Source organism: Mercenaria mercenaria, chromosome 11, assembly GCF_021730395.1.
Source record: "Mercenaria mercenaria strain notata chromosome 11, MADL_Memer_1, whole genome shotgun sequence".
NCBI classification, from domain to species: domain Eukaryota; kingdom Metazoa; phylum Mollusca; class Bivalvia; order Venerida; family Veneridae; genus Mercenaria; species Mercenaria mercenaria.
In genome coordinates this window covers 39,199,662-39,271,750 of record NC_069371.1, presented here as the reverse complement: position 1 = coordinate 39,271,750, position 72,089 = coordinate 39,199,662, and the positions used below count along the sequence as shown (strand labels likewise).

Genomic DNA, 72,089 nt, shown 5'->3' with positions numbered 1-72,089 from the left:
ATATTTGAGCCCTAGGTCCTGTGGTTTAGGACAAGGAAATTTTGGAAGTGTTCCCTATATAAGTGTAAACCATATAGACAAACTTCAGGTACACAAGTGTTACATTACAAATACTTTTTTATACAAATATGTTCAAAATGATTCATTATAACTGTCCGAAACACTGTTAGTTTCAATACGTAATTTTACACATCATTTAAATCAAGTGATTCTACTAAAATAGTTACAAAACACGTAGTAAGAGGAACCTAGTCATGCATTATTCACAAAACAGTAAGTTGATTTCCTTTCGTTGATTTACTCTATTGTTGTAGTCACTACTTTAAGTCTACATAGATCGTTTGTCTACTTTCTGTAGTAATAGTAATCGTCAGTGGGTGCTGCCACGAATATCTCATCCAGTGTATTCCTTATCTCTTTGAAGCTAGGTCTCTTCTTCGGATCTTCCGACCAAGCCTGCTTCATAACACCGTACCATCTGGAATATAAACGTATTATTATATACGTACTTTCAATATCCTTGTACTTACAACAGAGCTTAATTACGTGCAAATTAAAGAGGTTTTTTTATTATAACGTTACTTGAATACGTGTTGAAGCGTGTCAGTTACGTAAGTGTGAATGGGCATTTCATAAAAATATTTTTAGTTTGCATTGGATATAGATGCGCTCTTTCGTTCCTAAAATCAAATCCGGTCCTTGCTGTCGTACATTATCCTCTCTGTATTAATGACTTTGTCGGTATATAAAAAAGAGTAAGCACTAATATTATTATTACATTAATCAGATACCTTCATTAAACAATTTTGTATGATAATAATACGAACATCCCAGGATATTAACGTTACTAGGTGATATTCACAGCCGGTAAGCTGAGGTAAATATCACCGAAGCCGATAAGTCAGGATGAATATTATTACCTTAGTCTGATCCATATACTTATATATTTAGCTTTGTTTTACCTCCCACCAGGTTGAGTAGTGTAACGTGGTTGCCCTCTATATTTCTGTAGAGGGTCAGTGGGTGACCCTACATGAGAATTGCAATTCAAAACGGCGGAAATTTGCACTTTCGATATAAAAATGACGATAAAGTAAAATGGGAGGCTAATCAAATCAATTATAGGGTTTGTTACTGACACTCTACGGAAATATGTAGGGTCAGTATGCTTTATAGAGGGCGAGGCGAAGCCCTCTTTAAAGCATACTGACCCTACATATTGCCGTAGAGGGTCAGTAACAAACCCATTAATTAATAATATTATATTACAGTAAGTACTATATTTCATGACTGCACTGGTATTAGAAATGAAAAAAGAAAGAAATCAAATGCCTAAATATTAATCATATCATACATGCCATAACAGTTATTTCAATTACGAATAAATCTATATTAAGTATATTACGTGTTTTAGATTGTTTAAAAGAAAAAAAAAGTCATGTTTACATATATTGTTCTTCTAAAAAGCCCGAATGGTACTAGAAATGGAAAAAATTCAAATGCCTAGATATTTGTTATATTCCTGTTCATGCCATAGAGTATAATTCCATGTCAAATAAATATACATTAAGTATAACACGTGGGTTTGTTGCAAGATATCACTTTTTGCGGTGAATATCACTTTCTGTGGACCTCCGTGTGACCAGTACCGACTAATGAGACAAGCAGAATCTACGAATCATAAAATGATATTTTATATTCACTAGGCACATGTAGTAAATAGCGAAAACGCAAACACAATATCGTAGTGAAGAGTGTTACTTGTAAACTTCTTCAAGTTGAAACAGAATGTATATATAAACAGTACACATGAAATATTGTGTAGAAGTATATCTGTATATCTACTGTTACAGAAGAACAGAAAAAGAATGATGACAACATGGAAAATTGTGTTTTTAGAAGCTGACTTGTAAACTATAAAACCGAGATAAAACTATTATTTTTTAATGTATACATGAAGACTGCCAAATATGTATTGTTATATTCTAGGTAATGTTGCACTCACTTGTCATCACATTGTTCAGGCTTTGGAAGTCTATAGCCACCTTTTAATTTTGCTGGGAGTTCACGACCTCTCATACTACCATATGGACTTTCACCTGAAAAACATTTTGTATATTGCGGTAAATTGTCTACATATACCAAGTAGAATACTCTTTTGCAAAGTGCATCTGAACTTTATTTAAAACTTATTTAAGGCTGTTCCATTTTCTTTTTGCTTAGATCAAATATCTTGTAATCAAGTATGAGTCATAGTATTAATAGATATAAACAAGCACGTGTTAGCTATACCGAAAGAGAATATTTCCCATAGCACAACACCAAATGACCATACGTCACTCTTTTCTGTGGCACCAGCTGTAGACTTCAGACACTCAGGTGCCATCCACTTCAAAGGAATCCTTTCCTGTTAAGATGTAAAAACTTCTATATGAGTAAACAACGCCGAAATATGATGAATATAATTCTGCATACATGAATATATGCGCAATGACAATAAGAGCCAACAAACGTTTTAAAATAAATGTTGACTGGTAAGCTTGTTTTCCGTTGACGGTAATTCTAAGATTATTGACCCTCAAACTTAATTTATGTTAATTAGTTTACAGTTAGCTGAAGGGTTACAGAAAATGAAATACTGTTGACCACATCGTTAAACAACTAATTTACCCGTTTCTTTGCGTTTCCATCGTCACCCTTCTTTTCGTCTGGTTGGGGACCGAATCCAGTGATCTTCGGTGTAAGATCAGAATCAAGCAGAACATTGCGGGCAGCTAGGCGGCGGTGAACAATCTGCAGCAATAAAAGTTAGTTCAAGAAGAAATGTCTACAGTGCTATATCATAAGTGGGCATTCCACATATACCAATGTCACAATTGTAGCTAAAATGCTACTGTGTGAAAACACGCGTTACTATTTGCAAATATTTCAAATCAAATAAAGGAATACTTAATGCAGGCTTGTGTCAATAAAGCTTATATAGACCATTACTATACATACTTCGAAAACAATAAGCAAATGAATGATCATGTAGCACACAGATCAAATTTCGTTTGTAACAAGGAATATGGTTTATAGCTCATACTGGTGTTGAAGTCCGCCTGTGTAGCTGAATAGGAAGAGCGCAGATCTACGGATCGCGGGTCGTGAGTTCGATCCCCGGACTGGACGTATTTCCTCGGTGAGGATTTGATAAAGGACCTCGCGTCTGTTTCATTCGTCCTCCACCTTTGATTCATGCAGGGACGTTGGCAGTTACTTGCGGAGAACAGGTTTGTAGTGGTACACTGGTCAGGTTAACTGTCCGTCGTTACATAATTAGAATACTGTTGAAAAACATTTTTTGTTTGTTTATTTTGGGTTTAACGCCGTTTTATGAACAGTGTTTCAGTCATGTAACGGCGAGGAGTAAACCTAACCAGTGTTCCTGGATTCTGTATTAGTACAAACCGGTTATCCGCAAGTAACTGCCAACTTCCCCACATGAATCAGAGATGGAGGACTAATGATTCCAGACACAATGTCGTTTATCAAATAGTTGTAAAACCCAACACAAACAAACAAACATTTTGGTTTTAGATTGACATCAACAACTAAACAAGACATATTAAGATTTATAAAAACTGATTTGAATATACCTTCCTTTGAGCAAGATAATCCATCCCACGTGCCACTCCGAGTCCAAATCTGAGTTGCTGCTCTAGTGTCTCAACAGTAAGACTATTCTTCATAGTCTCCAGGTAGTCACGCATTTGTCCATTCGCACAATATTCGTAGATTATAAATGGTCCAACTTGAGAAGAAAATTATTTTGTTAACCACATTGCTTCATTAATATTACACAAATTCTATGATGGAAATGGTGTACATTTGTAAGTTTATATTAGAGGAGTGACCCATATGAACATTGTTTTTGATTAAAAATAAGAGGTTTATTAGAAAAACATATCATAGACAATTCGTGTATGCTTCTGTTTCCAGCAAAAACTATAAAAAGATCTTTTGGAAGCATAAAGCGCCAACAAGAAGATATGAAATAAGGCACTGCCTCAATTGGGAATCAGCCCGACTTTAACTTATCCCATAAGATCTGAAAAGAACTGTCTAATGACAGCATCGTTTCCGTATTATTTTAAAGGAACAGTTTGTGTTTATTTTCGAATAAAAACAACACTCTCATATTTGTACCTTGGACAAGACGTTGCGGTTTGGACATGTTATGTCGATGCTTATTATGCACTAGGAAAAAGCAATTTTTTCCACAAAATCCGAAGTCAGACGCATTGTGTATGTCCCAGAAGGACACATTTTACACTTTGATAGTATATATCTCACTCGGTATATCGCATGTTACCGTAGAGGGATCAATGCCGAGTTTCGTCGAGAAGCTACGAGAATCGGTAGGATCAATTTTCTATTATGTATGCCCATAAGAATGGGAATAAGAAGCTGTGTGTTTACTTTACAATACATATCTTTCTTATACACAGATAGTAATGCAAAATTATTGTTTGCATGTTTCAGTGAAAAAATTCGAAGATACTTTTCATTTAATGGCTTTATTTTGTACGAAAGACATGTCGCCAATATTATATTGATGACGTCAACATATTACGTTAGAATATCAAAATTCGTGTCGTTCAAGATATTTCCTATGTATACAATACAGAATTACTTTCAGTTATTTCATTTCCTGTTTAAAACCAGTCAATCACAAGACATTAAGTTATGACGAATTTTGATGCGAAGCGAAGGTGTTTCTTTTTTTTAATCAGAAATGTAGATTAAATTACCATGGGGAAATTCTTCTGTTTCCCCCTTCAGGTAGACACGAATTAAGCGGATGAAATATAAACTACCGACATTTAAGACTTCACAGCTAAATTGAATGTATATATTTTCCGAAGAAATTATGTTCAATTCTGTCATTTACTCTGTACCGCAAGTCCAGTTCTATGAAATCTTATTACAAGTCTTAATATCAAATAACAAAAGACACTCAACGAGACATTTACTCAAGACTCATCTCTTCTTTTTGCCAGAAATTATTGGCACATTAATGCAATGAGGTCGATTTGTACTTCTCTGTCTTAAAATCGAGTTAAGAATTGCCCTGAATCATTCAAACTCTTATCGCCGTCAGCGATTATCTGTAAATTACTCTCAAACGTTTGCCGATTTTATCTACTGTCTCGCACGTACCCCATTCTGGAACTTTTAATAGAACATGTCCCGTTTCTAGTTATATCTATAACTGCGCCACTGGAAAAACGATGGATAATTATGCGCAGAAACATGAAATATATGTAGAGATGAGTAAAACATTACCATTAGGTGAAATACAGTAGTTCTTGTTTTAACAGCATATAGACTCTTTATTTAAAAACACTTGTACTACAATCCAACTTCAGTAGAGTTCTGTTGTATTACGAATGTGTATCCTTGGGACAGTAATAGAAACATTAATGAGAACTTACTGTCGGTTTCAGAGACGACTGCACCAATGAAGCGAAGCACATTTTCATTCTGTCCAACTTCAATGGAATTAAAGTTAATCTTCGCCTTCATCAGAAACTTATCTTGTTCAGCGTGATTCTCTTTAAAAATAAAACAAAATGTAGATAAATGATTAAGTGCTCAAAATACTGAAGCTTTATTTATTCGCATGATGTATGTCATATAAAATGGTAACATTGGATTGTATGTTTACCCGCTGTTCGCACATGTAGTTCAAAACTCCAACACAGCGGGCTTTTTCCATTTTTTTCTTCAGATGCAAAACATATTCGAGCGCATTATTTGAACGACTTTATAATCATATATATAATCAATATAAAATAATGATAGTAATGCTAAACGACTTTACTCACGTTTCAGAGTTTTTGCGACTACTGTCGTGTTTGTTGATCTTAATTTGGCATGATAGATATCGGCAAAATTGCCAGATTTCAGTAAACGCTCAAAAATGACGTCATCTCGTCCCATTTGCCAGTTTTGAATGTCTTTGAAATCCATCTCCCCATACATATACAATGATTCTGCATTACTCTGAAATAAAATAATTTGAAGACTTAATTGTTCTTTGGAAGCATAGAAAACAACAAACTGAATAACTGCAGACTCGATTAAAATAGTATGTTCATAGGAGGTAATGAAACGTTCATTACCATCGCCAATTCTAGCATCTTAAGCGGAACGTCTAGTATAAATTTGTACAAGGGTACAGCCTGTTGGTGCCAACACCCATGGCCGTTTCACTGATCTACTGGTGGCAAAGACGTATTAATATTATACATTTTTCAAATTTATAATTTTTTAAATGATCAAGAAAAATTGACCTTACCAAAAATATAAATAAAATGCCATTTCCTAATTTAAGAACAAAGTGAAATCTGGTTCTTTCTCTAAACACGTGTACACAATTTAAAGTTATAACTCCAATTGAATGCAAGAAGAATGGACCTTTAAACACAAACGCATACACAACAAAAAACAACATCATATATAATTTCTTTAGTAAAACAAACTCATGAAAAATGTGCAATAGTTCTGGATCTACAAACATTATTACTGATAAAATACAAATACAAAGTACTGAATCTTTACAGTTCTCGAGAAAAAAAGACCGGAATAATTTTTTTTAATCAACCAAGGCGTACATAAAGTTTCATAATTCTGCCTAAATGAAGTGAAAATTATAGTTCTGTGTCTACTTGCTCATGTAATGATAATAGATAAGTTTATCATGTGCTTTTCTGTATATTATCGAAATATAAGAGTCAAATACATTTTCACCGGTGAGAAACTATAAAATGGCTAATTTCAGTTAAAACATGAAATAAAAAGAAAATTTGTTTGTTTCACATTTAAGATCAACGTATTTTTCACTCATGAAACTACATTTCACATGTTCAATCGTGGTCATGCAACTGGTGAAAACATTGCATCTGCTGTTCACTCTGGAAAGATATTTCAGTGTAACACTGAAGCAAATAAATATCCTCTATGTCATAAGTTGAAAAGCTGTATTTAAGAATAAGGTGGACCTTAGCAAAATGCTGCCAACTCCGGCAATGAAGATAAAATGACGACAAAACCCCGTGCATTATTTAAACACTGGCGAGCTAAAACAGAACATTAAATCTACTTTATGACTAGACACATTAATAACATTGATTTCAGAAATTACAATAACAATAGAATAAAGATTGGCTTAAGGCCGACTTTATGAATAATAGAATTCAGGTAATTTTAGATGAATATAGAGTAAAAAGTAAGAATTCTAGGTTCACTCTCAGATCAAAAGCTAATGGCTTTACCATGTAATGTGATAAACATAGTAGAAATGATTCTTACGTTCCCTGTTACATAGTCATTATTTCTTGCCCTTGCCCTAACTCCAGCCACAGATTTGCGATATTTTACGGACACCGCTCTTAACCCTCTTTGAACGGGCTTCATATGACCTCTCCTTAATAGTACTACAAATATTGCGATGAGTAAACCGATTATCACCAAAACACCTGTGGTAGAATATGATTGAAATAGATTGTAGAATAAGCAGTAATTATAGACATTGTATCAACGTTTTAAATAAGTGACCAAACGTAATATATATTAATTGATCATTAAAGGCTAAACGAATTGAAATTCAATATATTCTAAATCATAATATTGTAAGTATTCAAGCTAACTTGTCTGCAATAAAAAGTATCTGAAAATATTGTACAAAAATGATTCACATGTTTTCATAACCGTTTTCATGATCATTTATGGAGTTAGAGAACTCACTGGCAATAATTCCAGCTATGACACCGCCTGAGAGATAGTTTTCCTTTGGAGCTGCAATTAAAGAAACACTTTGAAGTAATCAGAAACCTTACTATTATAAAACTATTTTAAAAAAATAAATCATTTACTACACATTTAATCATTGTATTGAAATAAAACAACTTTGTTATAATGACTACAGCCTGCCTAAACATGTAAATCTCCGTGAATATTATCTCTGAAATGCTAATGGTTCTGCACCAAGTGGGGTCATTTTTATACAGAAATGTATACCATAATCTTAATTCCTCATCATAATATCTTCAAAATGCGTATGATATAATCTGCATGTTAGGCATGTTTGGTAGTCTTCAAAAGTATTAACAAAGTGCAACTTTCTTTTTCAAAATACCGTTGACAAGTAGTTTTTTACTTATGTGTTACAGTCATAACTTCAAAACATTCTTGCCAATCGGTCTATTTTATTACGAAACTCTTTCCAAACACGTGTATTCTTTTATTAATGACATTGTAAAAATGCTGCTGTCAAAATTCTGTGTGGTTTTAAATGTTTGGTATAATTAAGCGAAAACCACATTTGTCATTAACGCTGATGTGTATTTTTTCTTATGCAGGACTTACATTTATATTACTTCTGAAAATCTGACGCAGTAGTCCTTTCGCACAATACAGAGACTATATATTGTATGTAAAGCGCATCTGAACGTGTATGTTACAGAAAGTGACCTTTATAAATTTGATATGATAATAATAAAAGTAATAATTATAATAATAATTATGATAATAATGATAATATTCGACTAAGTATAAATATTATACATTTACCGGTTTTAAATGTATAAGGTAGTGCAGCCAATTCTGTGCCCTTGTATCCAAGTTTCAGTGAAATACTGTACTCTTTATCCGGTTCAAGTCCAACCAGATCAATTGAGGTTCCTTCGTTATAAACCTTTACAACTCTAACGCTTCCATCCGAATTCATCAAGATCACATCAATATCAGCTCGTCCGTAGCAAGATGCGGTTTTAGGCAAATCCCAAACAAGCCGTACGCCTGAAGCAAGATTCTTTTCCACTCGAATATTTGTCGGACCAGAATCTGGAAACGAAATCGTATTAAGCACCATTATTTCGACAAATACAGCGTATAATTACGTTTGAAAATAAAATGAAAGTTGAATTAGAGAATACATGAAAGAATCATAGTGCTTAGCGAAATAAATAGGTATCGATTTTAGCGGAACTCCAATTGCCGTAAAGTACTTTTGTAGGTTTTACTATTAATATTCTGACAGGTTTGATACCTCAAGCCGTATAAAACTTGTTATAGCGTCTTATCCTGCACTAATATAATGAAATGAGAATGGTATATCTGAACTTACATTCCTCCAGACCATTTAAATCTGTTAATCTGTTTATCTGAAATAAAGTGAATGAATGGACTGTTAATGAAAATCGTAAAATCTTTAAATGAGTGTGTATACTTACTTGAATCAATAACACAAACATGCATTGATACAGGTGCAAGAAGAAATAAACAAATCCAATACTTTACCAGTGTCCACACTCACTGAAAAAAGTAAAAGACTAACAATTTGATTAAATCAGAATGGAAAAATGTGTATCACTAGCAGTGTAATTATTTGAAGTTGTAACACAATTAAGGGTAAAACCTTGAATACAGCCAAACATATTATCCAACCCCATCACTTTAATGCAGAAAAAGGTCCAGACATGCATGCTTATATGAAAACAAACATAAATAGTTTTAATATAAGACCTTACATTTACTGAGAATTCCTGATGAAGAAGGGCCTGGTTATAGACTTTTACGTCGATTCTTGCAGATTTATTCAAGTCTTCCTTTGGCACGAGAAACCAGCAATTATCAATATCCAGCGTCTGAGGTACCAGAAAACAGGTTTCCAATACACAGTGACAAGAGGGGTCAGAGCTGCAAACTACAGATGCCTGTAATAGTTAGATGATATTTTTTTACTACGTAAACAAATATATCAATCTCATGTCTAATGACATTAGGCATAGATAGTAGTATACACATTTTACTTACAGACATTAAGGGAACTAAGCCACATATTTTAGGCGAAAAAAAACATCATACTCTCAGAAGTCCATAAAAATGAGTACTCGGAAAGTGACTAGTGATATAAACTAATTGACATAATATTTTTGCAAGACATTCTTATGATTAATAAAAAATATTGACCGTAAAGAGTGTAATACACCGTTGCAACGCCACAAAATTTATATTTTCTTGAATTTTACCAATATCCAACTTATATTTTAACCCACTTATCTTTTTTTCAGAGTCATAACTATATACATTCTATGTCAAACTGCGGAAATGAACATATTGAAAAGTTTCACCCAAAGTGTGATCGAGTAGCTTTAAATATTTTGTAAACGTTCCTGTAAACTTTTAAGGAATAATAAACTCATCAGCGAATATTAGTATAAACACTGTATAAGCTCTAAAAACTGAATATTCCAAAATTGATTTTTGCCGTGTGGCGGCTGTAAAAAGTCTCCCCGTACTTAGATTCAGTGTTATTATAGTTTCTGGTCCTTTAGGATCGTGGAGTCCATTCACTATATGTGTACAGTAATAAAGTTCCGCTTCCAAAGGATGTTTTTGCAGACTTTATTATTACTAAGTCTTATTAAATTGAAACTGTATTAAGATATTTTTGGTTTATTTTTTCACTCAAGTTTTGAGTCGTTTTAATGGTATCCTATCAGTGACTCAAGATTTGAAACGTATCATGTTCAGGCAAGTCGACATAAGAAACTTTCACATTGCCATATGATTGAACTCACGACCATTTGATGCATAGTCTTGTTACCTTCAAGAGAAGCTTTCTGCCCATCCACTATATTTGTAATATTACAAGTCCAATGAATTTCTTTGAATTATAGTTATAAAAAGCAGTATGGAAAAAACAATTTGATTTGCCAAGTTATATTCATGGTTGCTAAAATACAGTATAAATCAATTTTGCATCATTTTAAGTCACAGTATAAGACAGATCAGCATAAACTACATTAGTACCTAGCTGTGTATAGTTCCTTATGCAAGCCTGACATTGCTTCTGTAGACTTTTCGTGTAAGAAACAGAGAATTTATTCTGACGAAATCTAAATAAATTCCCATACTTAAATCACACAATTTTGACAGTAGCATTTCTACAATGTCATTATTAAAATGAGCAATTTTGTTTCTTGTTTTAGAATCAGGAATGCTTTTGTATAGGCTTATGATACAACTCGGTTATCTTAAACAGTTTCTCCTACATTATTTCTATAATTAGCTGGAGTGGTTCCACTTCCTTGTTCAGCGGTACGATTTTCTACAAATAGCGCGTAGTCTATCCGATGTACACCACTATCGTCATCTGATGCCTTAAACGTTATTCTGTAGAAGAAAAACAAGTTAGAGATTACTATTAAAATATGATAGTTATTGATATATCCACGAGAAAAATTGCTACACCTATCCACAGACAATATAACTGTCAAAATGCTTTAAGGTTTTGCTTTAAATAAAAAAAAATGTTTTAAAGTCTATAACAATTTGGAAACTTACGTTATTAAGTGTTCCCATTAAGTTTTATACTAGTAGGCTGCATTTAAGTACGTAGAATCAGAAAATTACGATGCAGCTATAGAAAATGTATGTCCTTCTTTCTTCCATATATTCTCATAAAAGTCTACGCATAATTGTATATGGTGTTAAGAATTTGATCATAATTGTTTGGCCATACGTGCTCTTTTACCGTTACTGAAATCCGAAAGGTTAGAAATTGGTGTGTTGTATGGTCTACCTTGATGTGTGCGTGTATGTTCCGTTTACAATATTTTCTTCTAGGTTTTCGCCAGCTACCCTAGGTTGTGTGTTATCAATGTGCACTTCTGTGTAATCTGCTAAAGTATGATTCATGATGTCAGTAGCTCGTACCCAAAGTCGTATATGACTTCCATCGTCTAGTGTTTCTATCATTTCATAATTTTCCGTCAAATCATGAGGTATCCATCCTGTCTTTGGGACCTTTTTAAAAAACGAGTATTTAACGTGTTAATTTATTTGCCAAATATTAGGTGTTCATTTTGTACACTCACGTTCGTAAAAAGTAAAGATTCTTAAAGTTATCGACTGCTAATTACAATGTACTTGCTAAAGAAGTCCTACATGTAATTGAGAATTTCAAAGCCTACTGAAAAGAAAGCTTTTTTTTCTTCAAACAATAAATGGCTGCATAACTATGCAATTGTATGAATGAAATGCAGCACGCACTGATTATTGGCGAACAACTGCACATAACACAAATTTATATATCCAGAAGGAATAGCAAAGTCTTAAGTACATGCTTAAATTTACCTCAAAAATCTTACTTTAGACAAAAAATTGACCTTGTCAATTGTGGCATTCAAATCAAGGAGCCAGATTTTAGCTATCATATATGTAATCTTTATCGAACAAAAATTATACGATACCTCCCTATCGTCTCCGAGGACTCGATTGATTTCAAATTTGACAATACCACGTTTGTTTGGAATAGCATTGCGAGTTCTCGCTCCCTCATTATCCGTAAGGTTAACATACCTGTTTATGAATTTTAAACTAACATGTAAGCATGCTTAGATGTAATTCAAAAGCAGTATCTTCTATCCGTCAAGATAAAACCTACTGTTATTATTTAGACAGTAGCTCTTGATTCCATTTATAACAAAACAACATGTATTCATTTACAAGACTGACAAGAATCTAATAATTTGTTTAAAGACTGTATAAAGGTAACTATGCAAAAATTCAACCGATACAAATCTTCTATTTTCCTACTTCAATTTCTAGTCAGAATTCAAAGAATGTAGTTTAATTGATAAATGCGTCCCTAAACACATGAGCAGTACTTACTTTTTACTTCTAAGAATACCATCATCTTGCAGATCTGCAAATTGTGTGGGGTATTTAAGAACCCTGTTTAACAACTTTTCATCGTCATATATCTCGTTGATGAAGTGTTTTTCCCAGTTCAATACGATACGGGTTTTTGTTCCATTTTTAGAGGTCTGCCACATGTAACCAGTTTCCGGTATTGCACTGGTAATGTGCATACCACCATCACCTAATGACATCTCTGACACCTTCATAGGCTTATCCGAAATAAAGCCGGGTTTCGTCAGTGTTATCATTGAATCATTGTCATATAGAACCAGTCGCCGAGCAATTTTTGAATTGTTCGCCTTGTCGGATGCTTGCAGGAGAATTGAATACATTCCAGTTTGTGGAGGGTAATATGTTGGAAAATTTATAGATGATGTTTTATTCGTCTTAAATGAATATATAGGTTTTAATGGCTCAAGTTCTGTAAGGTAGCCATTAATATTTGGTTCCAGCTTAAAGATCTCAAGGTAGTAGTAAGCAATTCCGGACAACTTGTCCGACCAGCCATCCCAACGAAGTTGAATCGGATTCTAAAAGCAAGTACATGACTTCTTGTCGTAAGATGAAATGTTTTACAGTGATGCATTCATGACATTTAAAGCGATTTGTGTACATATTATTCACAAATTATCAGCCATGCTTATGTGCCCGGAGGAATATGGAGATTTTAAAAATGTGTTTAAATCATTATCTACCTATAAATACATTAAAAAGCCTTGAAAGATTAGAATAAATAACAAACAAGATTCAAATCAGAGTGTTCTCTGGAGGTATGGAAATCTTGCATTACACATCACGCTCTCTTTCATCGGCTGTAGTATGAAAGGATAGTCAAAGAATATCGGATAGACCTATTATTTGAAAGAAATCATTCAATCAAAGTACAGTTTATTCAAAATTTAACGTACCTTTGTTATGTCCTCTCCAACATCGATCGGTTTTTCTCCGTTATTACATTTAGTTTGGGAATAAGGCTCAGAACAATGAATCGGTGCTATGAAATCAAACTTGAACTGAATAGTTTTGCTAGTGGTTTGTCCGTTGTATATCTGCCTTGAGTAATCCCTACCTGTATCCCTGTCATATAACTGCCGGTATCCCCCGCTCTTAGTAGAATATGTCACGGTAAAGCTTTATATAATGAAAACGTTAGTTGTTCAATTAAAGCAGTGATCGTAAAGATTTATAAATATACTATAATAATTCATTCAATTTGTTTAGCTTTGAAAGATTACAGTATTATAATTATTTCTTTTTTTTGTCACCTCCCTAGAAGATGATCTTGAAAGGTTTCTTTCTCAATAACAGATTTTTCTAGTTGATAAAGTTTATTAGAGCACCAATCCTTTTACAACAAATGTACTGTACATATTCTTAAACATATTCGTTATTCATCAAATGTGGCAAGTTAGGTTTTATTGAAAACTGTTAAAAAAACATCATATGCACCTTGACAAAATGTCAGTGGACTACTGCGCAAAAAAATATCTGTTAAAATAATATCATTCAATTTGAAAGTTGTAAAGTAGGTAGCGATATAATGTTGAAAGTTAAAGTTAAATACTAATTTGAAGCCAATATGCATATATAAATGTATTACCAAACAAGACAGAATTATAGCATAGTTATATTTATGAATGTATAGTTGTGATAAGAACCAACATTGAATTGCCCTCGTGAATAACTTACAAGTCGTCATGTTCAATATTAATCTTGTAATTTTCTTCAGTTTTGTTACATGGGACAGTAGTTATCGCTGGAGATCTGTCGGATATTTCGTTGCAAGTGTAGGTCATATTGAAAGCAACATGCCGTCGGTTGTTATCGTCTGAAATATTCAGAAAAATCATTTTCTTCTAGTCCTTCATATCTCAAGTATTATAATAGTCCCTATAGTCAGAGTTGCAGTGCTTACTTTCTTTTCACATACTGACCAATTTCTAGGAGTTATAACGTATAAATAAATAAACAGATTTGACACGAAAACGAAATGTATTAAGTTTTTGCGTTAAAAGGAACTGATAATGCATGTACTATTTCCTGACAACACAACCTATTAGCATGAATAGGAAGTAGTATTGTTCTGTTAAGGCATCGCCACAGTCACAACTCATATTTTCAGGCCGAGTATTTTTCTCTTGAAAATTATACTAAAGCCTTAACAGTTGGTCAAATAATCATCAACATAGAAGCATATGATGATTAATTTTATAGTACATACGCCGCTTGAAAAATGTTTGAGTCGCGTTTAGACCGAAAGTTTACCCCAAAATACTGAAATCTTACGCGCAGTCAAACTCAATTTATAACACATATTACAAAGACAATTTTTTAAGTACAATATGTATACTACAAACTCTTATGGATTTTTCGCCGAAATTGTTCCTGGTTAGTGCATTAGACACAAAAAGACAACCACGTGTAAATTTAATGTAAAATGTTGTTTGTACATGCATTGATGACCACAGCTAGTAAACCAGTACATTCAACTCGACACTATGCTAACTATATTGATTTATATAGGGAGATAACATAGATTTCACTAAACAGTCGACCTATATTATTACCTGTTTATATATACGTGTAAATGTGTGGACAGATAAAACTAATTGGATTAATGGATGCTGTTTCAAATTGAACTTTTGTGTATAATTCAGTAACCATGTAAAATTTAAAAATGATTACCTAAGACTTTGTTCTTCACGGTCTGTTTTACAATTGGCTGTAATTATTTTTTGTGTATTGAATATATAGTGAGTTTCACTGCGGTAAAATTGTAACATTTTGTCGTTTTGGCTAGAGACAAATATCGAATAAAGGCATGATACAGGAAGTTAACTGCACATCCGTTTACTTGCATATGTTCTCATAGATATTTAGAACATAATTATGGAAATATTACGGACTTTATTGTTACCACTTAGTCATCTTTTATTTCTATGAAATTTTGCATGTAAAAGTTTGAGTAAAATGGCCGCCACTGTGGCGATGCCTTAATATTAAGAAAACTCTTAACTTTTGTCAAACGTTTATCTTTGACTTGTGTTAAATCGCTCGTTATTTAACTGATGCAAAAACCCTTGATGCTACTGATATAAGCTATTACAGTCAAGTTGTTTGTCTTACTTTTGTTTTATGTAAGAAACAGTCTCGGTTACAATGTTGTGGCATTATCTTTTGAAAAATCCATAGTGATATTTTTCTTGTCACAGACAGCACGTTTTTAGTTGAAACAAGTATATGTGCATAGATCTAATTATAATATTTTGTACTGTCTTGCTCATCACAGTGTTATATTTTGTTTATGTGGATCAATTATATTTATTTATGTAAAAAGACCTTACATTTAATACATAAGAACTGATTCAGATCTACCTACCAGGCCTGGGAAATTTTGTATGCTTTACATGTATTCCACTGTAAACTATCCCAAAGGCGTGTCGAGAAACATAAGACGGTGCTGGTGGCAAGTTAGGTATTGGTGGGTATTTAGATTTCATAGAAAAATTTGCATAGTTAAATAATTGCTGATTACACCAAACTGTATCGATTCCATTACCATCTGAACAAGGCATGCTGAAAAAAAATAGTATACTATTATGTTTATGATATGATCTTGGTTCCAGTCCTTTGAGAAAAGTGTCAGTTTAGAAATGATCGTGAAATAAATGAAACGAAACATGGACTATACGCTAAAAAATTAGCTGTTATAAAACTTTAAGACAAAATAAAAATTTTCAACTAGAAGCGTTTCATGCTTAATGCTTAATTCAGTGTATCTTGGAACATAATAGCGTTATGCTGTGCATTTATAATGCGTCATAAAAGAGTTTTCAGTTTCTTCAAATGAACACTATATGAGTTATATAACAGCGTTCAACCCTAACATATCAATAGGACTACACTTTCTAATTATACTAGAAACCACCTTAACCAGATCTACGACGGTAATGATATGATACTTTTATTTTCTTCCAAGAATGCTATTGCACCAAAACGTACCGAAAGTAACTTCACAAGATATAAAAGAAAATATGCTTGAGACCCTCTGCACACATTTTTCATTTTACATTTGACACTAACACCGTGACAAAATTTATATCAAAAGTCTTAAATTGTACTAGTTTTGATAGAAAACTAGAAATCAAATGTCAGTAATACCAAGATAACAAAAACGTACTATTGCATGAAAGTTGCTGTTCAATTACGTCATGGTTGCTTTGCATTGTATATATGATATGCTAAGTTATCCTTTAATTTAATATATATATTTTGTGTTTTACGATGTCGTGATTTTTCGTCACCAGTACGTGTAACTAAAAGATTTTCCTGGCAGGAGTTTCTTTAACTTATGCTGTTGTGTAACACTGGAATACTGTGGGAATGAAGTGAAGAGTACGTTTTGGTGCAACATTAACCTGTTTGTTTCTATTTATATATTTTTTCATTTTGTTCACGTGGTTTTTATTGTCTGTGTATTTCACTTTGTCTATAATTTTTGTGTATACATTTCAATGTACGTACCCGTAAGTACACTGCTAAAAGGTCTCGCACAAAGCGGGTTTTTTTTTCAATGAACGTGGCTTTTCCATCGGGATTGTCCTGGTTCGTAGTGAAGAATTTGTGAACCAAGATTTGATAGCGGCATAATTCGTAATATGAAGTACTTAAGTTACACTGACTAAAGACTTGGGTCATATCGACATTTACTAGGTTTATACACACAGCTATATCTATTTGTGGACCTTTGATACTATTTTGCAGACAGTTAGCCCTTTGGTGTAAACATTCTTCGTCCCATAAACACATCGGCAGACGGACACATCCGAATATAAGCAGTTACCATGAAATATCTTCCGTATGTGAATATAGCGTTCAATAGTTTAAGATGTAAGACATGGAAGGAAATTTAATAGTTGCAATATCTTAACGAAACTGATAAACATTTACATAACCGATGCACACTTTAAAATCATCAATCTTATCTGTATAAACAAGGTGCTTTCAGATCCCATACGTGAAATATCATTTAATATCTAATATATTTGTGCAAAACAAGGAAACATAGCGATTAAAGTCATTAAACATCCGGCTCCAAATATTTCCACTATTGGACTTCATTTCATCTTTTCTAAATGCCGTACAGGACATTTAAGTTACATCCTTTAAGGCGTTTTGTACGTTTGGATTTAATTTTCATTAGACCCTGATTTTTCAAAAACTTCACAATATAGTAAGAAAATTCGGCTAATGAAAACATAAGGTCGTTTGCCTGTTTTTCTTTCCTCTTTTTTTGCTAGACTCATAAAGTCTATGGGGAAATTATAGTTTTGAAAACATTTTGAAAACAGAATTTTTTATGATGTGATTTTCGTAAATTTTCTCACAGTTGAAATAAACATAAATTTAGTGAACTAAAATGTATGTATCCGTCTGCTTATTGTTGAAATATTTTCCCATGATTAAAGAGATCCGCATAAATTATTTGGATTTATTTAACGTGTCATATATCTTGATAACATTTCTTTTCTTAAACAAGATAGTAACTTGCCGTTTTCATAAATTTACTCATGGGTTACCGTGAACACATAAAATGATTTTCCGAATGCCGAGTCTGGACTACATTACATTATCTGGATAAATGATGTTATTACATTACTTCAAGTTTAGCGAAAGTTTATTCTTAAAATGAGCATCAAAGTGCACACTTAATTAGAATACAGCACCAAATAAAAACAGTTCATTTTATGCTAACTAATGAAAAACTGTATTCTATCAGTTAAATATTTTCATATCTCATCACTCACACTGTGAAAATATGAAATCTATATTTTCACGCTGTGAGAGATATAGCTCGGCCCTCTCATTATATTGTGTACGAATTTTAAATTATTTTCTTAAAACGGGATGCAAATTGTAGTCGCACTTTGTTCTTTATACTATATTTCTCGATTCAAATTATTTTACTTAAACAGAATTTCATACCGTTATGCAGCAAAAAAGTAAAACAAAATGGAACTTTATGTTGCATGCGTCTTTATAACGTCACAGCACGTCTGACGTCATGTCTGTTTACGCGCGTCTGTTTCCCGCGCTGAGATTAAAATAGTTGCAAAATGCACATCTCCTTGGTACAGACGCCAGCCGGCATGTTTCGCAGCAGTCCACAGAGCCTCTTTTACCTCAGAGACCAAGGAGAGATAAGAAATCACCAGTAAGATATGGAGAATGGATTTATCCCATAAATGCAAATGTTGATATTCTCCCACAACAGGGTGAAGTTTATTTTGTGTAACAGGGGAGAATGTCACGGGTTCAATTTTCAGTGCAAATTGTGTAATTGAAAATTTATTTTTCAGATGTCTTAGTTTGTAGTACTGATCTTTAAATAATTAAGTTTCAGACTAACTACATGTTTTGTTTCAGTGGAATTTGCATTTCTTCTGATTATTCATTTTCAGACATCTAAGAGGAATGTGTACATGTAACACAAGAGCAGGTGTAACCAAGTTAAAGATTGTGAATTGTTTATAGTGTTGCACATAATTCAATTTATGTAGCAATTATCATCTTGTTTTAACCTTGCAATGGTCAGAACCAACGCACGTGCCACCATTTCCACACGGGTTGTTGCATGTTGTTGATACATGGTTTTGTGGAAGATGCAACTTTGTTTTTTGTTGTTGTTTTTGTTGTTGTTGTTTTTATTGTTGTTGTTGTTTCTTTTTTTATAAACTTTACTGTATATATAAAGGACATTAACAGAAATGTAACCATGGTATTAAACTGGACTCTATTAGTTACATTGACTGACTACTGAAAAGCAACACTCGTGTGTTTCCCGTTTAACTAAGAGGTCAGATCTGGTTCTTCATAGGGAGAACAGCTTTACATGTATCGGCGTTAGAACCGGGCAGTTAAAAGGTCAAGACTATTTAAACGCAAATAGCTAAGTTAAGTTAGCTGGATGGCTTGTTTGTAATTAATTGTTCTCTCTCTTTGTTCTGGGGAAATTCTCTCGCTCTGTTCCTATGGTCAAATTACTCAGTGTCAGTACTAAAAACTAGAAGAGTTAAATTTTGGCATTTGACTGGCTGCATTTTTACGCAAAGAGCCAAAGAACATATTATTATTATTATTATTTTATCAGTTTTACATAGCACCCTTTTAATGATAAACCTATTCAAAGGCGCATTTTAATACATAGCGCAAACACAGCCACACAGAGCGCGACATTTATCCGCATCTTGTACAGACACAGAGCAATCTGTCCAGAGGTAGAGAGTGAGCTGAAGCTCCCAGAACAGATAGAGATAAATCTCCTTTTGATACTGGCCTATCCGGCGGATAGAAAGTCAAATTCCTAGCACCGATACACGCGAAGCTGTCTTATAGTTTCCTGGGAAGACCCAGTACAGGCCTATTAGATAGGTGGTAGACACTAAAGAGCGTCTCAGAAATTTCCAGTGCCTGGACCGGGATTCGAGTATCAGACATATAAATTGACAGTCAAACGTTTTATCACTAGACCACCGGCCAATCATGATGAACAAAAAAAGGAGCAATATAAATCTGGTATGATATACAAAATGTAATAATGGCGTTTACATTCTGGAGCAAGGCCTTTATCAAGAAGTAATTTCGGTTTTAAATACGTTTATCGTTATCATGCCAATATCTTGATGGACAAAATGAGTATTGCAATACAAGTAATGATTTTGCTTTCCTGATTAAAACCAGCATTTTCAGCTGTTGCCTTTTCAGAGTGCATAGGTATATATTTGCTTGGTTTCGTTCAATGCTTCCAATGAATCTTCTTATAAATTTTCTGTTATTCTGTACGGTAAAGCAAATAAAATCTGGAAAGTAGATCCCTCGGAAACACCGAGAACAAGGCAAACAGTGAAAATTGCAGACTCGGTTTTATTGAAAAAGAAGAAGAAAAAAACATTGATAGGTTACAATTCTGTTAATATAGGGCAGACAGAAGCCTTTCTTCAAATATAACATTTTCCAGCCTTTAGATGTCCAAAGTACCACATAACCATTAACACAAATTGTCTGATTAAAACGATTAGATGGTCAGAGTAGTTTGACTGTTAATTTAATCTTGTATTTATTATTATAGTTAAAAAAAAATCTAGTGCTTAAATACGTGTATGTCAGAGCCTAAAGGAGCGTGCAACAATGTCAAAATTGTTTAAAGACTTCATTTAATCTATATAATATCAAAAACAATAAATAGGTATATAATTGATTTATATCAGGTATAAGATAGTGCTAATCCCCTTTTGTTTTGTCTGTTTAGTGGTTAATATCGCTGTAGAAATCTGTTCTAAATATACAGACTGCTTTGGGCAATAATAAATATCGACTAGAAGTGATTAAAGCATTTGCGTTTTGGTCCTTTTCTATAATTAAGCAGAGTAAAGGAACTCACAATGTGTCTTTTGTCATTTATGAATTTAAAATCTCGAACCTTGTCTTAATAGCTCTACTATCTAAAACGTAAATATTTATTTTAATCAAGTGTGTCACTAGGATCGAATTCAGTAAATCGTTTATGATACGCAGTAAGATAAGAAAACACAAGGAAGTATGACGCAAAAAGATTTCAAGGTTGATCAAGGGTATCAATTGATAGGCCACACTAAATTGAAAATATAGTTAAATGTATCTCATTTTTCTTTCAGAGAACGATGCAACGGCTGCAAGAAATCAAAAAGGTCAAAAATATAGAATTCCCTCGTCCATTAACTTTGAAAAATGTCTCTCTGAAATAACTCAGTCTGTTGATGACTATTATTAAAAAATGGTGACGGAAGGAAAATGCAGATCAGAACGCTCTCACTGAATGGAAAAAGAATAAATTTAAAATTATTAAAACTCTAGTTAAAGTTTATGAATCAAATCCTTCCTTATTACGGCCTAACCACAAGTTTTCACTTCGAAGTTTAAAGAAAGCTTTATCCAAGGTGCATACGGATTTTGTTTTCACTCCTGCAGACAAAGCTTCTAATAATAATATTATTATTATATGACGCATTTATTACACAGCTCTTGTTGCTCTGGCTTCAGACAAGTTGTTGAGTACATTGGTGTAATTGTTTCTTAAATTTACCTTAATTTTATGTTTTGCTTTATTTATCTGTTACTTTTGCACTAATGTTAGAGCCTTTCTCAGCGGGGATTTTATTTACATTGTGTTGTTTAACTTGTTGAAAATAGGGTAAGTGTGTGTTTATCTTTGGTAAATGAGTGTCTGCGCTATTGTGGTTTACGTTGTAGTGCGACTGTTTTTAAAGAACATGGCATTCCCTTGTATATTAGTCCTTGTTCAACTTTCCCCTTCTGATCCCCACCACCTCCCCCTCCCCACTCCGGCCCCATTTTGCCCCTTACCATTTCCTTCCCCTCCATCAATATTTAGCATAAATTAATATGTACTTGTTGGATGTAAAAAGCAACCAGTCTGAAATATTTTCCATTACAGCTTCTTCGTTGCTCTGGGGCTGTGTTTTTTGGTGCTCTGTGCCAATCTACCCTTACCTATTATCTCATGTGTACACACTAAAAGCAGCGTATCAAAATTTCTGTTATTGGTACATTTGGATCTGTCACGTCCGATGATTTAGTTTTGAGCACGCGGTCTTGACACTGGTCAAAGAAGTTACACTACAAAAAGACTAAATAGTGCAATTGACAATATCGCCTTCGAAAGGAATTATATAATTGGTTTAGTACATTTAGAAAATCCAGGGAAATGGAAAGCAATTTTCTGCTTTACGACTAAACAGATAGACACGAAATGTATTTATTTTAAATCTTGATATACTAACCATAGATGAATTGATGCCTTAAAGTTTGATGTTTTCTAAAGGTGAATTTGCGAAAAGAACAATACTCGCCTAAAATAAAATTCTTTCACGAGCTGAAAAAAATGAAATAAATAAGGCTGTAGAAACTTTCAATTAAAAGCAACACAAAATCAAACCGAATAATTTTTGTTACGATAGTATAAAATCCCATTATTAAAAAAATAATTCAACTTGGGCCATAAATTAACAAAGAAATAAAATGTTGGTAGAATTTCTCAGTGATTCTATAAAACATTTTTTTGTATATATAGTGGAGGAAAATATCCTAGCATGCAAAAATGCAGAAGTACATATATTATTAGTTACATTTAGACACATGTTTTTCTAACACTTAGCAATGATAAACATAAACCAGTAATACAAAGGAAAACGCAACATACGCATATAGCATTATTACACAGGCTGTTTTTAACTTTTCAATGGTATTTGTCCGTATGATTTCGATACAAACTGATAATAAAGGTGATAAATTGCGAGACCTTTAGTTTAATTATTTGACAAGTAGAGTTATCATGTTTTGAATGTTTTGTAAGTTTAACAAACAATAATAAAACCTAACTTTCGGTCGTACTGTACGGTAGATAATAACACACAAGTGCTTGTTTGTTTCTATTAGCTATGATGGTATTAAAGTCTCACTAAACATCATTTATTTTTTATCTATACGGAAAATATCTAAAGAACATTAATTGAAATCACTGTATTTATAAATCCAGATATTTGAAAATAAAGGATGTTTGGTTTTCTCTAATCTCCAGACAGTCACTCGTAATTCCTCAAAACAGTTTTAGAATATAACCAAATAATGAATATTTAATATACACATGAACCATAGATTGATTTTATAACCGTAAAGTTTGAAAAGTATATTTTTTCCATTTTTTCAGCAAGAAAAAAAAGACTACTTCAAAGGGGTCATGTTAACATCATTTACTTGAAACTTGTGGAATATCATTCAATTCGCATTCTAAAGATGATAGCGCTGATCGGTGTGCCTACATAGCGAACTAGAAAAAAGAAATAGCACTTAACCGTTTCGCTATTTCATGGCATATGTTGTACAATCTAATGTAAAAGTATTGTACAGACGGTGATACTTTGAAGCATGTTTTCTTTATTAATTGACGGTGTTTGGCTAAAAAATAAGTCTACAACCAATTGACATCGTTAACAGAAAAATATGGATTCCGAAAAATCGTATATATCTGTACATTATTTGAATTTAGATTTAACCCTAAACAAACATTTTGTTTTGAACATTTGCACGTGTATGGTTGAAAACATTTATACTGTGCGTATTTAGTATCTTGAGAATTTGTGTCAATGGTCTTAGATTCAAATGGAGAATAGATATAGATTTATATATAAAGGCATTAAATACTAACGTTTTCTCTCCTGACTTTTAAACATTTCACCTGTGATTGAACAGTCAATGAGTATGAGTGGAAATCTATCAATGTTAACCTTGACCATATATTGATAACGCACACACCATTATCACTCGGGAAGCCTTGAAAGTTCAAGGTCAAGTATGTTTAAAGAAGGTTTCGTGATCAGATGAAACCGAAATTACGCTTTTTACAATGATTAATAAAAGCAACCCTCCAGAGGGCTTAATAGATACCCATTCTGCGTTGTAAAAAAAATTGGTCATGCGTTTTATATAATCACTCGGATAATAGGGAAGGATACATAAAACACTTCTTGCCCGACAGATAGATGTTTACAGAGTCCCATTTATATGGCTAGATTTCAATAAAAAATAATCAAGTGTTAAATGTAGTGTGCAAAAATTTATAACATGTATTAGCTAAAATTTAAAGAAAAAAAAACATTATATCTTCTTATCGTATTTGGAAAGTACATCAAAAATATCAGCAAATCTTTTAAATTGCCAAACAAACAAAGTCAAAGCATTACTGCATTTTACGTTTATACAATCAGAACAATAAATTATTTGTTTCATTTTGTTTGACATTTTTTGTAGGGTTGGGGGTATATTCCTCTTTCACAGCACATGGGGCATGCATTTTCTAATTCGAGATCAAATGAAATAAAAATTCCTTTATACGGTTTTAGCAATAAAATAATGTCAATAAAACTTTAAGCTATAGGGCGGAGGGTTAAAAATGATAATGATTATTCTCTTTATTAATGACGTATATGTTTTCGTACACATAAAGACAGTCACTGTTGTCAGTTTTGTTTTATCTGTTCAGAGATATACTTATCAATTAGATGACATTTCCCTTACAAAAAATGTTTATCTATGTTCCGTTCTACATATAACAAAAATATGGTAAAACCTTTAAGGACTTTACCGAATAAAAATGTCTTAAAATTTCTTAAAACTGTCTTATAAGGTTGCCTTTTGCAACCTTATAAGACAGTGCAAATTTGTTTTAATGAATCCTACATTTTTAATAACTTATCAGTTGAAATCACAGTTCGAAGTTTCTGCCTTTAAACATGTTAAAGAAATGCAAATTTTAGATATATTTAAATGAATTAGATCATGATTAAACTTTACAATATGTACACAGGCGAGATAGGGAAATGTTCTTTAGCTGTATAATAAAGAAAATACTAGCAGTATAAAAATGAATAGTGGACTTGCGATGAGTCATAGTTGTCAAAACTAGAAAAACGTAATATTTCAACAGTAAGACTTCACAAGACTGTAAGGATATTTTTGATTGTGGCCATCACATTTAAGCAAGATTTAATGACATGTTCGTACATTTTGTTAGAAATGTATTTAAGGAAAGAAATACTTGTTACATACTGTTATAAGTCTTTTCAAATGAGCTTTATTGATTACGATAGAATTTTGTAATTATCACATCTTTTCAAATGAAATTATCTAAAACTTTGAGTATTCATTATTTCAATATAATTTCAATCCATACATTTGAATTATTTATTGATATCGATTTATTTTAACAATCTGGATCAAAGGCAACTTTCAAGATTGTGTCTAACTTTTGAATTCATTGATGTCTTTCTTGGGTGCCTGGATACACAGTAGGATGTAATAATAGTGTGTCAAACTTACATTTCTAACTAATCGCAACTAAATATGTAGCTAGTACATAATGGAAATCTTTAACAAATATGATACAACATGTCTGACATCTTTATCATTACTAATACAAAGTATCATCTTTTATCACACTGATACTGATACTTAAATAACTCTACCTTGGTTGGGCAAACAGTGTAGCAAAGTTTTAAGATACTACATGTGAAAATTGAACTAAGCATACTAAGCACTAAGTGAACACAGATATGTGTAAATGATCAGGGGCCGTATTCATAAAGCATCTTAAGTATAAGTTTTGACTTAAGTTTAAGATTTTACTTAAGTTTGTGGTGATTTCAACTTAAGTCTAAGTAAAAACTTAAGTTCTAGTCATAAAACAGCTAAAATTTAAGATACGTAAGAAATGACTTAAGTCAGAAAATAAAATAGCGTGGCGAGTACGATTAAAGTGTTGTTTTCAGATAAAAGCACTTTAAATATAATTGGGCATGTTGTATCTGTCTGAAATTAATGTTGTTTTTTTAATGTTTTCGTCCACAATAAAAAACAAGAATTACTTATTAAGTTGTTTTATGAATAACAAATATACTTAAGTAAAATAAATTTCTAACCTAAGTAATGCTTAAGTAAATAATCAACTTCTTATACTTATACTTAAGATGCTTTATGAATACGGCCCCAGATGTATAAGTTTCTAACAATTTCTAATGATTAGCTACCTTTTAACTTTTCTTTTTTCTCATTCGTTTTAAAATCTGATTAAAAGTACGATAAAGTGTATACATCAGCTTGATTAGTTCAGGAATTTTATACATCAGTGGAATAGTTCAGTAATGAATAAATGAATTTAGGGAGAAAACAAACAATAGTATAAGTAATATTTTTATGCATTATGCCCAAGTTTCTTTGCTCTTATGTGTACATTTTAGGCTTTCAATTATGAGATCGACAAATCATTGTAGAATTATATTGTTTGAGATTTTTGATTGACTTGATAAAACAAAAAGCGCCGTGCAGGTTAAAGGGTATTGTAGCATAGGACAGAATTTACCGAAAATGTTAACCATTAAAATATTAAACGGAGAAACTTGCATCCTACATACTTTACACACATTTAGATTTGAACTGAAATAAAAAAAAACTTTTAATATTTCTTATTTTGTGTATCATTGATCTGCGGCATAAGACAACTGTGTATATTCATGTAATGTTTTGAAACTTGTCACGAATTTATTCACCTTTGCTAATGATAACGATTGATTAAATAAATTATGTTATTATGCTAAAATAACGAAGTATCTATATGATGTAGCAAGATCAGAATCTATGAATTTAATGTTATATTTGAAAATTACTCTTTACCTATGTACCTAATTTAAATGTTACTGACGTATAGCATTGTATATGAAATACATTTCATTTTATGTTTTCAAATTCCTCAAAACGACAGACCTAAAACAATCCAATATATCATTAATCAAAATAAGTCAAAGGATATGACAAAATGACAAATACATACCCTAGGATTGTGTCTATCTTTACAAGCCTCAAAAAGATATAAATAGAGAGAGAGAGAGAGAGAGAGAGAGAGAGAGAGAGTGCCACTTTCTTTCATTATTTTCAAACATCCAACAAACATTGGCCTTGGTAGTCACTAATTTTCTTTTTTAAATTATATATTGCTTGTATTAGACAGACTATCCCAAAATAATTTCCTCTCTGTTTTTAAAGACAATTCAGCATTCATCTTGAATTCTCGTTAACTATTCGCAATTTTGCAAGAGTTTTAAGAAAAAGTACGAATATCTTGGTTAAGTCTTAAAGGCCATTTGTTTACCGGTCTTTCGACACAGAAATTTCTATATGCTGTCTTTAACATGGCATAATACTGTATATTAACAGAGTTTTGCTTAAAGTGGTACTAAGCTGTGTAATAGATGTTGCAGATTTCATTTCAAGCAAAGTCGGTTGTGGTTTTATTTTCTAAGTATCTTCTTATTAGTCAGTATGCCGAACAAAAAAAATTGGAGTATGCACATTTTTTTTACATGGAAAGGTACTAAAACATGAACCTTGATAGAAACTGGATGATGCAACTATGTCATTATTGAGCATTTTGAAATATTCAATATGGCCGCCAAAAATGCAATGACGACGTATTTCCTAAATAACAGTATATTGGGACCGTATTGCAATGTATATATTATTTTTATTGCTATATGTAACATAAAAAACATCAAATGTACAATTCAAAGAAGAAATTCTTTAGAAAAATCCAAAATGGCGGTCAAAATGGCCGCCAAAACGGAAGATCCCTTTTATATTGCATCAAACACTCTTAATGTGCAGGTTTTGTCCACCGTATATGGGACATTCTGATAATAATAAATGTTAACACTTTAAATGTTTATAATATGACTTCAGATGAGTAAATACGAACTCTCAGCCGATCCTATTCCAAATAATCTGGCAGTGGACCAATTGATAACAAATAATATGGTATATATAGCTTTGCTTCTGTGTAAAGGCACTAGTAAGGAAGAGGTAGAATCCGAAATCCCTGTTATCTCTTTCCATTTTCAAACATAATTAAGTCGAACTTTTAAGACACGTATTTCGACATTTTTATATCTAGAAAGGGGATCTAAAATAGAAAGTAAGTATATTTCGTTTTAAGCAGAGTAAGACAGGTCGCAATTTATCTCAATATTTCGAGTAGTATATTTTATAATATTATACGTAATTGGTGCTAATTGTAATACTCTCCTTAAATGCAGCTTTTTCAATATGCCTCAACTAAGTAAGTCATGGAACATTTTATCTATTTATAATTTACTTGTATTTGAAAACATAACTCTATATTTGTTTGGCAAACGGGCTATACAATTATGAACTGTAAAAAATTTCCTGTGTATATTTAACATTTAGGCACGTTGTCGTTATCAAATAAAATCTGAAAAGTAGATCCCACGGAAGCACCGAAAACAAGTCTAACTGTGAAAATTGCAGACTCGGTTTGGTTAAGTCTGTTCACGAGCAGCAATGGGAAATGCAACACTTCCCACGTCCCCTAGTATTGGCTAAAGCAGTATTCAGTCTTCAAATCTAAATGAGTTGAAATCAATGATCCCGAAGGACCAAAAGGTATAACAACACTGAGATGAAATCAAGTCGACTTTTTACGGCCGCCATATAGCACTAAACACCCGCTGTTATGAAGTAGATCAAATTTGAAAAGTAGATCCCCCGGAAGAACCGAGAACAAGGCAAACAGTAAAAACTGCAGACTCGGTTTGTTTGAGTCTACTCACGAGCAGCAATGGAGCATGCAACACTGCAAAGTTTTCTTTATCCTAGAAAATTTTAACAAATAAGAACTATTTTATTGTGGCAACTGTAAAAGAAAACATTATAATATAACACGTCTACAGTATTTTTAAGCTACAGCTTCTTTTTGTTTGGGGCCTACTTTGCAATGCATGGCTCTGTGGCTGTGTTTGGCAAGCTCTGTGCTTCCTGGAAATCTACCATTGCCTATCTTTTGATAATAACATTATTTAAAGGCTTTGGGTAAATCAGACAAAAGCCCAAAGGACGAATGTTGGAAAACAAGTAGGCTTCTTTTATTAATAAAAAAGAAACCTAGGAGAAGTCCAGTGTTGCTCCTTTAAAAATTATATTAGAGACATAGATAACAATGGTTATATGATAGGTTGTGCAATAGACGAAAAATAGTTTCGCTGTTGCAGCTCACTGTGACCTGTAAGGGGTCATAGTCACTGTGACCATGACCATATGACCTCAAAGTCAATAAATCATCTTCAGGCTATGATCAACCTCCGTCAATCCGGGGACTGTAGGACCAAGTTTTTCCACCTAGTTACTGAATTTCATTTAAAAATGTTCAAAAGCTTCCACTGCAATAATTGTACACTGAACTTGGCCCTGGTGAAAGCTGCAAAATGAGTATCTTACCAGGACAATGATATACACGAATTTCTATTCCTTAAAAACATTCTTCTTACGGACCTTGCAAGGCTCCGCATTCTTCTTCTCAGGAAACTTGGAAGAAAAAGAATGCATTCATACTGTGTGTGAGGTGAAATATGCCATCATTTCTGATTCCTGACAAAACATTTTAGTTACGCCATCAAAGAACTGTGAAGATGACAACATAGAGCAACGAAGATTTTTGTCATAATTTTCTCAGACATGACTTTCTGATTGAAAACAATGATAGTGACAACGGATCTAAAACTAATCATATGAATGTACATGAATGTACAGATATAATCTACAGATTTCAAATATATTCATTACATGCCTAGATGGACCATCACATCTGATTTCAAACTAATAGATAAAGCAGATTGGTGTAATTTAAGACAGTCATAATGAAACAGGATATAAATAAATTTACTTTTTTTACCATAGAGATGTCCCCACACATACTTAAATACGTCATTAATCCGAAATAGAACAGAATTGAACAAGTGAGAAACCACAGGTCACACATCATGACATAAATGAAAATGTTGCTGACTCGGTTTAATTAAGCCTGTTCATGGGCGGTCTTCCGTCCACAACCTCTAGCCCCGGGTTAAGCAGAACCGAAAATTTATACATGTTATAAATACAAAAATATAGTTAAAACATCCGAAGATGTATTCAAACGGCAGTGCACATGTAGTCTTCATTGATACAGCTCCATGAAAAGCGGCGATTGGTCCCAATTTAAAATAACTGCTCTACCCTAACGAGAAAACAATGAGCAGAACTTAACAAACTGGAATTAAGAGAGCGGCTCTGAGATTATGGAGCCTGTATATTACAGAAACGGCCAAGAAACAAACTTTAAGAGCAGGTACTATATCCAAGGAGTGAGTAAACAATTATAGCCAAAATGAATCAAAACGGGAGTATTGGAACCACTTAAACCGAAATGTTCAAGCTGAGAAATTAAACAGTGCACTAACATAATATAAATGTCGTGCTGGACGATTTGAAAAGATCGAAATATAACAGCTCTGACCGAAGGTGCCACAAGGCAAAAACAACGCTACAGTGATAATAAAATACAAAACGTAGACAATAGGTCGCCCAACACGATATAAGACTCGGTTTGATTGAGCCTGTTCATGGACGTTAGTGAAAATGCATGTTACCATCTAGCCCCGGGTTGAGCAGAACTCAACATTTACACATGTTAAAAATACAAGAATATAGTTAAGAGACATCCGCAGAAGTATTCATATGGCGGTGCAAAATGAAACCTTCATTCATAGTGTGCATTTTCAAGAAAAGCGGCGTTTGGTTAACGGTTAGCACTGTCTGAAGTGGTCCAAATGTAGATAAGTTCAAATTCCAAATTTTGACAGTCTGTGTCCTAGTTGTAAACGAGCTACAAACGTTGGAACAGTTTGCAAGGTTTTCAGTATTCAAATGAGTTGAAGCGAATCAGGCCATATGTCAATGACAATGGCAAAATTGACAGATAATCCGAGTGTGGGTTGCTCTGTACCCAGCAGCTTTGGCGAGAGTAGTAGTCAGTCTCAGATAGTTCTTGAACTTAAGTTAACATTTGACATTCTTCAAACAAGTTACATAATATTGATTACATCTTTATAAATAATCGAAGCTATTTGCCTAACTCTTTATAATCTAACGTGCACCTTCCAAGAAAATAGTGGAGTATATTTAAGACGATATAGCACATAACAAATATAGTGGATATAGTTTTGTAATATATTTCAAAAACAATATAAATAACAGTCAAACGAAAATAATGATGACAATTTGTCTCGTAAGAAGACTACTAAACGTATCCATTATAGAAAGGGTAGAGGGTAAAACTTTTGAAAACCAGCATATAAAAGGGGCCTTTTTGGTCAACGACTTTATGATAGTAAATAAAAAGTTATACTTTTTGAAGAATTTCAAGAGGTAAATAATACAAGGACCAATTTTCTGGATTATAATTACATAATTTTCTCCTTCCGCTCATACCTAGATAGCCTTTGTATTCCGCATCAGGGCACAAACAAAACAATCCTCTGCAACCCCTGCCTATAACAATAATAAACTTTGAAGTCAAAGGCTGTAGAAAAATTTATGACTCTTTAAATAGCAAAACAAGCCAGCATTCCTCTCAACATAAGTGGACACAAGAATTAAATCTAACAAACCAAATAAATTGCCTTTTTAAGTGCAAAAAGGACTCAAAACTGCAGTGGTTTCAGTTTAGGGTAAATCACAGAATTTTAGGTACAAATTATAATTACAAAAATTGGAATGGTTAATAGCAACTTATGTTCTTTCTGTGCTCAAGAAGCAGAAGCAATAGAACACTTATTTTGGAGTTGTGACATTATACATGTTTTTGGTTGAATGTGAAGTCACGGATGATTAGGTGCTGTGAAGAAAAAACGGTTGTGGTTACCAAAGCGACGTTTTGTTTGGTAACATAGCTAATCAACCAGTTTTAAATATTGTTGTTATAACAACCAAATTGTATATTTATCATTGCAAATTGAATGCTTGTGTTCCTGAATTGAATGTTCTAAAGAAAAAAAATACATCACTGTTTCAAACTGACAGATTCAACGCAATAAAATAATTTTGAATAGATAGATTTAGGAAGATATGGGGACATTTTGCAGTGTTTTTAGAACCAATCTGTGGAAACATAGATTCTAAAATTGAGTTAAGTTTTAAAATTAACTTGATATCTTTCTCAATAAAAAATAAAAAATATAAATAAAACACCACCTTATATGTACAATATTTCATTTGTAATTCAATCTAAGGCGTAATTTTTTCTCACCCGGCCCCCTTCGATCTTATACATTTCTCCTTTTTTCCATTTATGTTTCTTTTCCATTTTCTCTATAGTTTAATAAAATGCATTAAAATAGTGCCAGTTGAATCGAGGCAAGTAACTCAAACATGCTTTTGTTCACATTTTAGGAAGAATTATCTTTCAGTGGTCGCTATTTTGATTTTATTATGCATTGGCACAGCTTTATCAATGCTAATTCTTATTTAGTTCGTAACTTAGATTATCTTTATGTGAGCTTGTATTTAGCATTCAGATTTAGTCCATGATTTTTCTCGCCGAATTCTACGAGAGCTTTTAGTCAACTACTAAATGTGCTGATTAACGTCGTGCTTGCAAAATTATTATTTCCGTTTACTTTATTTTGTTAACATAGAAAATTTGATATCGCGATGAAAAGGTTAACTATAACAGCCAACTGTTAAGAGAACCGTGTCCACTTGAACAAATTATTGACGATTTATTGTATTCGCTTTGTTAATCAAAGGTGTGGCAGACATAAATACAAGACATAAATAACGTAGATTTTTCTTCCTTTGTTTCTCCCAGTATCTGATGTATATTGCTATTAATCAATGTCTTGCAAATATTATGTTATTGCACACCCTGTGAAATACGAGAACTTGTAATAATAAATTATAAAAAAGATATATAGGAAGGGTATTATTATTAATATGAAAAAGGCAAAGCCTCTGAGCGAGCGTAGCTTAAACGACAAAGAAACTATTTACTGCTTAAAACAATTCCGAGAACCTATTCACTTGAAAAGAAACAAATAATTAGTGTCATTATACCTGTAACAGCGAATATCATACGTTGCAAAATTTATGGAAAGCCGGTGTCACGGTGACGTCATTACCTGTTTGCGGCGTCCTTATGGCTTTTGCTTATTTATGACATTTTATCCCATTTTCTGGCCAATGCTTGATCTTTAAAAGAAAATCATATTTTTTCTACCAACTGAAAATCGTTCTTGCATTATTTTTGAGTGATGGATAATATTCAGCAATCAAATGAAGTTCTGTATTCACTGCCAACAAAGCATTTCCTGTGAGCTGTGAGCACCTGTCCTCTAGGGACAACCACTTCGTAAAATAAAAGCAAAATTGAAATTATTTCCATAACGTAACTTTTTTAAAAATAAAGACACCTAATGAACATGGAGATTGTAACTCAAATATAAAATTTAAAAAAAAAAAACAATTTTCCCGACTTTGACGGAAGTAGAACAAAATGGCGGCGCCCAGACGAGAGGAAAATTTTTCAGCTACATCACTTTGCCCCATTCGGCACACCTTTGTTATATTCGCCTACACATTGCCGTAAGGAGAACTGCGCGCTATTAATATGAAATAAGGCAAAGCCTCAAAGCGAGCTCAAAGAAATCGGATTAAGCTAAAAAATATATGCATCATTGTCACAAAGAAACTATTCACTACTCACAAGAATTCAGGAGAACCTATTCACTTGAAAAAGTCTACATTTAGTGTCACCATACCTATAACAATGAATGTCATACGTTGCAAAATTAATGGGAAGCCGGGGTCACGGTGACGTCATTATCGCGTTCCCTTTTCTTTCTGCTTATTAATGACATTTTTTCCATTTTCTGGCCGATGCTTGATCTTTTAAATTAAAATAATATTTTTTTTCAAAAAACTTGAAATCATTCTTTCATTATTGTTGAGTGATGAATATTTTTTAGCAATTGAATGAAGTTCTGTATTCACTCCGGAAAGAAGTACTTCCTGTGAGCACCTATCCGCTTGGGTGCGCTTTTTAAAAACTTCCGACGAAACTTTTCAAATCCATCACCAAGTGTGCAAGTATACTTGCGTTACCGTAAAGCTCGATTCTCGAGCAGGCCCTTCGGGCCTTCTCTTCGAGCTCGCTATTATTTAAGCCGGAATGGCTCGGCATATGGATAAAGAACTATGATGAGTCACTTTGTTACTAAGTTGACGACATATAGCAACTTTTCACGATAAACACTTTCAAATGTGCTTTACACTGATCACGGGTGGTAAACGCGCAATCCAATTCCCGCCGGGAATACGCTTAAAATGGGTTGCGCAACGTCCGGTGCTGGTGTTGCGCATAAAAAAAGACGAAATTGAGGTATGTGAAGTTATGATTTTGCTTAGTATGAGACAAGAATAAATTTTCTCGAAAAAAGCAAAATGCTATTCGACACAAATATGAAAATACATCATATGTGTAAAATATCTGGTTTGTAATTTATGATTCGGCTCTATTATCACAAAAACTCAGGCGACACGAAGCGTGAAAAAAGTATGAAATCAACAAAAATGGGAGTTTCTGACCTCATATGCCTAATCTGAGGACATCTGATGCTTTTTATGATAACTCAACTGTTATAAAGTAACAAATATCAAAATTATTTGCTTCAAATCCTGCTTACGGGGACATAATTGACAAAAAATCACCGGGAATGGGGTTGCGCACCGGGAATGGAGCTGCTCGTATACATCATAATGTATATAATGTATATGCGCAACTCCATTCCCGGGGCGCAACCCCATTCCCGATTATTTTTTTACCAATCTTTCCCCCAAAAGCAACATTTCATTCAAGTGTATGTAATATTCATGACTGTTTTACACGCGTTTGATCATTAGAAGCGTCACATTTCCAGAAAGAAGGCACAAGAGTTAGAAAATTTGCATTTTTCATGATTCCATGTTTTTTGGACAGCTCGAGCCAGCAGAGTTTCGTGATAACAGGGCCGATTCTTAAATTAATAAGTTGGTATTTCACACATATGATCTTTATTCATTTTTGTGTCGAATAGCATTTTGCTTTTTTCGAAAGCACTCGTAAATGTGTCATTACTTACAAAAACAAAAACCCACCTACCTCGATTTTGTATATATTGATGCGCAACACCAGCACCGGAAGTCGCGCAACCCATTTTTAGCGTATTCCCATTGGGAATTGGATTGCGCGTTTACCACCCGTGCTGATACACTGAAAGGCGTAAAATTCATCATCCACCTGTGATGATTCAGCGCTATCAGACAAGAGGAAAGTTTACAGAATTTTACCAAACCGTAGAAACATTTGGTAAAAGAATAACGTCTTTGCCAAAAAAGCTACCCGTTCAATACATATTTAACCGTACTGTCCCATAGGACTGAATACTTAAAATAGTTTACAATCTATCAACCTTTAAAAATGAATACCATTTGTAAATATGCGAAAAAACATTTGGTTAAATTTAAGTTAAGCCTAGCTATGCGAGTTATTTATGTAAATGCATTAAAACGAAGATATATCTGTAACTTTGTATTAAAGGCATTGAAAAGTTAGAATGTGTGACCCCTTAATATAGTCAGTAACGGAATCCAATGCATATATTAGTAATCTGACAATCGTTTTTAGAGTAATATACATGTTTGATATGCAGTTCAATTCTCATTTTTAAACCAAACTGTTTTCACAATACAGATCTAACCGTTAAGGCAAGTTGAATAGAACAAAACACAAGGTAGGATGTTATCTGACTGGCTGTGTAAGATAAGTGGTTGCTTTATACAGGTAGCTGCTTAAGCAGAACATTATGAGTTATTTATGTATTATCCAGTATATTAAAACACATAATTATAGGTCAAGTATAATAATTGATACTGCGCCGTTATCTGTATTACTGCCAAACTACAGTCATTTTATCAAAGTTTGAACATACGGCGATACATATTATTGAATATAACGTACAATACTTAAGGTAGTTTAACCCTTTTTCCTACAGTGTAGTATTTGATTTCAACTCTGATATTTCAAGCATCATTATGCACTAAATTCAGCCAGTGACAAGGATGTGAACGTATGCATGGCGTTTGCTGAAATGATTGAGATCATGAAAGTTTTCGAAACGGGTATTTAAAAAAAAAAATAATAATAATAATCACAATTTTGTTGGCAGCTTCACTATATGAACATATTTCATGGGCTGCTGCAAATGTTAATACAAAAAACAAAACTGTCGCTATTCATGAATAAAAACACGACACGAACACTAAATGTATTGTTTTCATTTGTTGTGCCTTGTACAGTTTTAATTACCATTCTGTTAGTCTTTAATTACAATTTCAAACTTTGGTTAACAGGAAGACAATTTCTAGAATGATAATTTTGCATTCGTTATTTTGAGTACGAACAATTTTCAGCGTGTTGACATGCTTCCAAAATTTACATGAATTCTGCGAGATACTACATATTAATAACACACCTATTGATACCTCCTAAAATCGTTGATACGATTCCTGAAAGAAACAATCGCATAAGTTATATGCGATTCAATATCATCATGGTTATCGGAGAACATTTTTTTCTAAACCCCCGTTTTGCAAGAGTGTAAGCAGCGACGCGTTTATATACTCGATTTTTCAGGGGAAGACCTGATAAAAAGTATATTTATACAAACGATATATAGGTAAGGGAAGATTTCTCGGAAGCAGGGTAGATTTCTCGGAAGCACAGAGCTCCAAAAACACAACCGCAGAGCCGTGCATTTGCAAAGTAGGCCCACAACAAAAAGAACTGTAACGGAAAAATATTATAGACTGGTCGCTTCAAAAATCCAACAAGTAAATTTTAATTTTATGCAAAATATAGAAAAAGACGGGGGTATGGGGTAGAAAAATGTGGGGGAGGGGACTAAAACGGAGAAATAAATAAAACATCTTTACATTAATGATATCACTTCTCATTGATTTACGTTTTGTCATTTGGCAACAGGAGATGTATACTAATATGCCTGGCTGCTCAGTTTTGAGCTATCTGCTGATAATAGGTGTAGTGATACTTAATCCGAAGTAAGATAAAAATATTTTAAATCAATTATTTAAGTCAATATTTGATATTTTTCCACATCCATCAGCCGTGCGCATGACTTATTCTACTAATGCGGATACGTCAGCTACCTTAACAGCAATTCAAAATTTTCAACTTTAAATTGCATGTAGGAATCTTGATTTGGGAAAATCCATTATGAAAAACTGTATTTAAGGAGACATTCTGACTAAGCAGTAAAAGGTGTATTGGACTCTCATAGTTCTGACAGATGATGGTTCTTTTTCACATTATACTTTTCTTTACGGTAGTAAAGATAGACAAAACTTCGGGGTATGTATTTGCATTCTTTTATTTACGAATATGTGGAATTGTTAGGAACTGTTTCCTTTTTCCTTCTTTATCTTATTTTTAATTATAAATCAAGTAAGAAAAACTGCAACATTTTGAATTCTTTTATGATTCAATAAAATACCTTATATGGTTGCATTTGTATCATATAATATAATCTAACAGATTCTGTTTAACATTTACATTACTTCTTTTTAACTAAGATGAAATTCATTTTTAAATTATTAAAAAGTATTAAATAAATATTATAGTGCTTTTGAAAAAAAAAAGAAATAAATCGTTTTGATTGCACATGAAAAACGTAACCATTGTGATTAGTATGTGTATTGGATTAATGTGAAACGGACAACATTGAAAGGGTCTTTAAAATTAAACAACCGTCTTGAACATAGCCTTAATTTATACACATACACATTTAAAGGTTATGGAAGAATGTCATTTGCAAAGAATTTACTATTATTTGTAGACTAAACTACATTTTATCTTCTTGGAGTATTACATCATATAAAAACGTTCTTCATCTGCATATTTTTCACTTGTAATATAAATATTTGCAAAAAATTAAAAGCAACTGTATTTTAATTTTAATTTTGGTAACGTACGAGGAAATTGCTAGATTCAGGTAAGATCTTTTCATATTATTTCCTTATTACCTGAATACTTTCGATAATGTAAAAACCGTCGAAGACAGGGAAATAGTTGCTTTCCATCATGGTACAAAATGTCTTCCTGACATTCTTGATACTTTTCTCAAACATTTCGACCATTTTTGTTCACAGGCCAACATGCAGATAACGTGCTCACTAGAATGATGGAGTGTTTGAAGAAAGTATCGAGAATTTGTGTCGAAGAAAGCACCATACTTCTTTTCTGTCTTATTCGATTTGTTGCTAATAAAAGTAGATGAAGCAAAATGTTTCCTGAATCGGGTTACTTTTCTTGTGTGTAGGAAATCGACAAGTCATTGACCACTGTGGTTAATATTAATGCAACATTTTCAAATAACGTTATAGTATGACGTGATTTATTTCGTCAATATTCGCACGTGTAGCTTATCATTTCACTAGGGAAAGATAAGATGCGTGTGAAAAGATAGGGTTATTTCTTGCCCGGATTTTCTTGTCTTTTACCCGGTTATGTAAGCGAGCAAATTATGTCTTTCTTTTAAAGTGGTCCATATCCGATGCAGCTTAATCGAGAAATGCCCGAAAACCACATAATAAGAATATAAATGTACAGTTTCGCCGTTTTCTTTCCCAATTGGTCTGTACAACTTTACTGAGTTTGTTCTCATTATTTTTCGTGTTATCCAGTGTGTTCATAAAAAAGCTTTGAATGATAAACAATAAAAATAAACGGTTAAAAATTATTTCATAATCCAAAATTATAGGAGGAAGCACACTTGGTTCTCATAGTTTGAGGGAAATAAGCGCATACGAAACTTATGGATCTCTTTTCCCAAAATGTTGAAAATGGTAGAAAAGGCATTATTTTACTCGGATGCTAAATTGCAAGTATAGATTGAAATCAGTTGAATAGGTGACGTTTAATGGCCGAAGAGTGCAGACTTACAATACGGCCAAACATTGTATATTAGAAGAGACTTATTCGCTCTCTTTACTTTCAGTAATATACAATTCTGAAGCACCCTTAACTAAAGTTAGACACACGGTAAAATATAGTCAATGTTATTTAATGGCATAAATAGATTATACGAATGTATCTGACAATAAAAGGACTTATGATTTATCAAGAATTGTAATATCTAACAATACGTAATGCAGGAGTAAGGTCAGTACTTCAATGAAACTGTGCTTCCGCGGTATAGTCGAAAGTTGTTCAAAATAAATAGATCCTAATTTTCCCGCTTTTGCGCAAATTTATATAGAACGAGTGCTTAAGGTGGAATGCGCCTAATTTGAAGTTCTTGGGTTCCGTTTCGAAATTTTGTTTATTATAAAATTCAGCATATTCCTCATAGAATGCGTATTTTACTTTTTTGACATTTCTGTAACTTTTTTCTCTACAAACCTTCAAACACGACCATTGACGTCCATTTTTGATGAACCATGATTTCACCTCCGTCACACTGTTTTCTTAAATCGTTCTGTTCAGTCAACAAGTATCGATTTGCTTTTTCTCATCATAATTTCATTTAAAAATGTCTTTGAAATGGTATATAATTTGTGGAGATCATTTTAACGTTGAAGTCGATATTAACGTTAAAATGACGTCAGAGCGAAAAATTTGACGTTTAGTTTTGAATAAAAAGTTTGCGTTAATCTTGTCTCATGTAAAACCCAAACGATAGAATTTGATAAAAAACTAACATGATCATAAAAACTTTATTTTCTGTCGATTGAAGGAATAAAATTATGTACGGCTTCAACGTTAAAATGATCTCCACAAATTATACACCATTTCAAAGACATTTTTAAATGATAATATGATGAGAAACAAGCAAATCGATACTTGTTGACTGAACAGAACGATTTACGAAAACAATCTGACGGACGTGAAATTATGGTTCATTAAAAATGGGCGTCAATAGTCGTGTTTGAAGGTTTGTAGAGGAAAAAGTTACAGAAATATCAAAAAAGTAAAATACGCATTCTATGAGGAATATGCTGAATTTTATATTAAACAAAATTTCAAAACGGAATCTAACAACTTCAAATTAGGCGCATTCCACCTTAAATCAAAGTTTTTCACTGCTAGAATACAGTCTGTATGAATTGAGATAGTTTTCATGTTTATACTTCAAAGATGGCGAGTTCTTCAGATTGATACCGAAAATGACAAGGTATTATTGCGCATAGAGCAAATTTTTGCCATTTTTATGGTAGCAGACAAACTTTCACGAACAATAGGTGTAGAAAAATATATAATCCATGACTGAAACTGAAACTTATTAAACGCCTATATCTATACAATGACATATTCAATGGCGTTGTACATAATAATAACAACACTAATGATAATACGTTATTTACTCGTTCAAGGATAAACATTTTATCCAACACATCACCGGAACCAAACATCTCACTATGGCCTCCTTAGATTGCTTCTTGTTTAAGAGAGTTTTCAAGGTAGACATTAACTATATATTAAGTAAATCGATTTCTAACACTTTCCTTTTCCTTGACGGCTCCATTTCAAGGTAGCACAAAGAAAGCAACAGGACAGTGGTGAGGTTTTGATTTTATAAAGTAAATTTATATTAAACTTAATGTAAGAAATCTAAATAATGTTTAATGTCTACCTTGCAATGGAGCTGTCGAGGAAAAGAAAAGACAGGATCGATCGTGAGGACTGAGGTCACGCAAAGATTGAAATTCTGGACTTTAATTTTCAAAACATTTTGAGTCCCTATAGAGTTTGATAACGAAACTTTGTCAATGATATAAAATTTCATTTCAAAATTTAAGTCTTAAATTCATGACTTTTTTCAAGTGACTATTCAGTATTGATTGTCAGTCTAAAGTGGAATTTTATCTTTAAGTACCATTAAAACTAGCTGTCAAAGTTTCAATCTAAACTCCAGCTGAGACAGAAAATTGTTTTGTAAACGTAGGTAGTCAAGTTATATTTGTATCCATGGATTATCAGAAAATGGTCTATTTCACTATGTCAATATTTCAGCTCATGTTCCCTTTACAAACGATAGATCTAATCATATTTAAAGAAAATTATGTTTTGCAATTTGCTAGGTTGCACATTTTTCGTAAATACTCGAGTGTTACATGCCTTTGATTAATTAAAACACATGTATGTTCGAATAGAAGAGTCTAGTGCCTCACATTTGATTATGTTATTATGTAAGAAATCGCAAAAAAAAAAATAGTTAGTTATATATTATTTGATGGTGAAGGGCCTGTACAGGGTAAAATGCAAAATATGAATGTTGTAAATTTCAGAGTTTGAATAAAAAATTCACAAGATCACTGTTCAGAATATTGTTTATGCAAGAATTTGGACCGGCGAAGTGTGTGTAAGAAGGGGGTAAAATAATATGATATGCATACTTTCTAGGATTTCGAAGAGACTTTTAATTCAATAAATATATTCATAAAAGCATTATTCGTTACTAAACCAGTCACAATATTTGTCAAATAATGAACTTATTGCAATCAATACATGATTTCGTGGTTTAAATCTATTCAGTTTTAGGATGACTAAGCAATTTTGATAAATCATTTTGACATATCAGTGATGTAGTGACATTTGAATTTCATTCTTTTTCTTCGTACTAAATTGACAAATTATACAAACTTTAGATTTGTACACATGGTGTGTCAGACAAAGGCTGAGTTTTAAAGTAATATCATTTTTTTTTTCCAAATAATTCCTAGGCAGCCATTGCCAAATCTTGGTAATATTAAATTGTGTACAATAGAATGAGTTGATAAGCAATAAAAACAAATCACTTGGTTTGTTCGTTCATTTGTTTGTTGTTTTGTTGTTGTTGTGATTGTTGTTTTTAGTGTGTCTGTCATCCTTTGTGTTATAATGCATATGACATGGCTTTATTTAGCATGCATAATTAATTTATTATTTCAGTAATATGTTTTTTTCTCGATAAGACTGCTGTTATGTTGGTATTTTATGATATTTGCTTCCTTGCTCATCTTCATATCCTTTAAGCAGCCTTAACGTAATAAAACGTATTAGCGTCTGATGGCCCTTTCACGCTTCCGTAGAATCAACATTTATTACACGAAATTTATTTTGAAAATATTTCTAAAATGTCTAGGTCTGCAGCTCGCAAATACGGTTATATCTTGCATCCGAGGCATATACTGACACTCTCAGACAACATCAAAAACGACCTTTTGAGCGATTTGATGAAGTTCCAAAATTATCAATGTACCCTTGGTCCGATACAGACCCCTGTGGGATTTGTGTTTATCCCGAGCTCAAATACCTTTTCGTAGATAAAAAGCTGACATGTCGTACTTAAGTACAGGTAATTTTAATTCGTAAGAAAGTGCTGAAAATTGACTTCCCAATAGCAAAAATAAAAGAACGAAAAACAAGTCCACGAGCATACATTTAGACGGGATGACCACTGCGCGTGACCCCTGTCTATCTACGAATCAAAATACGGCTTTCGCGTTCAAGTTTAGCTTTTTTTCTTCATCATTTTCTTTACTTCCGGAAATAGCTGAAGGTCGAGTGACGTCATTTTCTGTGTAGTCAAAAACAAATATATGCCTGGCGAGATTGCATAAATATGTGCTGGTAGTCCTAAGGATAATAGAAAAATCTGTTTTTTTATCTAAAATAGTGTTGTTGTTTTTTTTTCGACATATTTAACACGTTTGTACGAACACTGACGTTTGAGACAAAAATGTCTGAACCAAAATGCATTTTAGGAAATCTGTATATCCTTTCCGCAGCCTTAACGTAATAAAAAAAGTATTAGCGTCTGATGGCCCTTTCACGCTTCCGTAGAATCAACATTTATTACACGAAATTTATTGTGAAAATATTTCGGAGATGTCTAGGTCTGCAGCTCTCAAATACGGTTATATCTTACATCCGAGGCATATACTGACACTCTCAGACAACATCAAAAACGACCTTTTGAGCGATTTCATGAAGTTCCAAAATTATCAATGTACCCTTGGTCCGTTACAGACCCCTGTGGGATTTGTGTTTACCCCGAGCTCAAATATCTTTTCGTAGATGAAAAGCTGACATGCCTTACTAAAGCACAGATAATTTTAGTTCGTAAGAAAATGCTGAAAATAGACTCCCCAATAGCAAATATATATATATATATATATATATATATATATATATATATATATATATATATATATATATATATATATATATATAATAAAGATAAAAAATGAAGTTCACGCGCATATATTTTGACGGGATGATCCCTGCGCGTGATCCCTGACTATCTACGAATCAAATTACGGCTTTCTTGTTCAAGTTTAGCATTTCTTCTTTCATTTTCTTTACTTCTGGAAATAGCTGAAGGTCGAGTGACGTCATTTTCTCTGTTGTCAAAACATATATATGCCTGGCGAGATTGCAAAAATATGTGCTGGCCGTCCTAAGGATAAAAATTTCGTTTATCGCTGGTTGTAAAAGCTACAAAAACAGCAACATGATATACTATTAGATACTTAACCTTTAAATATTGAACTTGCTCGTTAAGGGTTTAGTATCAGTTTATATCGAAACCATATAAAAACAAAGCACTCAAAAATCAATGACTAAACTTTTGAAACGTTGTGAAAGATAATGTGGTTAGCTGTGTATATTACAAATATGATGCATTGTTTGTCCGGGCCTATCCTTTACAGGTGTTTGATATGCACGTAATACTAAGCAGCTAACATAAGACATATTTCTTTCTGCGTGTATTTATGCAAGAATATTTCCTAGACTACGAAGAAACGTATTCGTGGACCCAATGAAAGATTCTCAATGCTCTAAACCTATATCCCTTAGTTTCACCATTAATGTGTCTAAACACATTGCAGAAGATACAAAATAATTTAGTTTAAGTCTGAATGGTGTCTTATTGCGATCTTATGTATTGCTGGAATTGTTTAAGAAAAAAGCACATTGTTCACAGAAAGTTTACAAATTATCGTGAAATCTACCTGGCTATCTCGTGGCAGAAATATGCCACCATAGTTTATATATTCTCATCCTGTAGTATGGCTTTTCCGGTAGAAGTGATAAGCCATTTTCTTTTGTGCATTTTTTCCTATTCATATGAAAAACTAAACGTAATATGAATGAAGAAGTTATATGTTAGGATCTATCTTTATTGCTCAGCCAGTGGAACTTAGCCATAAAAAGAACAGTAAGCTCCATGTTGCAATGCCACTTGAAGTGATAGCTAACTAAGATTCCATGAGTTTTGAGAATCTTTGTCAGGTTGAACTTATTACTTTAGCGTCTTATTATTAATGCAAATGTGTTCCAAAATATTGATTCAAACTTAAAACGAAAACAAAAAAATAACACGCAAACTATAGATATGAGGGCAAATATTTACTTTTGTAAAACAAAATGTATATATTTGCAAGTTCTTTGTTATCCCGCCCGCTTAGATCAGTCGGCAAAGCGTTGGTCTACGGATCGTTGGGTCGTGAGTTCGATCCTCGAGTGGGGCGTATGTTCTCCGTGACTATTTGATAAACGACATTGTATCTGAAATAATTAGTCCTCTACCTTTGATTCATATGGGGAAGTTGGCATATACTTGCGGAGATCATGTTTGTACTGGTACAGAATCCGGGAACACTGCTTAGGTTAACTGGCCCAACCCATTTATATATATGACATATGTGATGTATGTGATTGTTGTTTGTGTTTCTGTATGTATGTACAATGAAATATAATTAAACTAACTGCCCGCCGTTGCATGGCTGAAATACTGTTGAAAAACGGCGTTAAACCCAAAACAAATATACAATGTACTTTGTTAACTTACATGTACGCATTCTATTACATGTAGTTATCATATGTTTGACGTCACAGGAGTGTAGTAAAGTCATATCGTAAAATGATAATACACTAATGTAAAATAAAATTGACGTCGACGTCGTTAAAGTAAAGGAGACGTTCGTCAAAATTTACTTTTTTATAATAGTTAAAGAAAAGAAAGTAGAATGTTTATCTTTCGACAGGAAAATCTAACATGTGATAAAACGAATATTACATTTGTGACTTTCCATATTGAAATTCGGCGGGGATACCAATTCATCGAATTTGCTTGTTAAATCATGTTTTATCTGACATCAGTATCAAACAAGAATCTTCTCATTCATTTACAATGAACATTGTCATACTACTGAAATAGCAGCGATACTGGGTCTTTTTTCACTTAGCATGGCAATAATTTATAGCATAACAGAAAATTAACTGTCACCCTCGTTTATTGCTACTAGTATTTCAGCATGACAACTTTTGTATTGCTGAAAATAAGAAAATATATATTATTATATACAGGCTGTCTGCTAACATTTTTTAATGCAGTTATCTTAAGTATATGTAAGCACTGCCTGTAATAAAGAAGTTGATGTTTTGTAGAGTATGAAAAATTGAGAAGTCGCATTTGTTCATGTAGTGCAGCCTTAACAAGTATATGATCTCAAATAACGTTTTTGTTTGGTGTATTATATTGAGTCATATGCATGGATATTGTCATTTGGTAGATATTTATTTTATCCACTTTTATACAAGCGTCTGGTACAAGAGAATCCAATAACAGTTACGTCATGACAACATCATTTCTGTCACTTTATACAGGGCAATACAATGTGAAAAAATGTTTATTTCCAGAACTTACTGCACTTATTCTCAAACACGATATGTGCGGACATACAAGCACTGTGGATTATGGTAAGTAATTATATTGTTATTTGCCTCTCCGAAATCAATATAGCTAAAGTTATTTAGACAATTATACAACTCTATTCTAAAGACAGTCTAACTAGTTTTGTAATTCTTATAAAACCTCTATTACTGTAGAATTGGTTTAACATGTTCAACGAATACTAATACAGACCCACCTCCCTATCAACTTTCATGATCTTAAGCCCCAAGTGTTCTTGAGTTATCAAACGGATTAGTCTACATACAGATCGACCAACCTACCGACTGACCGACCGACGTCTGCAAAATACCCCTCCTTCTTCGTAGCGGGGCGGGGGGGGGGGGGGGGGGGGGGGGGCATAATAAAGTATCTATTACATTGGCAGTACTTATCACAAATATATCGATTCTTATGAAATCTGTTCAAATAAACTACCCGCAATTTCACACATGTGGTAATTGCATGCATGAACAAAGCAAACATCTGACATGACTTGTGATTACCAGTGTTTGGGAGCCTTTTGTTTGATGTTGACAACATCTTTAACAGCAATGATTTCAACTGTAAACAGATTCAAAAGTGTCACAAATGATCAAGATTAAGATCAAGATCATTGATAATTATGATAAAGGTTCGGATAAGGAGGGTAAATTTTAAAGTTAATTGATATAAAAATCTCAAAAGTTTGGTCGGTTTTCAGAATACAGAGTTTTGAGATTACAAGCCATAGGACACTTTTGCAGCAGAGAATGAACAGTTTTTAAGAATGTTAGGGACCAAACAATTTGTTCAGTTTAGAGAGGTTTCCGGATAAGAGGTGTTCGGATAAAGGAGGTTCCACTGTACATGTAAAAGACGAGTAAAACACACAGACTAGTACAGTTTTTAGCTCATCTGAGCAATGCTAAGGTGAGTTATTGTGACCGCCCGATGTCCGGTGTCCGTCGTCTGTCTGTCAAAATTTAGCTTGTGTATGCGATAGAGGCTGTATTTTTCAAATGGTCTTCATTAAATTTTGTCAGAATGATTACGTTGATAAAACCTAGGCCAAATTCGAAAATGGGCCATCTGGTATCAAAACTAGGTCTCTAGGTCAACTCAAAGAAAAACATTGTGTATGCGATAGAGGCTGTGTTTTTCAACTGATTTTCATGAAATTTTGTCAGAGTAATTACCTTGATAAAATCTAGGTCACTAGGTCAAATCAAAGAAAAACCTTGTTTTTGCGATAGAGGCTGTATTTTTCATTGATCTTCGTGAGTTTAGGTCAGAATGATTGCCTTGATATAATCTAGGTCAAGTTTGAATATGTGATATCTGAGGTCAAAAACTAGGTAACTAAATTAAATCAAATAAAAACCTTGTGTATTCAATAGGGGCTGCATTTTACACTGGATATTCTTAAAGTTTAATCAGAATGATTGCCTTGATAACATCTAGGCCAAGTTCGAAAATGGGTCATCTTTGGTCAAAAACTAGGTCACTAGGTCAAATCAAAGAAAACATTGTGTATGCGATAGAGACTGTATTTTTCCATTGATCTTCATGAAATTTGGTCAGAATGATAGCCTTGATAAAGTAAAGGTCAAGTTTGAATATGGGTTATCTTGGATTAAAAACTAGGTCGCTAGGACAAATCAAAGAAAAACGTTTTATATGCGATAGAGGCTGTATTTTGAAATTGAAGTTCATGAAATTTAGTCAGAATGATTGCATTGATCAAATCTAGGTCAGGCTCGAATGTAGGTCATCTTGTCTCAAAAACTAGGTCACTTGGTAAAATTGAAGAAAATATTTTTTACACTTAAGAGACCACATTTTAGGTCCAATCTTAATGGAAATTAGTTAGAATATTTGTTTCCATAAAATCACTAGGACAAACATGTTTTCAATGTTATAAAGCCCGCCCGCTTAGCTCAGTAGGGAGAGCGTTGGTCTACAGTTCGCGGGTTCGATCCCCGGTCGGGGTGTATGTTCTCCGTGACGATTTGATAGAAGACATTGTGTCTGAAATCATTCGTCCCCCACCTCTGATAATTCATGTGGAGAAGTTGGCAGTTACTTGCGGAGAACAGGTTTGTACTGGTACAGAATCCAGGAACACTGGTTAGGTTAACTGCCCGCCGTTACATGACTGAAATACTGTTGAAAAAACGGCGTTAAACCCAAAACAAACAAACAAATTACACTGTTATGGTGTGTTTCACAGCTGAGCGAACTACGCCCATCTTGGCCCTTTTGTTTGTTAGTGCAAGTACATTTCTGCAAGACGTTGAAAAACCTGAATGAATCACGGAAACTTGTTAATATATATATTAAATGTTGAAAATATTCCTTGAAAGCTTATATAATTTAAGGGGCTGGGGTAGATGTACCACATACAGACCCCACCAACATTATTACCAGGATTGTTGCAGCGGCTGGACGGGTTACCAATGTTCGACACGTGAGTTGAAATATGTTTTGGCAAAATAAATGGCAATAATATATCATATTATCGTTTAATACGCAGTTCCTTTTTCATTTTCGACAAACAGTAACAAAATGTTCGACCACGTCTAGTTGTGTTCTGCTTTCATAAGATTATTCTAATAAGATCATAATCGAGAATACAAGCAAAAAAATATCTTTGTGGATTAAGACGTGAAAACTTTGGGTTCTTGTTAACCATTCAATTGAAATTCAATATGTCGTCAGATGTTTACAGGTTAGTAAATTTCTGTTTTGTTTGACTTCCCTGGAAATCAAAATTTCACATTTATTGACTTGGCTTATAGGCAAACAGTACCGAAAAAAATGTTTCAGTACCAAGATTATAACACTGCCCTGCTATTGAACTGCTTTGTCCAATTTTGATTCAGTCATTATATTATAAGTAAGTGTAGCCTTTGTTTCTCTGATAAAAAGAAGACATATTTTTTATACTATTGCTTAGCTCATCCGTTGTGTAGGAATATGAATGAACGATATTCTTTCATTTAGCAATATGCAGCAACCCATGTGTGAATGGCGGATCTTGCATTGGTCCTGACCATTGCAAATGCCCGTTAGCCTTTGCAGGACGACAATGTACTACAAGTAAGTAAAGCTACATGCACTTCGAATGATATAAATAAAAATGCTCAAAATATGAGATGAAGTAGATGATTGTGCGATGTTTTTTTCTGCTTGGTACATAAATAATAAAAAAGCTAAATGTGAATTAACAGTAATGACTTCTGTCAGTGATCAATATTCACTAACTTAAAAATGTTGTCTTTTCATGATTATATTAAAACATTTTGACAATACTAATCTGAGAAGTGTCATCCTGGTGTTTTGTACTTTCAGAGTTATGCTCACACGTTGCCCCATGTTACCCTGGAACATGTAGCTACCCACATCAATGCAACTGTTTTAATGGTTTTAGTGATTCAGATAGGTGCCTTTCATGTAAGTATCACCCCATTTCAGCAAGTGATGCATATATGCATTTAACTGAATATAAAACGACTTTTATTACCGCACAAATGGTGCCTTTATGCGACTATCTTACTATACAACGCATTAGTTAGGGTACCGCCATTGCAACGAGTGTACATATTAACTATACAGTTCCATAGCTAAATCACGGTTCAGGGAGCGGTGCCTATATCTATTCATCCTACTGTACAACTAATTGGCTAGGACACGCAATTTCACTTCAGTGGATTTGATTTTTTGCTTTTATCCTACTACATTTCAAACAGTGGTACCTATGCACATTTATCTTACTTTACAGCGCATTGGCGAGGGAAACGCCATTGCAGCTAGTGTTGCCTATGCTTCAATTTACTATACAAATCCTTGGCTAAAGTCACTACTCAACCAGCGGAACCGTGCCTATTCGCATTCGTCCTACTAAACAACGCATTAGCTAGGGTAACTCTATTGCAACGAGTGGTGCCTACATGCATTTATCTCGTTATTCTTTCCCTTGGTTAGGGTAATGACATTTCAACTAGTAGTGCCTATATGCATTTATAGTAACTATTCAGCACAGTGACTAGGGTAACGCTATTGAAATGAGTCTTGCCTTTGCATTTATTGTACCAAACAGCGCCTCAACCAGAGTAACTTCTATGCAACCAGTAATACCTATATGTATTTATCTTACTAATCAAAACATTTACTAGGGTAAACTATGCATTTATCATTATAGTTATTTACTATATTATTATATAATGCAAATGAATAAACTCGTGGTTTCAGACAAATCTTCAAGATATACGGAGGGCGTTCTTTCTCAAACACAATTCAGTATTTTCAAATTATTTTTAATTATTTTCAAAGTATTCCAAATCTAGGTCTGTACATTTTCCCTCTGCAAACCATGAAGTACACTTATTGCTGAGGTAACGATTTACAGCTGGAATCAGAGCCTCCCTGGTCTCATACATCTTTCCATCGAGCATTCTTGTTCAGTTTTGGAAAGAAATAGAAGTTGCAGGGGGGCAAGATTGCCACTTGAAGGTTTGTTTTTGTTTTGTTGGGGTTTTTACTTCCCACGACACAGTTCAGGTCATAAGGCGGCTTTCCAGCTTTGATGGTGGAGGAAGACCCCAGGTGCCCCTCCGTGCATTATTTCATCACGGGCGGAAACGTAGGTAGAACTACCAACCTTTCTTAAAACAGCTAGATGGTGCAACTTGAAGGAGTTGATAAGGCAATATAAAAGGGGACATTGTCAAGCAAAAGAAGGACATTTTTCTTGTCTAACCTAGGACTAAACCTTTTCCAGTTTTCCTTTGAGTTTTAGTTTTTTCTCTTTTATTTTTCCTTGTTTTTTTTTTCTTTTTTAATTTTTTACGTAGTAGTATTTATAGCAGTCACAATTTATCCTTTCGGCAAGAAATGAGCCAGTATTATTCATATGAGACCCAAGAAGCAATCAGCATAACCTTAACATACTTGGGGGTGGAGAACAAGCTCGTTTGCACTACCTTGACAGAGGTTTTGTTTCAGGTCCAGCATAATGCACCCATATTTCATTAAAATGTCCCAAATATTTTTTTGCTATGGTCACCATTGGCGCGTTTAGGTCTTCTGCCAGCTGTTTCGGCTTCCATCTAGCACTTTCCTTGGTCAATCCTAATTTCTCTTTTAAAATCCGATGTGCCGACATGTTTCCAATCCTGTAATGCCCCTCTGCGATCTCTCTCGGAAAAACCCTCAACATTAGCCACAAATGTAGGAGTTACCGCTTCAACGCTCCATCCTGGCCTAAGCTTGTCTTTTATGCATTTCCTGTCCTCACTTAACTGTAACCCAGCTATAAAAGGTTGAACGGGATATGAAAATCTTTTCTACAACCTTAAGAAAATGTGTAACGATTTATCACACTCCTCTAAAAGCAGGAGTTGTATTGCATATCTCTGTTCCTCTAACTTAAAGTACATGGTAGCCCTAACACCTATTTTTTAAATGCTCAAACCTTCGTGTATCCACACGTCTTATCTCACAGAAAATAAATTTACCTATATATAGTTTTCGCTTATGTATGATATGCGTAGGTAGCTGCACATGGGAAGATAGGAAAAGTCCGGATATTTTCCGATCGGTCCTTGTGTGTTATATTATGGTAACAGAAGGACTTACAAGTAATAGTTTCTTGCTGTACTACCGTTTCACAAACAATATATCTCATATGAAAGTAACTTAATTGTGTTTTCATCTTTAAAGTTTCAAGTGCAAACAATCCTCCCGTTATAACCGAATGTGAGATCACATTTGCAAAACTACGAAGAATAGATCAGAGACAACAGTTCAATTACAGGTAACCGTACTGTCTCCATTTCGTAAATAACGTTTAGACAAAATGTTCTGTTTTTATTCGGTGCTGCTATTTAAAACACGGAAGCAAATAATGGGTGCAAGATCTTAACGAAACTTATAATGATCAGGCTGTACGAATGTGCAGGCTGATCTTGGCCTGCACTGGTATCACTTGTCGCCAGCAGTCTAAAGGTTAACAAGGAATTTAGCTACGGTTAACCTCTTATACTTAATATATTTTTTGCTTTGTACATATATACACTGTTCTCTTTTGAATAACGTATTTGTTTTGTTAGGGTTTAACGCTGTTATAATGCACCTGTCAATATTTTGCCCGCCCAGGGGGGCGGCGGGCTGACCCAGGGGAATTTGACATTTCAAAAATTTTGTTGTCTAAATCCCGACCCTAGAGACAACCTTTTTTGTCTAAATCCCCACCCTTGAGCTTGGTTGGTACATCAAATGCCCCAGGGGTAGAGGCCTTTAACTAAATGACCACCAACTACGTTAAAAGGTAGAGGTAAATATCTAAGAGCTTATTCAATTCATTAAGGTGTTATGACAAAACAAAGAAAAAAATCAGTAAAAAGGTACACAATTTGGAAAATAGTGATTCCAGAGTAATGGGCATTTTAAGTAAGGTAGGTATAGTCCCAATGAATGTATATTTTAGAATTTCAGTATAATAAAAAGGATAATATTCAAATAATTAAACTTAGAAAAAACTTTAACCTTATGAAATGGGTATTTTCAAGTACACAAGGGCATAATTCTGACAATAATGCGTCTAGGTTTATGGGCTGTCTTTGTATGGTAGTGTTAGTCCAACTGAATATACATACCTAGTTTCAGCTGAATATCTTTGATTGTATAGAATTTATTAGACTTTGAAAAAATTAATGCCGACAGACAGTGATCGTATAAGCTATGACTTTCCTAGAAAAGTCGAGCTACAAAATACAATGTACACATAGTAAACCTAGTTTCTGACCCCACATGACCAAGTTTCCACAGGGATGGTAAGACCATTAAGAGAAACATTCTGACCAAGTTTAATTAAGATTGAACCATACATGTGTAAACACTAAAAATTAAGGACACACTACTCGCACACTCGCAACAACAGACATTGACAAGACAGACATTGACCAATCACAATAGTTTCGTGCTCATGTGAGCTAAAACGTTACAACACTTACTACTTCATAATTAATTTTAACTTTAGCATAAAAAGTCACTAAACAGAACATTCTTCTTCCTCCTGCGCCCAAATCTGGACACTTCCACATCAATACCTGAAATAAAGGGCATTTTATTATTTTTTCAGGTTTCATACTCGACTTAGTTTAATTTAAATTGTACCAAAAATGTACCCTTTAATATGTCCACAAGCTTTTTCTAAGATTTGACCTTGTGACTTAGTTTTGGACCCAAACCAATTTCGAACATGACCTAGATTTCATAGAGCTGAACATTCGAACAAAGTTTAATGAAGAATGGGCAAAACATGTGGCCTCTAATATGTTCACATTCTTTTTCTAAGATTTTACCAACTCATAAAGTGTCTGACCCCACATGACCCAGTTTTTGAACCTGGCTGAGATTTCAGACATACATTCTGAGCCAGGTTGGCTCTTGATTAGAAATCCTAATTTCAATGGTTGTTTGTAATAGATAAATTGAAGGTGACTGACTCTGCCATCTGTCTGGATTTATCATCAGTACCAGTATATAAAATAAATAGATAATAGAATATTATTATTGCTACTGGTACTGATGATAAATCCGGACTGATGATAAAGTCGGTCACCTTCAATCACAGTTGCCCGTCCAGTCTTGGTGCCCATATGGGTGACCCCCTCCCCCCACAACCCCCTCAAAAAAGAGTTAAAAACCACTGTTTTATACTCTTATATGGAAAAGGTGCTTATGTTGCCGTAACGCTATGGAGGTTTACTAGGACACAAATATCGCCATCGTCTTTTGGTCTTCAGACGAGGTTACTTCCCTTTTGATAATACAGTGTCGAAATTCCCGAGTCCCGGGATGTAAACGGCGGTCTAATTCCCGGGACCCGAAGACAATATTGTTTGTCAGATTCCCGCCTGTCGGGAATGGTCTTCTGTCTAAAGTCCCGTGTATGCCCGCCGCCCCCCGGGCGGGCAAAATATTGACAGGTGCATAAAGCTAGTGTTCAGTTGAAGACAATGAAAATTCTTTTATGACGCATTACAAATGTACAGCTTAACCGTTATGATGTTCCAAGATACACTGATTTAAGCACTAAGCATGAAAGGTTTTCTAATTGAAAGTTTTAATTTTGTCTTTTATAACAACTAATTCATTTGCGCATAGACCATGTTTGTTGCTAGTCCATGTTCTAAAATGACACTTTTCTAAAAAGGACAGCAACCAAGATCATATCATAAACATAAAAGTATACTATTGTTTTCAGCATGCCTTGTTCAGATGGTAAAGGAACGGATACAGTTTGGTGTAATCAGCAATTGTTTAACTATGCAAAGTTTTCCATGAAATCTAAATACCCACCGATACCTAACCTGCCACCAGCGCCGTCGTATATTTCTTCTTACGGCTTTGGGATAGTTTATAATGGAATTCATGTCCAGCATACTAAATTTCCTAGGCCTGGTAGGTAGATCTTAATCAATGCTTTCTAATTTTGTCATGTGCAGAACAATTTAAGGTTTTTTTACATGCAACAATATAATAGAATTCGAACCAGACATAATAAATAAAAACAGTTAAGAGCAAGACAGTACAAAAACTTGTAATTAGATATCATTGTTCGAACGAAAAACGTGCTGCCTGTGACAGAAAGAAAATATCACTATGAATTGTTCGTTGCAGCATTATAACAGTTTCTGTTTCTTACATTAAACTGAAGTAAGACCAACGAATTCAAAAGCAAATCGTATTTTAAAACGCCTTGACTGCGTTAGATTTCTTATACCAGTAGCATCACGGATTCTTATAAGTTAAGTAACGAGCAATTCAAGGCAACTCAAAGATCAAAAAGTTTGACAAAAGTTAAGGATTTTGTTGATAACAAGAACAATACTACTTCATAGGTTTGTGCTATCAGGAAATAGAACATGAATTAGTTCCTTTAAACGTAAACACCTAATACATTTCATTTTCAAAATTACTGTTTGTATTATTTTTATTAATATATACATTATAATTTCTGCAAGTTCGTCAGTATGTCAAAAGAAAGTACGCACTGCAACTCTGGCTAAAGAATCGTCATAATATTTGGGATATGAATGACTAGAAGAAAATCATTTCTCTGAACATTTCAGACGATAAAAACCGACGACATGTTGCTTTCAATATGACCTACACTTGCAACGAAATATCCGACAGGTCACCAGCGACAAGTATTGTCCCATGTAACAAAATTGAAGAAAATTACACGATTAATTTTGAACATGACGACCTGTAAGTTAATAACGAGGGCAATTCAACAACCATACATACATAAATATAACTTTTTGCATTAATTTTGTCATGTTTGGTAATAATTAAATGTATGAATTTTGGCTTCAAATCTGCATTAAACTTTAACTTTCAACATTATATCGCTACCTACTTGACTGTTTTCAATGATATTTTAACACGCATTCCTTGCGCAGTAGTTTTCTGACATTTTGTCAAGGTGCCTATGATGCATTTGTAACAGTTTTCTTGCAACACTAGGTGAATAACGAATATATTTATTATGTGTACAGTACAATTGTTGTATAAGTATTGTTGTTCTAATAAACGTTTTAAACTAAGAAAATCTTTTATTGAGGTAAAGAACTTACAGGACCATCTTCTACAGAGGTGACAAAAAAGAGAAATTATCCCCTGTAATCTTTCATTATAGCTAAACCAGTTGAATGAATTATTACAGTGCATTAAATTTTATGAATCTTTACGACCATTGCTTAAATTGAACTAACATTTTCATTATGTGAAGCTTTACCGTGACATATTCTACTAAGAGCGGAGGCTACCGGGAGTTATATAACAGGGATACAGGTAGGGATTACTCAAGGCAGATATACAACGGTCAAACCACCAGCAAAACTATTGAGTTCAAGTTTGATTTCATAGCACCGACTCATTGTTCTGAGCCTCATTCCCGAATTAAATGTAATAACGGAGAAAAACCGATCGATGTTGGAGATGACATAACAGAGGTACGTTTAAATTCTGAATTTATTGTACTTTGAGCCGATGATTTCTTTCGAACAATGGTTTCTCTACAATATTCTTTGATCATACATTCATACTAGAGCCGATACAAAAGAGCGAGATGGGTGATGCAATGTTACCTAACCTGCAAAGATCAGTCTGTCAAGGCTTCTTTAATATATTCATAGGTAAATGATGCTTTAACCACATTTCTAAAGCTGGTCATATAAGCATAATTGATAATTTGTGAATAACATGTACATAATTGCTTTAGATATTATGAATGCATCACAGTAAATCATGTCATCTTACGTCTTACTTGATTTTAGAATCCGATTCAACTTCGTTGGGGTGGCTGGTCGGACACATTGTCCGGAATTGCTTACTACTACCTTGAGATCTTCAAGCTGGAACCAAATATCAATGGCTACCTTACAGAATTTGAGCCATTAAAACCTATATATTCATTTAAGACGAATAAAACATCCTCTATAAATATTCCGACATATTACCCTCCACAAACTGGAATGTATTCAATTCTACTGCAAGCATCGGACAAGGCGAATAATTCAAAGATTGCTCGGCGGTTGGTTCTATATGACAATGATTCAATGATAACACTGACAAAACCCGGCTTTATTTCGGATAAGCCTATGAATGTGTCAGAAATGTCATTAGGTGATGGTGGTATGCACATTACAAGTGCAATACCGGAAACTGGTTACATGTGGCAGACCTCTAAAAATGGAACGAAAACCCGCATCGTATTGAACTGGGAAAATCACTTCGTCAACAAGATATATGAGGATGAAAAGTTGTTAAATAAGGTTTTGAATTACCCCACACAATTTGCAGATCTGCAAGATGATGGTATTCTTAGAAGTAAAAAGTAAGTACTTCTCATCTGTTTAGTGGCGCATTGATCAATTAAACTACATTATTTGATTTCTGAATAGAATTTAAAGTAGGAAAATTTTTAAGATTTCTATCAGTTGAATTTTTACATAGTTACCTTCTTATAGTCTTTAAAACTATTATTAAATTTCTGTCAGTCTTTTAAATAATTACATGTTGTTTGTTTACAAATGGAATTAAGAGCTACTTTTTGAATAATAACAGTAAAAATTTAATACTGTAAGTTTTATCTTGACGGATAGAAGATACTGCTAATCATGCCTCATGTTAGTTTAAATTTTATAAACAGGTACGTTAACTTTATGGATAATGAAGGAGCAAGAACTCTCAATGCTATTCCAAACAGACATGGTATTGTCAAATTTGAAATCAATCGAGTCCTCGGAGACGATAGGGAGGTATGGTATAATTTTTGTGTTAGATAAATTTTAATAATGGTAGCTAGGCACCGGCTTCTTCATTGCATACCACAATTAAGTCTTTGGACACGGCCAATTGTCTGTATAAAGTAAGATTGTTGAGGTAAATGTATATATGCATGTTCTTTACACTTAGCTATTCCTTTTGGATGTTTGAATTTATGTTATGTGCACTTTCTCGCCAAAACAGTTCTGTACTTCTTCCATAAAATTGCATCTATATGAATTTATAAGTTTTGAAATATCATTTTCTTTAAATTAATTTAAAGTAAATTAAAATTCAGTTGGCTTTGATTTTTTCAATAAGGACTATTTAGCAAATTAACATGAAGAATCTTTGATTTTCATGAGTCTGAGTGTACGCCTAATATTTGTTACATAAATTAACATGTCAGATACTCGTCTTTTTAAAAGGTCCCAAAGACAGGATGGATACCTCATGACTTGACAGAAAAGTATGAATTAACAGAAACACTAGACGATGGAAGTCATATTCGATTTTGGGTACGAGCTACTGACATAATGAATCATACTTTAGCAGATTACACAGAAGTGCACATTGACAACACACCACCTAGGGTAGCTTACGAAAACCTAAAAGAAAATATTGCAAATAGAACATACACGCACACATCAAGGTAGACCGAACCTATTTCTTACCTTCAGATTTCAATAACGGTAAAAGTACATTCCTTTTTTGTATGACCGAACAAATATAATCAAATACTTAACACTGTATAAAAATAATATTGATATCAAAACTTTTAAAATGTGCTGAGCTTATCGATTTAATGTATCTTGAAAGATATTTCGTCTGTGGGTAGGTGTTTCCTTGATGAAATATCAATAAGTGTCGTATTTCGGTAGTAATCTTTATCTTGTATTTTTACAGGATAACTTTTAAGGCGTCAGATGGCGACAGTGGTGTACATCGCATAGACTACGCGTTATTTGTCGAAAACCGTACAGATGAACAAGGAAGCGGAAAAATTTCAGCAAATTATAGAAAAAATGTAGGAGAACCTGTTTAAATTAATAGAGCTGTATTATTTGCCTTAGTATGCTGAAGCATACCCTATACTATAATAAGTTAAAAAATGTTCTTTAAATAATGACACTGTACAAATGCTGGAGTCTCAATTCTGTTTGATTTTAAATAAGGAATATATTTTGATTTCGTCAGTACAAATTCTCTATTTCGTATGCAAAGGCTACTATGGGAGATTTTCAGAAGCAATTGAACTCCTGCATCAGGAACTAAAGAGTTTTTACAATTAACTGATCCGTTTAATACCGCAACTTACAGTTATGCAGATTTGTTTTGTATTGTATTTTAACAACCAGGAATATAATTGGCATACTTGGCATGTCAAACTGTTCGGCAAAGAAAAACATGTCATTGCACTTGCCATATTAGAAATAAAGTAGATGGGCAGAAACCATCTCTCTGAGATAACAAGACTATGCATTAAAAGGTCGTGAGGTTGATCATATGGCAAAGGAAAAGTTTCTTATGACAACTTGGTTAAACGTAATACGTTTCAAATCTTGAATCACTGATAGGATACCATTAAAACGGCTCAAAACTCGAGTCAAAAACAAACCAAAAGTATCTAACTTATTTTATCTCAATTCAAGAAAAACATTTTTTATAAGCTAATAAAGTGCTTATAGTAACATTTCGGTTGATTGTCTCTTCACAAAAAGGTTTTCATCACATTTAAGCCTAATCGCCCACACTATGGGTGAAACTTTTCAACATGTTTATTTCCACAAGGTTTGGCATGGAATGTATATAAGGCACTGCAAAAAGATAAAGCTGTGGAAATAAAAGCTAGATATTGGTAGAAATGCAAGAAGAATCTAAATTTTCTGCATTATTTCCAAAGCTTTTCAACGGTTTACTCCCCTCTGCACAATATTCTTGGCTATTTATAAGATAATTTTGCACAGATCTTATGTCAGTAAGTTTGTACCACTAGTCACTTTCATAGTACTAAATTTTTATGAACTTTCGAGAGAAATTATTTTTCGCCTAAAATTTATGGGTTAGTCTCTTTAAAGTATGTCTGTTAAATTTGCATAATACTATCTATGCCTAATGTCAGTTAACATGAGGTTGATATATTTATTTACTTAGTAACCAAATATCTTCTTATTATTACAGGCATCTGTAGCTTGCAACTCTGACCCCTATTGTCACTGTGTAATGGAAACCTGTTTTCTGGTACCTCAGACGCTGGATATTGATAATTGCTGGTTTCTCGTGCCAAAGGAAGATTTGAATAAATCTGCAAGAATCGACGTCAAAGTCTATAACCAGGCCCTCCTTTATCAGGAATTCTCAGTAAATGTAAGGTCTTATATTAAAACTGTTTAATATGCTCGTTTTCATATGAGCATGCATGTCAGACCCTATATCTGCATTAAAGTGATGGGATTGGCTAATATGTTTGGTTGTTTTCCAAGTTTTACCCTTAATCGTCCTACAAATCCATAACACGTGAAACACTTTATTCCATGCATACATATTCAAATTGTTAGTATTTTACTTTTTTCAATGTGTATGTACTAATCCCCAATGATAACGCGATTCCCGCCGTCTATTTCACGATAACTGATGAAATAATAATTCATAATGGTTACCCATTTACTTGACAATTAAATATTAGTATTTCCTTCATTTTAAATAGCCACTATGTATATGGCAACATAGCTCAGTTGGGTAAAACAACAATTGGATATAAGCAAATCGTTCTATGGGTTCGAATCTTCATGACTTTTTTTTTTCAATTTGTTGTTTTTCTATTCGTTTTCATTTTTATTTCATTACTTTTGTTTTTTTCTTTGATGGTTTGAATTTGTATATATGTCTTTATATAACACAATAGCATGTTCATTATTTGCATGGCTTGAGTGCATGCATTTAATCTATCATCTTTGATATATAATAAACTATTCTGATCTGCCATATCGGCTTTAGATACCTCTCTGTCATATTGTCACAGAGCTCATGAAGGAAACTTAATTTGTATGCAAAAGTGAAATAAAAATTAATTCTCAATGCTGAGTTTCGAACCCACACGGCAAAAGATCTGTTGACCATGGACAGTATGCTTTACCACTGAGCTAATTTGTAATTGGAACAAAATCTAGAAATATTTAGATTGTAACATGCTAGAAAAATGCTGAATTCCCTATGTTCCATTTTAATCTATTTATAGTCATGTTTGTAAATATCAAGGTATCGTTGGGGCATAGTACACTTGTAAAGTATTGGTTTTGTTTATTTCTTCTTGGATTTTTATCAGTGGATGTTTGTTGTATAGTTTCAATTAAGTATACACGCTCATTAAAAGATTTATGATGCTCATAAAGATCCATTATCTTTATTCCAGATAAACCGATTGACAGATTTAAATGGTTTGGAGGAATGTAAGTTCAGAGATGTCTTTCGCATCTCACTCATTATATTAGTGCAAGATGAGACGCTATAACATGTTTTATACGGCTTGAGGTGTCATACCTGTTATAATACTAATTGTAAAACCCACAAATGCACATCACAGCAATTTTTGTTTCGCTAAAACTTATCGATACATATTGATTTCGCTAAGTACTTTGATTCTTTTATGTGTTCTCTTACTCAACTTTCATTTTATTTCCAAACGTAATGATACGCTGTATTTGTTGAAATAATGGTGCTTGATACGATTTCGTTTCTAGATTCTGGTCCGACAAATATTCGTGTGGAAAAGAATCTTGCTTCAGGCGTACGGCTTGTTTGGGATTCGCCTAAAACTGCATCTTGCTACGGAAGAGCTGATATTGATGTCATCTTGATGAATTCGGATGGAAGCGTTAGAGTTGTAAATGTTTATAACGAAGGAACCTCAATTGATCTGGTTGGACTTGAACCGGATAAAGAGTACAGTATTTCATTGAAACTCGGATATAAGGGCACAGAATTGGCTGCGCTACTTTATACATTTAAAAACGGTAAATGTATGATATTTGTACTTAGCCGAATATCATCATTATTGTTATTAACATAACTATTATTACAATCATTACTTCTATTATCATCATATCAAATTTAAAAAGGTCCCTTTCCGTGACATACACGTTCAAATGCGCTTTACATACAATATTACAGTCTCTGTATTGTGAGAAAGGGCTACTACGGTACAACTGTATCGTAAGATTTTCAAAAGCAATATAAATGTTAGTCCAGCATAAGAAAAATGTACTTTAATTAGAGTTAATGAAAAAAATTAATGTAGGTTTCGCTTAATTATATTTAAAACCACATATAATTTTGACAGCAGCATTTTTACAATGTCATTAATAAAAGCATACACATGTTTGGAGAAAGTTTCGTAATAGAATGGATCGATTTGCAAGAATGCTATGGAGTTGTGAATGTAACACGTAAGTACAAAACTACTTGTCAGCGGTATTTTGAACTTAATAAGATGAAAATAAAGTTAATAATTTGAAGACAACAAGACTACCAAATGCCTAACATGCGAATTATATCATACCCATTTTCATGATATTATGATGAGTTACCAACTTCACTAGATTCAGAGTCATTAGCATTTTAGAGATAATATTTACTGACATTCACATGTGTTTTGTGTGTGTTTGAATAGGTAAAGTTATTTTGTTGCTTAATTCAATACAATGATTGAGCATGTAGTAAAATCATGATTTATTTTTATAATAGTTATTTTTTTCTGATTACTTCAAAGTGTTTCTTTAATTGCAGCTCCAAAGGAAAACTATATCTCAGGTGTTGTCATTGCAGGAATTATTGCCAGTGAGTTCTCTAACCCCAATGTGATCATAAAACATGCGAATCAATTGGGTTTTTATAATATGTTCAGATATCTTTGTATTGCAAACATGTAAGCTTGAATACTTACAAGATTATGATTTAGAAAATACTGAATGTAATTAGATTAGCCTTTTAATGATATATCGTATAAGTTTTTGTCCTTATTTTTAGACTGTTGATACATTGTCAGTAACTACTGCTTATTCTACCACAGGTGTGTTGGTGATAATCGGTATACTCATCGCAATATTTGTAATACTGTTAAAGAGAGGTCATATGAAGCCTGTTCAAAGAGGATTGGCAGCGATGTCCGTAAAATATCGCAAATCTATGGCTGTAGTAAGGGCGATGGCAACACATAATGACTATGTAACAGGGAACGTAAGAATTATTTCTAATATGTTTATCACCTTATAAATTTACGTGGTAAAGCCTTTAGATTTTTGTACGGGGGTGAAGCTATTCATCTAAAACTACCTGAATTCTATCATTTACAAAGTCTTTATCTTTAGTAACAAAGTTTTACATTACAACATCTGATTTTAATTTCTTTGCAGAGTAATGCAGACTCATTGTATATGTATGGGGAGATGGATTTCAAAGACATTCAAAACTGGCAAATGGGACGAGATGACGTCATCTTCGAGAGTTTACTGACATCTGGCAATTTTGCCGATATTTATCTTGTCAAATTAAGATCATCAAACAGGACAGTGGTGGCGAAAACTCTAAAACGTAAGTACAGTTGGTCATTTATTATTTAATGTTGATTATAACAACAACTGGTTCAAATGATGCTAAGTTGCGCTCGATTATAGGTAATAAATGGAGGTGGCAAAACATGGACAAAGTCAGTTGTGCTGGAGTTTTAAACTAGACTAGGTTTTATGTTTTATGTTTTATAATTTTATGTGACATACACTATCGCGAACAAATCAAATGCAATTTGATTATAGTATTTGGAGGATAAATGCTTTTATCTACAATTTTTTATTTTTAAGAGAATCACTCCGAACAAGATAGATTTCTAATGAAGGCAAAGATCAACTTTAATTCCATTGAGGTTGGACAGAATGAAAATGTTCTTCGCTTTATTGGTGCAGTCGTCTCTGAAACCGAGAGTAAGTTCTTATTAGTTTGACTAATTACTGTCCAATGGATACACATTTATAAGACAACAAAGCTATACAATCTGGAACCATGCGTAGTTGGCATATCAAAATACACCGTACATATTTATCCTACGTGTTATATTATATTACTCATCTCTACACATACTTCATGTTTCTGTGCATCAAACATGCTAACAATCCCTCAGCTACGATGATAGGTGGGAAAAGCAGCAGGGTATAGGAATCAACGAATTTATGACTGCTTTGTTTCCAAATTGGAGGGGTATTCAGTTTATGACTGCTTTGTTTCCAAATTGGAGGGGTATTCAGTTTAGAAACCTCTTTGAATGATTTTAGCCAAGGCTTAACTTGATTTTAAAGCACAGAAGTACAGACCGACTACAATGTATCAATCTGCCAGTGATTTCTGGCTAACAAGAAGAGCATTTTGAATCAGATTAGTCTTTGACGAAGTCACTGTTTTGTTGTTTCTATCCGTTTGTCATTCGGTATCTTGACTAGTAATAAAATTATCACAGACTTTTTTTTCTTTTTGGATTTAACGTCGCACCAACACATGATAGGTCATATGGCGACTCTCCAGCTTTAATGGTGGAGGAAGACCCCAGGTGCCCCTCCGTGCATTATTTCATCACGAGCGGGCACCTGGGTAGAACCACCGACCTTCCGTAAGCCAGCTGGATGGCTTCCTCGCATGAAGAATTCAACGCCCCGAGTGAGGCTCGAACCCACATCGATGAGGGGCAAGTGATTTGAAGTCAGCGACCTTAACCACTCGGCCACGGAGGCCCCTTATCATATAATTGGTCTCGCAGTAAAGAGTAAAGCAATTTTACATTACTTCTTTCATACATTCAGTCTACCAGTAAAGTATTAAGTGTCGGTAATTTATATTAACTTTCTTCCTCCTGAATCGTGCCTACCAGGAGGGGAAACTGGAGAACTTCCCGGTAGTAGTTTACCCTGATCTCTATCTAAATATAAAATATTAAATCTCTGATTAAAAAGAAAAAAATACTTTGCTTCGCATCAAGGTTCGTCGTAACTTAATGTCTTGTTCTTTACTGGTTTTGAACTGGAAATAAAATAACAGAAAATATATCTGTATTGAGCACATAGTAAAATTTCTCGAATCGGACTCACAATTTGATACTCTGACGTCATATTGTAACGTAATCAATAAATATTGGCGACAGTTCATTCGTAGACAATAAAGGCATTGAATAAAAAATATCTTTGAAATGTTTTACTGAAACAGGCAAAAAGATCATCTTACATGCCTACCTGAGTATATACAGGTCTATATTGTCAAGTAAATAAAACAGTTTCTTATTCCCACTGCTCTGTTCTCCTTCAGTCGGTAGATCTACTACAGATCTTGAATGGCATTGCATAGACATACATTATCGATACTGCTTGGTGGGGCTTTATGCCTCCTGAAGATCATGTTATAGTTTTTGTTGGAAATACCCCGATATACACAAGCGTACACGAATTTTCTATGATATGTTTTGCTCCAATCTCTATTTTTAGTCAGATGCAATTTCTTTGTGGGTCACTCCTCTTATATAAAACTTACAACTCTACACCATTTCAATCATATAATTGGTGTAAATATTAATAAAACAATGTGAATAACAAAATCATTTTCTTCTCAAGTTGGGCCATTTATAATCTACGAATATTGTGCGAATGGACAAATGCATGACTACCTGGAGACTATGAAGAATAATCTTCCTGTTGAGACACTAGAGCAGCAACTCAGATTTGGACTTGGGGTGGCAAGTGGGATGGATTATCTTGCACAAAGGAAAGTATGTTCAAATCAGTTTTTATCAATTTTATATTTCTTCTAAAGTTGATGATTTTCCTATTTGAAAATGATGTTAATCTAAAACAAGTGTCTTTGTTTTTGGGGGTTTAACGCCGTTTCTCAGCAGTATTTCACTTATGTAATGGCGGGGGTTTAGCTTAACCAGTGTTCCTATTCTATTTTCCGCAAGTAACTACCAACTTCCCAGCATGAATCAGAGATGGTCCCTACATTAGTCAGGGATGGGGACGAATGATTTCAGACGCGATGTCTTTTATCACATCGTCACGGAGAACATACGTTAAGGCGAAAGGTCGAACTCACGATCCCACGATCTGTAGATCTGCGCTCTCCCGATTGCGCTAAGCGAAAGGGCTGCAACACAAGCATGAGCTGTACATATACCACAATCTTTGTTACAAACGAAGCTGACTGGATTGTTTACAGAATCATTTATTTGCTTATTGTTTTCGAAGAAAGTATAACCATCATCCATTAGCAGACATTTTGACCCAAGCCTGCATATAGTATTCCTTTATTTGCCTTTAAATATTTGCAAATTGGAACGACGCGTGCTTTTAACACAATAGCATTTTAGTTACACTTTTGACTTTATTATAAAAAGAGTACCCACTTATGATATAGCTCTGTAGATATTTACTCTTGTACTAACTTTATTTACTGCAGATCGTACACCGCCGCTTAAGTGCCCGTAACGTTCTGCTTGATTCTGATCTTACAACAAAGATTACTGGATTCGGTCCTCAACCCGACGAAAATAAGGGTGACGATGGAAACGCAAAGAAAATGGTAAAGATGTTGATTCACGATATGGTCAACAGTATTTCATTGTATGTTATTCTTGCGCTAGTACTTCTTGACTGATTTATATTCCACAACTAATTGGAGGGTCAATAACTCTAGAATTACTGTCAACAGAAAAACAAACTGACCATTCAATATGTATTTCAAACCGTTCGTTGGCTATTTTTCATTACATATACTTTTGTGTACGCAGAGTTATATTTATTGTTTCCGCGTTGTTTTCTTATATAGAATTTTAAATTATTACAGGTGAGAGTTTCTTTGAAGTGGATGGCACCTGAGTGTCTAAAGTCTACAGCTGGTGCCACAGAAAAAAGTGACGTATGGTCATTTGGTGTTGTGCTATGGGAAATATTCTCTTTCGGTATATATAAAAAGTGCTTGATTGCCAGTGTTCAATACTTGATAACATGGTATCAAATTTAAGTAGCACGTTACTGATTCGTGTGATGATTAAACAGTATAAGGCAACTGAAATATAATACAACAACGAATTAAGCCCTAAGTATGTTTTTATTAAAGATCAGGTGCACTTATCAAACCGCCATTATACTTGGTTTGCAAAAACAATTTACAGAAACATACACAATGTTATTCAGGTGAAAGTCCATATGGCACTATAAGAGGTCGGGAACTCCAAGCAAAGCTAAAAGATGGCTATAGATTACCAAAGCCAGAACAATGTGATGACAAGTAAGTGTACCTAAAATAAAACAAAACATTTTGGCAGTTTTCAACATGTTTCAACTAGTGCTTCTTCAGAAAGCTGTTATCATCCATTTTATTATTTCTACTGTAACAGTAGTAGTTCTCCTTTATAGTATTTCATGTGTAGTGTTGATAATTTTTATTATACACTCTAGTTCAAATTTAATATACTTCACAGCTATGTCGCGATTGCGTCCACATTATTAGCCACATCTGCCTAATAAATGCAAAAAAATATGTTATTTTATGATCCGTAAATTCCGCTCGTATTATTTTCCGTGACTGGTCACAGGGAAGTCCACAGAAAGTGATATTAACCACCAATAGTGATATTCTTATAAACAAACCCATGTGTTATAATTATATAGACTTATTCGACATGGAAATAACGTTTGCATTTTATGGCATGTATGGGGATATAATAGATCTCTCATCGCGATGATTCAGATTTTTATTTTTTTTTTTTCATTTCTAGTACCATACAGGCGTTTTAGTAGAACAGTTTTGATCATCTGTAAAATGTTTTCTTATAAACAATCTAAAAAAAAAATTACTATCAGATACTAATCATGCTGCTCTTTTCCAGGGTAGGCATGAAATAAAATACTTACTGTATGATAATATCAATCAATATAAAAGTTACTTGATCTGACAAAGGTGATATTCATCCTGTCCTATCCGCTTTAGTGAATATCACCTAGTAAGATCAATATCCTGCGATATTCGTATTATTATGATAATCATACAATAACTGCTTAATGATCATATGACGCTATAATGGTCACGCACCCTATGTAATTTGCACGTTATCAAGTCCTGTTGTAAGTGCATGGATATTGAATGAACGTATATAATAATACGGTTATATTCCAGATGGTATTGTGTTATGAAGCAGGCTTGGTCGGAAGATCCGAAGAATAGACCTAGCTTCGAAGAGATAAGGAGTACACTAGATATTCGTGACAGCACCCACTGACAATTGCTATTACAGTAACTACAGAAAGTAGATACAACCGGTCTATGCTATATGCTTAACGTAGTGATTTACAACAATAGAGTAAAAGAATGAAAGAAAAACTTATTTTCTTCGGCTGTTTCTTTTATAAACTTTTACTGTTTTGTGAAATAAGCATGACTAGGATTCTTTTAGTATGTTTTTCTTTAGCGGAATCATTTGATTTGAATGATATTGAAAGTAACAATGTTTCAGAATTGTAATAAATCATGCTGAACATATTTTATACAATACGTGTTTTTGCCTTTTTTATACGAAAAAACATATATTGTTAACAGCCAGACTCTTGAGCAGATATTGTATAATTACTTTGGTATTGATTCACTTCACCCTCGTTGCAAATCCAGTTTCGTTTCTTTTTAGACTGTTTGTGCTAATTATTATCCTAATTGTAAGCAATATTCTCGCTTTAAACATGTTCAACAGTATCTATTACAAATATCTTATACTTCAAATTCTTATATATACCCTAGCAGTGGACCAATGGAAACAAACAACATATAGTTTTTAAATATTTGATTTATTAAGTTATTGTTTTGTATTCATGACCAGAAAGTTAGAGTACTGGGGAATATACTTTTTTTTAGAAAATTGCAATTCCCATGAATTATAACGTTGGTCAAATCCCCCTTTGAAATTTAAAGACTAAGTCTCTGAAATGATATTAATTTTTTGATATTTTGTTTCTCAAAGTTAAGATTGCAAAGGGCTCATGCTTTTACTACATATAACTTTGTAAAACTATAACGCCATCATGGTTATTGCATAGAACTATATTTGAAGACCATTACGTTATTGTGATATTTGACCATGGTTTCGCAAGCTGTCAATGGTTGTGTCCGCGGAAACGATATTCGCTCCTGTCGTACAATCATTATATCTATTGTGCTATGATGTCATATATTGCATTTAATGTTGATATGTTCTTTCTTCTCTAAAATGTAATGGGCTACGAAACTATGCTGCTAGTAATTTTAAAGATATCGAGTAAGCATCAAGTGTTGCGTTAGAACATGTGTTAAGTATTTAAAGAGAAAGAAGTTTCTTTTTTCCATTTTCTTTCATTCATTCATATTGCACACTCGGATCTGTATCGTCGTTTCTCTTTGCCGTAAACTGTAAATATTGTACTGAGTTGTTCATATCGTTAGAATGATTAGCTACATAATTATGTCCTTCTTGTCCGTCCATCCTCCATTTATCCCGTGGAAGTTTGATGAATACGAAAAGATATTCGAACATTAAGAGGAAGGAAAGGTCAAGGACGAGTATCCACTTCCAAAAAAAATCTTTTGATTTGTTTTGTTATATTATTCTTCGCTGTTTGATGAACGCTTTGTTCAGCGCGACGTTACATTTCCATTTCATATAAATGAAAGAGCAAAAAAACCCAGATACATTTGATAAGTTCCTTGATTTCAAGAAATTGATTGACGATCAAATTTCAATACTGTTTTCATCAGTTGTCTGTAACTTTTATCTGTAAATTTAGTCGATCAACAGCTACAGGGAAGTGGGTGGGATGTTCTTATCCGTAACAATTGTAATCTTAACATGCGCGAGGAACAAGGTATTTTTATTTCTGTAAAATCAATTCAAATTCGCACTCACAGACTAGACATAAGCTTAATAAAAAAAACTTCATATTATTCTTAAACGTTCGTCTTATTTATTGCTTTTATAGCCATAAGATAGAATCATTACTACTTTGCCGTTATCAAGGGACGTCACCTCATGCATATGTCTTGATCAGTTATGCTATATATTCATTTTGACATGTTACAAGGTATAATTCATTTTATAATTCTTTACCTCTCTATGTTGAATTCTGATCTCTTAATACGTAGTGTATTGATTTCCTGTTTTAATCATTTAAATATCGTCTATAGCGATGTCTTATACATTTGGTTTAATATCCATTTCTCCGGTTAGCCCCTGACATTCATTCCAAGTACAGTTTGTCTTCATTCCAACTGTAACTGAATGTAATAGGTACTAGATACAGGCGTGTCCGGCTAACTTAGCCTAGCTCTTTGCGAATAGACAGTCTGGTTCTTTAACGTGCCCGTAGTATAGCACCGATACACGCGAAGCCGTCTTTCTTGGGAAGAACCAGTACAGGCCGACCTCTAGTTAGGTGGGAGACACTCAAGATCATCTCAGAAATTTCCAGTTCCTGGACCGGGATTCGAACCCCGGACCTCTGGATTGACAGTCAAGCGTGTTACCACTAGACCACCTATCAACACACGACAGCACCTGCATATATTAATATACAAATATGAATAGAGCGGACGCAGTGCAAATACGAAACCAGGGGTCGTGAGTTCTAGTCCCCGCTCCTTCATCTAAAAGTTTCTAAAATTTTAAGATAATAGTCCCGTGCACTGATGCTTTACCCCTAATGAACCAGGAACGCTTCTGTATCTTGCATTATTCCTCCACTTACATTACTATAATAGCCTTCTATATGAGTCCATATGGGTTACCGGTGGCGACTATAAATAATCTTACATATCAATAAACACATTTACGAACAAAGGAAAAATATCTTGACAGATAAATAATAAAACAAAGAAGGCATTGCAATCTAAAACAAGAAATATCATTAAAAATGATGGTCGGCGAATTGTAATAAGGAAAGAAGTTTATGAATTTTTCATCTAACATTCATCTTTCATCTAACATTTTTCAAATTGCAAAACTAAATACCGCACGTTAACAATTTAAATGGTTCTCTTTTAATTTTTCGCAAAAGTTTCGTAGGGTTGCAATTTTGTTTCGTTTATCCTTAGACGAATAATTACAGCAGTAGTTTGATGAAGATTCATGAAGCGGTTCATGAGAAGAGGTCATTAAACGTGTTTATATTTTTAGCTAAATTGGTCCCTATCCCCATTTGTAACAAAATAGCAGGAGACCTTACAATATTGTTACACATCGAGTTTGATAAAAATCCATTACATTTTAGTGGTTAATGCGAAGAAAGGCATATCTACTTTTAGCTATAGTGGTCCCATATAGGGCCAAAGTTCTTATATAAATAAATTGTGCAGAGGACCTTATAATGATGCTCCAGACCAAGTATGACAAAGATCCACCAAGCTGTTCATGAGACGCTGTATAAAGGCATTTCTAGTTTTAGTTCTAGCAGCCCATAAAAGGGGTTAAATGTCCCAGCTGAACGTTGGCTGCGGGCCTAATAAAGATGCTATAAATCAAGTTTGATTAGAATACATGAGAAAAAATCAATTAAAGGATTTTTTTATTTATTATTTTTATTTATTTCTAAAATAGGTCAACTGATCCCGCTTTAACAAATGCATATTCGCTATTCATGAATCTTTGGACAATGACGATACACCTATAAAAAAGTGAAGGTCAAGCAAAACATACAATTGTAATTATTTCAATATTTCTGTTTCATAAGCAAAGTTTGACCGTAGTCATATCACATAGATAAACTTATGAAGCGTACCTTCATTTCAGAGTAATGAGATACAGTCATTATATAGCATATATATAATAAAACAGATTTCAACTGAGTTCAATATTTGCATACCATACTAAAGAAAAATATTCATATATAATAAATCAGTTAAATAATTTATAACAAATATATCAAAGCAAACAAATACTCATTTTAATATGAATAAGTCACAGAAGCAAGAAACCTTTTCATATACAGACGACAATTGTAACAAGGAAAATCTTTTAAAAAGCACTTCTCTACATAAAAGACTCTTATCACACCCTTATTCACGTGATACACAGACCGTATTCAGCTCTTTCTTTAAGTTGATATATGTTGGTATTTGAACAGGTTTTTATCATATTTATTAAACTTACTTATCATTTTGAGATATATCAATATTCTTGCTAAATATACTAAGCCAAAGTTAGCTTTAAAACTGTGAACAGTGTCGTTTAGGATAAACGCTTTGTCTACATTTCACTCAGCGTAGCACAATCAACAGAGTAAAAGAAATTGACACTCTCGTCCAATCAGGCAGAGTGTTGCATAAATCTTCCATTTTGATAAATTATCTATAATGCGTTATCAAGTACTTTGATTTGCAAACTGAAGTCACGTGGCATAGGTAACGAAAACGAATTTAGACGGCGTCGCCGAAAAAAAAACATTACGTGACCAGCGACAATTTCATTACGTGATTACCTTGCTGGAATCTATTGTTAGATCATGCATATTAATTATATTAATATCTAATCTACGTTATCGCATGTTCAATGCACGGGTTAATAGCGAGCAGGCCCAAAGGTGCGCAAGTATACTTTCACACTTTGTGAAGGATTTTAAAAGTTTCGCCGGAAGCTAAAAAGGCGACCGGTGGCGCCCCTAGCCTAGAAAGGAAGTGGTTCTCTCCGCAGTAAATACAGTCTAA

The 72,089-nt window shown here is 33.6% G+C and overlaps 2 protein-coding genes across 2 annotated transcripts in view; one reads left to right on the top strand and one right to left on the bottom strand.

Annotated features, from left to right (window-relative positions):
* LOC128546533 (uncharacterized) overlaps nt 1–16,338 on the bottom strand; it is a 17,548-nt gene extending 1,210 nt beyond the window's left edge. The window contains exons 1-19 of the mRNA XM_053517196.1: nt 16,133–16,338; nt 14,443–14,581; nt 13,662–13,884; nt 12,724–13,283; nt 12,303–12,411; nt 11,633–11,856; nt 11,103–11,223; nt 9,576–9,761; nt 9,173–9,209; nt 8,617–8,889; nt 7,792–7,842; nt 7,357–7,523; nt 5,871–6,048; nt 5,478–5,597; nt 3,639–3,793; nt 2,671–2,793; nt 2,293–2,407; nt 2,006–2,099; nt 1–478 (exon numbers count right to left, since the gene is read on the bottom strand). The exon at nt 1–478 is cut by the window's left edge and continues 1,210 nt beyond it. Of these exons, the coding sequence (XP_053373171.1) occupies nt 346–478; nt 2,006–2,099; nt 2,293–2,407; nt 2,671–2,793; nt 3,639–3,793; nt 5,478–5,597; nt 5,871–6,048; nt 7,357–7,523; nt 7,792–7,842; nt 8,617–8,889; nt 9,173–9,209; nt 9,576–9,761; nt 11,103–11,223; nt 11,633–11,856; nt 12,303–12,411; nt 12,724–13,283; nt 13,662–13,884; nt 14,443–14,581; nt 16,133–16,328 (3,204 nt within the window). The 5' untranslated portion in view covers nt 16,329–16,338 and the 3' untranslated portion in view covers nt 1–345. The remainder of the gene's footprint in view (nt 479–2,005; nt 2,100–2,292; nt 2,408–2,670; nt 2,794–3,638; nt 3,794–5,477; nt 5,598–5,870; nt 6,049–7,356; nt 7,524–7,791; nt 7,843–8,616; nt 8,890–9,172; nt 9,210–9,575; nt 9,762–11,102; nt 11,224–11,632; nt 11,857–12,302; nt 12,412–12,723; nt 13,284–13,661; nt 13,885–14,442; nt 14,582–16,132) is intronic.
* Nucleotides 16,339–37,423: 21,085 nt separating this feature from the next.
* Nucleotides 37,424–67,917, top strand: LOC128546532 (uncharacterized). The gene is made up of 25 exons (XM_053517195.1): nt 37,424–37,654; nt 45,989–46,048; nt 48,380–48,468; nt 49,005–49,100; nt 49,353–49,454; nt 51,723–51,816; nt 54,271–54,467; nt 55,139–55,277; nt 55,801–56,023; nt 56,348–56,907; nt 57,223–57,331; nt 57,767–57,990; nt 58,245–58,365; nt 59,520–59,705; nt 60,751–60,787; nt 61,079–61,351; nt 62,124–62,174; nt 62,407–62,573; nt 62,750–62,927; nt 63,194–63,313; nt 64,985–65,139; nt 65,826–65,948; nt 66,213–66,327; nt 66,563–66,656; nt 67,545–67,917. The coding sequence occupies exons 1-25, from the start codon at nt 37,593–37,595 to the stop codon at nt 67,645–67,647; spliced, it is 3,678 nt and encodes a 1,225-aa protein (XP_053373170.1). The 5' UTR covers nt 37,424–37,592; the 3' UTR covers nt 67,648–67,917.
* Nucleotides 67,918–72,089: the final 4,172 nt, after the last annotated feature.

Coding starts and splice junctions, on each gene's coding strand:
- LOC128546532 (XM_053517195.1), top strand. CDS start 37,593: ATGATGGTTCTTTTTCACATTATACTTTTCTTTACGGTAGTAAAGATA. Junction 56,908..57,222: donor GGTATTCTTAGAAGTAAAAA/GTAAGTACTTCT, acceptor TTTTATAAACAG/GTACGTTAACTTTATGGATA. Junction 58,366..59,519: donor CAGCAAATTATAGAAAAAAT/GTAGGAGAACCT, acceptor TTATTATTACAG/GCATCTGTAGCTTGCAACTC.